Source organism: Cyprinus carpio, chromosome A18, assembly GCF_018340385.1.
Source record: "Cyprinus carpio isolate SPL01 chromosome A18, ASM1834038v1, whole genome shotgun sequence".
In the NCBI taxonomy this organism is placed as follows: domain Eukaryota; kingdom Metazoa; phylum Chordata; class Actinopteri; order Cypriniformes; family Cyprinidae; genus Cyprinus; species Cyprinus carpio.
The window spans coordinates 7,917,959-7,978,906 of NC_056589.1; the positions used below are offsets into that span (position 1 = coordinate 7,917,959).

Below are 60,948 nucleotides of genomic sequence, written 5' to 3' on the forward strand. Positions count from 1 at the left end.
CTTTGGGGGTCCGTATCTCCAGCCCCCGGGGGTCTATCGACTCGGGGGAGGAGGCTTCAGAGAGGGCCCCTCGAGGGCTATCACATATCCGAGTTTCAAGTCTCTAGGCCTTTTTCTTAGATTTCTCTTCAGACTTCCACCCCCCTCGAGGTGCCTTCCCAAGCCGGGGAGGGTGTGCCCTGGCCGGCTAGGATGAGTAGGTGCGAGGGGGGTGGATGGGTCTTGTTTGCCGCTAATATCTCGGCGATGCGGGGGACCCCGGAGCTGAAATTCGGGGAATCTATAGAGGGCCTACCGTATGTGACCCCCCCCCGAGTTTGGGGGCGGTCTGGTTCCTGAGTTATATGGGTTCAAATTACATTTTGGGGACCGTATCTCGGACTCGCGGGGGGTTAGTTAGAGATGTGTCGTCGGATAGAGGGTCTCCAGCTCTAATTTTGACCGAGTTTGGTGGAGTTTGCCCCCATTTTGTGTGAGTTATAGCAGGTCAAAATTTTCGGACATTTTGTCTTGGGGGGTCCGTATCTCCGGCCCCCGGGGGTCTATTGACTCGGGGGAGGTGGCTTCAGAGAGGGCCCCTCGAGGGCTATCACATATCCGAGTTTCAAGTCTCTAGGCCTCTTCCTTCTATTTGACTAGCAATAATGTGGGGGGCAATATCTCCGGCCCCCGAGGGTGTAGGGACTGGGGGCAGGTGGCGTCCGGTAGGCCTTCCGGAGATCTAACTCTGACCCGAGTTTGGTGAAGTTTGACCCCGTTTTGGGGGAGTTATAGCTTGGCAAAATTTGGGGTCTTTTTGCATTTGGGGCTCCGTATCTCCGGCCCCCGGGAGCCTATTGACTCGGGGGAAGCAGAGTCAGAGAGTGCCCGACGAGCATGAAATGGGTCACTGAATAAAAATGGAAACTGGGATGTTTTCGCGTAACGAAAATGTCCATTTCCAATTTATTCAGCGGGACCTTCATAATGCTCCCGTGGACATTCATTTTTAAGCAAATTCTCAGTATTATGAGTTAAAACTTACATGAATGGACTCGGCTGAGCGTGCTGAATACAGTATAGGGTGTTTTCATCATCAAAAAAACATTGCAAAATATTTATGAAAAAAATCACTTTTTTTATGTGTACACGGAAGCACTAGGAAGGGGCCATCAGATAAAATTTTGCGGGTGTACATGGACCATATATGACATGAAACTGACACAAATTGATTCATCTGAGTTTGCTGAGTACAGTACAGGTGTTTTAATCAACAGTATTGTGCATATTTAATTAAATCATTTTAAATATAATAGCTATTTAATAAATGGCAAGTGTACACCTATCCCACTTGCCATTTATTCATATTGGTCGGCTATTTAATAAACTACAAGTGGACAGATAGCCTGTCAAATTAAATGAATTTTTGAGGGATTTTGTCCAGAGCACGACGGAAGTGGTCAGGTGTCTCTGTCAGTTTCCGTTGGGAAAGGAGGGCCCCGTTGAGTAGTTTGGCAAAAGTGGCGCGAGTGAGGCATCACATATGGTTCTAATGTTTTTTAATGGAAATTCTACGTATTTATGATATGAAAACTGACACGAATGGATTTCTCTGAGTTTGCTGAGTCCAGTACAGGTGTTTTAATCAACAGTATTGTGCATATTTAATTAAATCAAATTAAAATAGGATAGCTATTTAATAAATGCAAGTGTACACCTATCCCATTTGCCATTTATTCATATTGGTTGGCTATTTAATAAACTGCAAGTGGACACATAGCCTGTCAAATTAATTGCGGGCGGACATGAAAACTGACACGAATAGATTCATCTGAGTTTGCTGAGTACAGTACAGGTGTTTTCATCAACAGTTTATTGTGCATATTTAATTAAATCAAATTAAATAGAATAGCTGTTTGATACAAACGGCAAGTGTACACCTATCCCAACTTCAATTTATTCATATTGGTCGGCTATTTAATAAACTGCAAGTGGACAGATAGCCTGTCAAATTAATTGAGTTTTTGAGGGGCTCGTCCAGAGCTCGACGGAAGTGGTCCGGTGTCTATGTCAGTTTCCGTTGGGAAAGGGCCCCCCGTTGAGTTTTGGCAAAAGTGGTGCAAGTGAGGGCATCACATATGGTTCTAATGTTTTTAATGCAAATTCTACAGTATTAGTATATGAAACTGACACGAAATGGATCCTCGCCTCTGGTTTGCTGAGTACAGTACAGGTGTTTTCATCAACAATATTGTGCATATTTAATTAAATCAAATTAAGTTTGGTGAAGAAAATGAAATGTCCATTTCCAATTTATTCAGCGGGACCTTCATAATGCTCCAGTGGACATTCATTTTTATGCAAATTCTATATGTATTATGAGTTAAAACTTACATGAATGGACTCTGCTGAGCGTGCTGAATACAGTATATGTGTTTTCATCAAAAAACATTGCAACTATTTATGAAAAAACACTTCTTTTATGTGTACACGGAAGCACTAGGAGGGGACCATCAGATAAAATTGAGGGTGGACATGCACCATATGTGGTGAAATTAACCAAAATCCCACAATTTTTTAATGCAAATTCTACAGTATTATGACATGCAAACTGACACGAATGGATTCATCTGAGTTTGCTGAGGACAGTACAGGTGGTTTCATCAACAATATTGCGCATATTTAATTAAAATCGGTCTGGTTTTTTGCTAATATCTCGGCGATGCGGGGGACCCCGGAGCTGAAATTCGGGGGACCATAGAGGGGCCTCGGGGTCTACCGTATGCGACCACCCCCCGAGTTTGGGGGCGGTCTGGTTCCTGAGTTATATGGGTTCAAATCCTACATTTTGGGGGACCGTATCTCGGACTCGCGGGGGTTAGAGATGTGTCGTCGGATAGAGGGGCTCCAGCTCTAATTTTGACCCGAGTTTGGTGGAGTTTGCCCCCGTTTTGTGTGAGTTATAGCAGGTCAAATTTTCGGACATTTTGTCTTTGGGGGTCCGTATCTCCGGCTCCGGTTCCCCGGGGGTCTATCGACTCGGGGGAGGTGGCTTCAGAGAGGGCCCCTCGAGGGCTATCACATATCTGAGTTTCAAGTCTCTAGGCCTCGTCCTTCTATTTGACTAGCAATAATTTGGGGGGCCATATCTCCGGCCCCCGGGGGTGTAGGGACTGGGGGCAGGTGGCGTTCGGTAGGCCTTCCGGAGGTCTAACTCTGACCCAAGTTTGGTGAAGTTTGACCCCGTTTTGTGGGAGTTATAGCTTGGCAAAATTTGGGGTCTTTTTGCATTTGGGGGTCCGTATCTCCGGTCCCCGGGGGCCTATTGACTCGGGGGAGGCGGCATCGTAGAGGGCCCGTCGATTGCTATGAACAGCCGAGTTTCAAGTCTGTAGACCTTGTCCTTCCAGTTGATTATCAAAAATATGGGTGGCTGTGTCTTAAACAGGTAGTCCTCATGGAGGTCTAACACTGACCCGAGTTTGGTGAATTTTGCCCCCATTTTGGGGGAGTTATAGTGTGGCAAAATTTTGTGTGTTTTTGCCTTTCCAAGGTCCTTCTGTCATTCTAATTGTTAAATGGACAAATAGTGGGTTCGTGGGACCCGGTGGTGGGGTCCCCCGGGGGTCCGCAGTTGTTCCGTGGTCATTCCGTCACTATAATGGTCAAATGGACAAATAGTGGGTTTGTGGGACCCGGGGGTGGGGTCCGCCGGGGGTCCGCAGTTGTTCCATGGTCATTCCGTAACTATAATGGTCAAATGGACAAATAGTGGGTGCGTGGGACCTGGAGGTGGGGTCTGCCGGGGGTCCGCAGTGGTTCCGTGGTCATTCCGTCACTTTAAAGGTCAATTGGACAAATAATGGGTTTGTGGGAAAAAAAAGTGTCCACCCCCCATTCGGGTAAAGGCCACTGTTGTAAACCTAAGGTGGACGGGTCCGTGCACCACCCTGTGGCGAAGGGCAGAATGGCATTTAGGGGCCTCAAATTTGGGTGGGCTGCTGTGGGGCCCCTGGGGGGGCCAGGTCATCCCACGCAAGTCGGCGCGCAGGTCCCACGAACCTATGTACACGATCCATCAAACATATTCCCAAATGGACACCAGAAAAAAATTGTGGACTTTATGGAGGAAGACGGTACCGGAGCATCAGAGCCTGCTCCGCCAGACTGCTCAACAGCTTTTTCCTCCAGGCTTTGAGAGCCCTGAACTCAAATTACCCCGCCCTCATCTGAAACCCCCACACAAACCCTCTACCTCCTGAAACATGGACCATCCCCCCTTCTCCACCCCTCAAATACCCCCCAACCCTACCACATCACAGAAAATGTCTGAAATATTATTTTTTTGTGCAATTCTCCTCTATGCGCACTAGACACTTTTCACACACACTGCTGTGTGTACATAATCCCACAAAAGACTCGTATATGTGTTTACATGCTCGTGCACTACAAATCATTTTGCACTGTTCCCCAGCCTGCTGCTTGACTTACAATGTTTCTCTTTGTACAGTATTATGTGAAGCATTCGTATAGTCTATATATTTTTCTTTTTCAGTCTATGAATAGGTAAACATTTATATATAGTATACTCATATTCAAAATCTGTCAGTAAGTTAGTTGTGTATAGATACAGTCAGGGGCGTCACTAGGCCCTTTTTAGGGGGGCTTCAGCTTCTGCCCAGCCCCCCTAAAAAATAATTTGATTAATTAATTTGTGATCGCTTCAGTCCCCTTTAAAAACTCATTTCAAACGGCTGCATGCTGCGTCAAGTTTCGGCTCCTCCCCTGATCTGAGTCTGCATGGATTCAGCGCGTTTTTCAATCCGCAGGGGCGCTGATCAGAGCGAACATCAGAGAGTACAAGGTGTGTGTGTGTGTGTGTGTGTGTGTGTGTGTGCATTTATTGATAGATTGCTATGATATGACATCTGCATTGGTGCAGTTCTTGTAATTGCAGTTTACATAATGTTACTGGACCAATACACAGTTTGGTTTCTCATCCAATACCAATACGTCTTCGCTGCGTTCACCTTCAGCCCTCATCACAGTGTGATAGTTGTTTTTTCTTCCAACAAATATGAAGCGATTAACACCCATGAAAACGTACTTTAGAAAACAATCATAATTTATTTTAATTTACTTTTTAAAATGTAAAACATATTATTGTGTATTTTGGCATTACATTATGCAGCCATGCACAGAAATGATTAAAGACACACATCATTGTCTGAAAGCACTAAATGGCACATAGAGAGAAACATCATGTGGAGTTATTTTTGTTTTGTATTATTAAATATAATTTTGTATTAAGTTATAATGAATCATTAGTGTATCATGATACATATATTAGAGTAAGAGGCGAGTAGAGTAAAGGGATTTGTGATTTTTTTTTTTTTAAGTAACAGATTTATAGAAGTGGCAAATTGATAATTCATGTTGTTATTTTTAATAAATAGAAATAAATATAGAAACAGATTAAACATATTGCCAATAGACAATTACATTAATACATGTTTTTGTCTATATTCTTAATGAATATTAGCTGGTTAGTTAAATGATTTGAAATGAAATAAATTTTCAGGGGGTGACTTGATGTATAACCAACCGTATTGTTGATTATAAATGCTAAAAAGCTCAAAAAAAAATATTATTAATTATATATATATATATATATATATATATATATATTTCATTGTAGATGGATATACAACATTTTTTCTTGTCGTGTGGGAGTAGGTCTGCAAATGAGCAAGTCAGGTGAGAATAGAACGTTGACAGCCCTCTCACACACAATACCACTGTGTTCCCAAGATTCACTGCAGTCACTGAACCCTTATGTTGTTTTAATTGTCTGCCAATTTCCACGTACATTTCATGAGAAAAAGCAGTGGTATCGTCAAAGGATAAACATGAATGTCCTAATAATGAATCAGGAAGTCTCCATTGTAAAAAAAATAAAAAATAAAATCTACATTCCCAACTCAAAATTTTCTAGTGACTGGTCACATCAAAATTTTTCATTTTTTTTTTTTTATGTTGTTTTATATGTCTAAGTCAGTACTTCTACTCCCATATATGAAATACAGCGAATACAGTGGGAATAGTGGATTACAATAAGGTTAGTAGTATACAACCCAACCCTAATAGTCAAATAATATTTTTTTAATCATACCCTTATTGGGGGCTGAGCTCCCCTAAAATGAAAATCCTAGAAACGCCCCTGGGTACAGTGTTTATGTGTGGCATTTGTATAGTTTGTATTTTGTTTTGTTTTTCTGTTTTTTTTTTCATTTATGTATAGGTAGACATTTATATATAGTATTTAAAGTCAAAATCTGTCAGTAGGTTAGTTGTGTATAGGTATTATGTGAAGCATTCGTATAGTCTGTATTTTTTAACTTATGTATAGGTAAACTTTTATATATAGTATATTTATAGTCAAAATCTGTCAGTAGGTTAGTTGTGTATAGGTTTATACTGTTTTACTTAATTGTTGTATGTCTGTATTTACGTAGCACCATGGTCCTGTGAGTTACGACATTTTGTTCCAATGTATCAAATGGACTCTATGCACGATCGCTTCCGCGTTTGGTCTCAGCCAGCTCAGTTACATCCGGTGCAGCGCCAGAAGCTTTTTTCTCTGTTGCCGATAACTGTGTGGAAATGGTGCAGGAGAGGATGACATATTATATTCGTTGTTTACAAGAGCTTCCCCGGATTACCGTGAATGTTAATCATACTGTGAGGCAATCAGCTGTTACACCCAACAGTAAGAAAGAGAAAGGCTTCAAATTATATATTTCGGTTTACATCAACAATTTTGAGGGTGAGTATTCTCATGCTATATATGAATAGTGATTAGATGTCTCTGTTTCTCGCAGTTATTCCCGTTTTGCATTATTTGTTTATTTGTTTATATATCTATCTAGTTACATTTTATGTACATTGTTTGTGTCTCATGTGATTTTTTTATTAATATACAGTTTGGACTATGAACGTTATTAACTATGAGTAATTTCTCAGTTTCTAGTAAGGATCAGGTGGCAGGAGATACCTGCATGAGAGCGACATGTTTCAACTTGATGAGGAAGTCAGAGAAGCCGCAGAGTTTGAGAGTAGGAGGACACAATCAAGACTTTAGCTAAGCAAAATTCACGTTTTAACTAAAGATGCACAGATCGACCGGTGTTGTGCCAGTCCAGATAGGCACGCGCAGCCTGAGTGAGTGTGTGAGAGAGACTTCTGCAGAAATGAAATCAAATGCGTGCAACAGCACTCACAGAAAGGTATAGTAAGGTAGAAAAAAAATTATAATATATGATTTAGGTACGTAACATTGCACAACCAATATGTTTCAACACGATTGCAATGTGATTTTATACAATAGTAGTTAAATTAAAATTAAGTGACTTGCATTTTAGACACAAGATTGACTGTTTTTGCTCAATTTCGCTGATTTAGGAATGAGTGATGTATGTGTGCTATTATGTAATTCACCGTTGTCAGCACTGCTTTAGATGAATGTAAGTTATGTAAATAAACAAGTCTACATAGAGTAACTAAACACAAGTTATCTATTTAATTTGTCCATTAGTATTGTTGATAAATTGAGGAACATTTGTGCGAGTTAATACATCAGCAACTAACTCAACATGTAAATGTAGTATTGTGCAGTTAAATCACAGAGGTGACTTGACTCTTCTCTGGATCTTACAGGAACACATGAGACACACGTGTGTTTATCCAGTGCTGAGTGACTGATGAAGGAATGCTGCCATCAAAGGCTCTCAGTGAGTACACTACAGACATCAATAAAACATATTTTTAATCTTAAGTTGTAGTTTATTTTAATTATAGTAATTTCAAACAGAGCTGTTACAGCACTGTTCTAATTCTTCATTGCTGTACATTTGATGAAGAGCTTTTGTGGTGGAGCAGGTGATGGTGGCATTTGTGGGAAAAAAAAAAAAGGAAAAGCTAAAACAGAAATATAAAGTAAGAAATAATTTTGTTACTTCTAATACAGAAATCAAATGACATTGTGCTGTAAAAATGACTGCTATTCTATTGTGACTGTGCAACTTTGCATGATCAGTAATGTCTGCAGACTGGTGTGAGCAGTGAGGATGGAGAAGTCCACAGCAGCATCCTGAAAATGGTCCAGTGTCATAGATGAGACGCTCCCTCACTCCACCTCTTACTGCCTCATCTGGACTGGATGCTGCTGTGGTCTCTTTACTCTTTTTCCTCAGTGACCCCACAGCCAGTGAGAACATCTAGAGAAAGAACAAAAGACATTGAGGATGTTATTTTGGAAAAGTTTGTTCTGCTGGTTTCGGTTCATACAATATCAGTCAATGAACTGAATGGTGATTCCCGAGTTCTAGAAGCTTCAAAAGCATCATCAAATAATGTCATGAAGAACCTGAAAGTCAGGCTCCATTGACTGATATTGTATGAACACAGATCAGCAACCAGCAGGAGAAATTTGACCAAAATCACCTTTTGTGTTAAAAAAAAACAAAAAAAAAAACAATAAAAAACACACACAGACACACATGTATTGAACAGCATGGAGGCGATTAAATATTGACTGAATTTATGTTTATATTAACTAACCTTTTAAAGCCCCAAATAGAAATTGTATGAAATAAATATATGTAAGCATTTATTTTATAGTAGTACCTTGAAGAAATAAACTTTCAGAAATAAGCAGCTTTATTGAGCGTTTGTGCCCAAGACACAAAAAAGCATTTACAAAAATCACATTTACATTTATGCATTTGGCAGACACTTTTATCTGAAGTGACTTACAGTGCTCTTATTACAGGGACCCCAATCCCCCTGCAGCTACCTGGAGAAAAGACACTGGTTGTGACAACTGCGGAGATCAAACCAGCAACCTTCTGCTTACCAATCCAGTTCACTACACCACAAACGTAACGAAGGAAAGTTATGGATAATGCAGTAAATTAATTATTAAATACAATAAACATGATTTTAGTTAAACATTTATTTACTAAGTTGTAAAGAGTATTAATAAAAGACAGAACACAGTCACTGCTCTTTAGTGTACATAATTTCTCTTGGTGAGTGGCCAGTACTTTCTGTGGACAGTGACAATTATTTATTAATATTTGACTGCTGAATTTACCTACTATAATAAGAAAATAAGTAAGAATATCAGAATTCTAAAATTATTGTTGTAATAACCATAGTCGTATTATTATTATTAACATGTCGCATGTCGCTTGGCCATTCCTAGGGTGTCAAGCCAGGTCCTGTCAATAGAATGGTGATTCTGCAAGACATAAAGAGAGGAAACTTGCTGAGGGATTAAGGTGGGGACACTTTTACTTGCCAAGATGCCTACAGATGTAAAAAACAAACAAACAAAAACCACAGAAGACAAATAATCTTTTAATATTGAATTTACACAACATCACTGTACAGGAAATGTTTAACACTGTATCAAAGTTATATTTACATTACTGCAGTGCAAATGTTCCAAGTTATTTATATTTACATGTTTACATAACTGTATTGAAAATGTTCAATGTTTATTATATTTAAAAATGTACATTCCTGCAGTGCAGGCAACACTGTATAAAATAATTTATATACATGTTTATATTATTTATTACAAAAATAAATCCAAATTTATTACTCTCCAACAAATGTTATCTCGTCTTTAATCCTTTGCCCAAGCTTTCACTAATGGGCCATTCTGGTAATTTACACGGAGGCAAGCAAAAGTGTATAGCAGGTTGATACTCCCTGTAATAGAAAGAGGGATGACTGTGTCAAACATTTTGTGTTGGTTCACCCTGCGGATGAGACGTTCAACGTGGACCCTCAGCCGAGCAATGGACTGTGTCTCCCTCACCTCACCAGCCGACATCTGTTCTCTCTTCGACAGGCAAGCAGGTTTGTAGACTCTGCATGGCACACAGTCATCAACAAGAAACCCTGTAAAAATAACAAGGTTTGCAATTATGTCCATATAATGTGTAGGCTAGGCTTCCACTGAAAATATAAAATTAAGTTTTGTTCGTCTATTTTTTATTTTCCTATGCACTGCTTGTTGTTCCAACTTCATGCCTCATTGTAGTTGCTCTTGCTCTGGACACACGAATCATGTTGTAGGATGCAGGTTCAATGTGTTTCCAGAAAGCCATTAAATGGCTGTAAGTTACGAACCTAAATTAGATGTAGGACGTTTTAAATGTACAAAAATTACAAACTGAAATGAATTACTTCAAAGAATTTTATATATATATGTGTGTGTGTGTGTGTGTGTGTGTGTGTGTGTGTGTGTGTACACAGAGCTTAATAAATTTAATTGACCACAACCCAATGCAAGGTTTGTGCCACCACTGCCCTAATCAAACAGTATTGGTGAATACCAAAATACCAAAATCATTTTTTTTTCTGTAATGGTTAAAGGTGCCATGTGTCATGTCTGGAAAAAAAATCAAGTCATACTCCACATTCCATACCAGATGGGGGCAGTATGCCTCAATAAAGTGAATTGGTCTACTCTAGAGTAACAAACGAGAAACGGCATAGTCTCTATGCTCCGCCCCTACCTTCACAACAACCCTAGAGCCATAGCCTAAGCCTAAGAGGACATTTTGCCTCCAGAGGAACGTTGGGTGATGTCAAGTGATTTTGAAACATGACATCTTCAAGCTACTCCCCTTCACCTTTACCAGTGAATATGTTCATATTCGTTTTGTTCATATTACATTTTGAGTTGTATATACACTGTAATGACCCAGAACTCGACATGGGATCCATATGCAGGCTTTATTGCGGAGACTCGTAGTTGTACAGGCAATGGTCAATACCAGCAATATCAACAACGTAGGGAGAACAGAGAATCAAAATCCAGTAACAAGCAAGGGTCCGTAGGTAGGCAGCAAAGGTACGGAAAGGATATCAAACAGGATCGGCAACAGGAAATCAAACATGGGTAATAACGCTCAGAAATGACAGACACAGCAAATCAAGACTTCGCGTTGATCTCCTGTGATAGTCCAGCTTTTATACACAAATCTTGATGAAGAGCACCTGTGACGGTGATTAGAGTCCAAGGACGGGGCTTGTGGGAAATGTAGTGTAGTCAGTGTAAATGAATGGATGGATGCGTGTGTGTCAGTATTCAGGTGAGGGTGCCCTCTGCTGGCCAGCAGAGGGAATCACGGGGTTCGTCTCCGTGACATACACATTATTTGAATTAAATTAATTTGACAGACAGCATTCTGTCAACATCATTGGTCAACATCAGACAGCTGATGTTGACCAAGCTAGCGCCAACCAACGTAACCAGAGCTGCCAACTCTCAAGCATTCACTGTGAGACACACGCAATCGACTCTTTTCACACGCTTTCACGCCACACATCAATTTTCTCATGCACAGAAAAACCACGAAACAAAGAGGACACGGAGACCAACAGACTAGACAGAGCTAGCCAGTCGATCGCCAATGCATAACTTACTTCACCATCACTTTACATAACATCGTCAAAACTGTTGTAGTTTAGTTAAAAATGATAAAGTATTCTTAGCTGCACATATACAAGTGAAAATAGGGACAACATCTATTTAGAGTGTTACGTATGCTGCCCGCCTGATGCTAATTTAGCAGCATATATCAAGTTTGATTTTCATTAGCAAAAACTTGACCGCTCTGAATATACAGTAGTGAGTGAGTGCGCGTGCGGCCGGGGCGCTCTCTCTCTCGGGTTCATTATCATCGAAGACATTTCAAGCTTCTTAGGTAATGTTACATTTTAGCATCAGCTTGGTAGAGACAGGCTTTGGTAGATAACAGGTGAAAACCGGATCGGATCTGTGGGTAAGTTATAGTTAGCTAATTATCAAACGCAGCTACGGTTAGCCATCGCTAACATTAGCACGTTTATCGAACAGCTTTCGATACATTTCTATGTTATAACTTCCCGAAAAAAATACGCAAACATATAAAACAAACTTCTAGCGAAATACTAACAGCATCTTACTTACCAATCCAAAAGAAATGTTGCAAGTTCGGAGTCGAACCTCATTCCTTTCAAGTCCATCAGTTGTCTCCAGCGATGGAAAGCAGTGCCGATGTTTACTCTGGTTCGGCTCCTTTTCGTATCGGATTTGATTTGTGATTCCGAGCGCGGTTGTTTCCCTGTAGCGGGTGGTGGTGGTAGGTGTCTCTTGCCAAGGGCTTCAGCCATCCTTCCGCTCTCTCTGCCCTGAACTGAAATGAAGTAGTGGGCTGTACTTTCCACACGATTGACATCAGGTTCAAGTACGCCCACAAGCCGTGCGAGTTATTCGTGTATTGCAGGTTGGCTGGTGGTTATGTTGCCCGCATACCGCCTCCCATGGCCGAAACTGGTATTACGACACCTGTCGGGCCGTGGCTAGTAATGCTAATGCTAATTAAGGTTGATATCTCTGCAGCACTATAACTTGACATTTTTTTAATGACATCATCGCCCTTATTTCTTCTCATTCTTTTGATGCGTGTAGGTCATTTTTTGGATATTTTTACATAAATTTTTACACATGGCACCTTTAAGCCACACCAGTATGTATAAGTTCTTTAGTCAGAATAGTGTTTCTAATTCTAAAATATAATTATTGTTGGGATTAAATGGATTCAAAGATAGATTGCACAAAAGCTTCATCAAAAGCAAGTCTTTATGAACAACTAGATGATATTTGGAAGTCAGTAACAACAGAGACTGTGGAAAAGTACATAAAAACAATGCCAGAAAGAATGCAAGCTATTATCAAGGCCATAAAAAATAAAATAAAATATATGTTTTTTGGTTATTATGTCTGAATCAAGACTATTTTTTTTCAGTTTGTCATTTACCTAATAAATGACAATAGACAATACAATTTTAATTTAAAAAGATTCCTAAAATATGTTTTCTCTTTTATTATGACAGGTGGTCTAATAACACACACACACACACACAGTATCTTATATCGTACAGTACGTAAGGGTTTTAAATTGTTTCTTGTGTAGAACCTTATATCATCATCATAAAATCTTTGGCTGACCGACAACTCCTCCACCTGTCTCCTTAGTCGCTCCACTTCTTTACGGAGATCTTCAGTCTGAGAAAGTTCATAAAAACAATGCCAGCAAGAATGCAAGCTGTTATCGAGGCCATACAAAATTAAATTAAAATATATGTTTTTTGGTTATTCAAGATTCAATTCAAGATTCAAGATTTTTATTTGTCACATACATGGTTATATGGAGAGCATATAACCAGCAGTGAAATGTAAGTCAGGTCCGCTCCATGGACAGTGCAAGTATTAAAGAATACAAACACAAGAAAATTATACAAAAAAAATATGATATGGAAAAAGATTTAAAAAAAAATAAGAATAAAATAAAATGTGCAGGACAGTATACTGTAGACTTAATAAATATTAAGATGAGCAGGAATGAGGAGACAAGAGGAAACAAGAGGAGAATGTGCAAACAGGTTGTACAGGTTATTTACATAGCAGCAATAGAGGTAAAAAAGTAAATAAAAATAAAATTATAGAAATTGCTGTGCAAGTGTCATTGTTGGTATATTCAGTATCTTACTGATAATTACGTGAAGTCATGTAGAGGTTAAGAGACTGAGTTTGAGTTTAGGAGCCTGATGGCCTGGGGGAAGAAGCTTCTCCTAAGTCTCTCAGATTTTGCCATCAGGCTACGGAAGCGCTTACCAGATGGCAGCAAAATGGAAAGAGAGTTACCAGGGTGATTTGTGTCCTTAATGATTTTAACAGCTCTGCTTTTGCAGCGTTTGAGGTAGATGTCCTGCAGAGAGGGGACAGCAGACCCTGAGATGCGCTCAGCTAAGCGCACAACTCTCTGCAGGATTTTGCAGTCCTGACTGGAGCTGTTCCCATACCACACTGAGATACACTGAGTCAATACACTTTCTATGGCCCCTGAATAGAAAGTTTTCAGGATTGCTGGTGAGACCCTGAATTTTTTTAGCTGACGCAGATGGTACAGTCTTTACCTGGCTTCCTTAACCTGAGTTTGAATGTGGGTAGTCCAAGTTAGGTCCTCGGAGATGTTTACACCAAGGTACTTGAAGCTGCTCACCCTCTCCACAGGGGTCCCGCTGATCATAAGAGGAGTGTAAGGCTGCTGCTGTCTCTTTCTGAAGTCCATAATCAGCTCTTTTGTTCTGGCACCATGATGTGAGTTTCTCTACCTCATCCAAGTATGCGGGTTCATTGTTGTTGGAAATGAGGCCCAGTATCATCAGCAAATTTGATAATAGATGTGGAGCTGTGGGAAGACACGCAGTCATGTGTGTAGAGAGAGTAGAGCAAGGGACTCAGGACACAGCCCTGTGGAGCTCCCACGTTCACAGGGTGATGGAGTTGGAGGTGTACTGGCTTACTTTCACCACTTAAGGTCTACCGGTGAGGAAATCAAGAATCCAGTTGCATAGTGAAGAATTCAGGCTGAGGTCCATGAGTTTGGAAGCTAGCTTGATGGGGGCTATATTATTGAAAGCTGAGCTATAGTCGATGAATAGCAGCCTTACATATTTCCCATTGCTGCTGTCAATGTGTGTGAGAGAAGAGTGCAGGATGTGAGAGATGGCATCATCAGAGGCTCTATTAGGGGGGTAAGAGGCAAACTGAAGAGGGTCCAAAGTATCAGGGATGGAGGAACAGATGTTTTTCTTTATAAGTTTCTCAAAGACCCTCATGACTGTTGACGTGAGGGCAACCGGACGATAGTCATTCAGGCAAGAGGGGTTATTTTTCTTAGGCACAGGTATGATGACAGATTTTTTGAAGGAGGTGGGAACCACCGAGGTAGCAAGGGACTCATTAAAAATAGATGTAAATAAACCAGCAAGCTGAACAGCACAGGACCTCAGAACACGGCCAGAAATCCCATCAGGACCTGCTGCTTTCCTGATGTTCACTCGCTTTAGGGCCCTCCGAACCTCATCCTCAGACAGGGTGATCAGATGATTATCGCTGCTCTGACTATTATGTGTGAATCAAGACTAGTTGTTTCAGTTTGTCATTTACCTAATAAATGACAATAGACAATATCATTTGAATTTAAACCATTTTTAAATTATGTGACATTGCTAAAATATGTTTTCTTTTTATTATGACAGGTGGTCTAATAAATGTGTTAAGCATGTTATGTACACACACACACAGTATCTTATATCGTACAGTATGTAAAGGTTTATAATCGTACCTTGTGTAAAACCTTATATCATCGTTGGAAGCCACAAATCGCCCCAAACAAAATCTTTGGCTGACCGACAACTCCTCCACCTGTCTCCTTAGTCGCTCCACTTCTTTACGGAGATCTTCAGTCTGATCTACTGCATTATCAACTGCCGCGGTTTCTGGAACTGAACAATAATCATGTTTCAGATGCTGGGCATCAATTGGCACAGGATCCTCATCCACTTGAGTGTCAACCTCCCTTCTTTGCCATACCCTGGTGCGCCTTCTTGGTTCAGCAACAGAGTAGCCATTCCACTGGAATAAGGTGGGTACTGCCCCCTTCCTCAGCAAGCTTTAGGGGTTGATGGCTTGATCAGATCATCACTATTAAAGTGGCCACTGCAGACCCTTGTATGAGAATGTGATGTTAAATCTCTCACGTCGAATGTTGTGAATCCACTTTCTACGTGTTTCTCCGTCCACAGGAAAAGTGTGGAAACTCAGTATAGAGTTGAACTTTGAGGAGGCCTCACATAACGGGACAGCCGAACTACTGTGTTCCCACCATTGATATTTAAACTTTCTGCAAGCCATTACTATAATTCCTAACTATATAATACTATATAAAATACTTAAATTATAAATCGCTGTCAAATGAATCTTTTGAAAGAGTTCAGCTGCTAGTATACTTCGCTATAGAATGTGCTATGCGGAAGTAAATACGCTGGCTGAGATTCTACCGGAAATACATCAGCAGCGTTTGTGCATAGAGTCTATTGTTTTTGGGATTCACGATACAAAGGTCAGAGAGAGACTTCTTAGAGAGGTGGAATTGTCTTTGAATAATGCAGTAAAAATTTGTCATGCAAGTGAGCTGGCACCGCAGCATATAAAAACATTCAGTAGTACATGTGCAGCTCTGGGAAATGAGAGTGTACCTGTTGGTGCAGTTAAAATGAAACGAGGGCAATCCTAAAAGAATGCAGAGGATGCAAACATGAACTCTTTTAATTGTAAGCGTTGTGGTTCCCACCACAAACCTAAGAAATGTACTGCTTATGGAAAACAATGCACAAAATGCAAAGGAAAAAGTCACTTTGCTAAACAGTGTTTCTCAAAGGAAAAAACAAAAGAAGTGTGCATTTAGTGGAAGAGTCTGATTTGAATGAAACATTTTTTGTTGGTGGGATAACGTGAAAATATGCCATGTGATAATGTCGTGAATGCTGATCAGTCCTTTGTGATGCAAAGTGAGAAATCTGTGAAGGCTGTAACCCCTGATAAGTGGATTGTGCCATTACACATTAATAGGTCACTGATTCCAATGAAATTGGATACTGGAGCAAAAGTGAATTTGATTTGTATGAGTGATATAAAGTCAATGAAGGAAAAGCCACACATCCAGAAGAAAAGTGTGCCTCTAAAGGCATACAATGGACAGATGATTGATACTAAAGGGGTGTGCAGGCTTAAAGTGGAAGTAAAAAATAGGATTTACAACTTGATGTTTGTCATTGTACAATGAAGGCCATGGTTCTCTGCTTGGAGATCAAGTATGTGAGCATTTGGAATTAGTCAAAAGAGTATAGAATGTTATAGTGTCAACCAATAATCAATCTGTGGCTTTAATATTGCAGCAGTTTGCAGATCTCTTTACAGGATTTGGTGTTCTTCCACATACATACCAAATTCAGCTTAAAGCAGATGCACAGCCTGTGGTTCATGCTGCAAGGAGAGTTCCAGCACCCCACCGTGAGCAGTTAAGGAAGGAACTGGACAGGATGAAAGCATTGGATGTGATCCGTGAAATAGAAGAGCCGACCAACTGGGTTAATTCAATGGTCAAGAAAAAGAATAGTGAGATCAGAGTATGTATGGATCCGAAAGATTTGAATGAGAACATAAAACGGGAGCATTATCAAACTCCTAAAAGAGAAGAAATCACAAGTGAAATGGCAGGTGCAAAGTATTTTTCCAAGCTTGATGTGTCTCATGGGGTTTTGGCAAATCAAGTTAGAGCAAAAGAGTACAAAATACTGTACATTTAATACACCCTTTGGACGATACTGTTTTTTGAGACTACCGTTTGGAATTGTTTCAGCTTTCCATCATGCTATGGAGAATGTCCTTGAAGGCCTGGAAGGTGTCCGTGTGTATATAGATGATATCATCATCAGGGGTTCCACGCTAGAGCAACGCAATGTAAAATTGAGAAATGTAATGCACAGGATTCAGAGCAATGGACTGAAACTGAACAAGAGTAAAACCAGTTTGGAGTTAGAGAAATTGTTTTTCTTGGAGATAGACTGTCAGAGCATGGTGTTGAGCCTGAGAAAGAGAAAAATTCAAGCTATTCTTGAAATGCCAAGACCTACAGATAAGCAAGGAGTGCTACGGGTCATGGGAATGCTTATTTTTTTTGGAAAGTTCATTCCAAATCTCTCCTCTAAGACAGTATGCATCAGAGAATTGCTACAGCACACCAGTGAGTTTAGATGGACTTCCAAACATGAAAAGGAGTGGACAGACCTGAAGGCAACTTTAACCACAGAGCCAGTGTTGGCTTTCTTCGATTCTGCGAAGTCCCTCAAGATATCTGTGGATGCTTCGAAAGATGGATTAGGTGCAGTATTGTTACAAGCTGATGGTGATGAATGGAGACCAGTGACATATGCATCTAGGACCATGACAGATGCTGAGCGGAGGTATGCGCAAATAGAGAAAGAATGTTAAGGTCTAGTATTTGGATGTGAGAAATTCCATAATTATTGTTTATGGCTTATCTACTTTTGTAGTTGAAATAGATAACAAGCCATTGATCGCCATAGTCAAGCAAAACCTAGCCAGCGACTTATGATGAAATTGCGGCAGTATGATTTTGAATTGATCTATACACCAGGCAAATATTTGGTGTTAGCAGATGCTTTATCTTGTGCACCTGTATGAAGCACACTGGGTCAGTTAAGCTCTACAGAAGAGGATGTGACTTCACATGTGAACATGATAGCAGAGGCTTTACCTGTGTCAGATTGTAAATTAAAACAGCTGGCTGATGAAACTGTAAAGGACATGCATTGCAAGCAGTAATTCTTAATATGAGACATGGTTGGCCAAGTGATTTGAGTTCACTATATTTTCACATTCGATCCGAGTTACCCATGGTGAATGGTCTTGCTTAGAAAAAACAGAATTGTCATTCCAGAGTCTATGCATCCAGAAATACTGAAAAGGTTACATGAAGGACATCTGGGGATGGAAAAATGAAAAAAAAAAAAAAAAAAAAGAGCAAGAAAATCAGTGTACTGGCAAGGAATAAATGCTGATATTGAGAAAGTAGTGAGTAGATGTAAAACATGTATCAAATATCATTACAAGCAAGCTAAAGAACCAATGATAATAGCAGACCAAACTCCTGAAGCCTGGGAAAATGTTTGTACTGATCTCTTTCATTTAAATGGGAAAGATTATCTGTTGGTGATTGACTATTACTCCAACTACCCAGAGATGGCTTTGTTGCCGGGTATGTCTGCCAGTAATGTGATAAGTCATATGAAGTCAATATTTGCCAGACATGGAATTCTTAAAGCAGTAGTTAGTGACAATGGGCCATGCTATAATTGCAAGGAATTTCAGCAGTTTTCAAGGCAATATGAATTTCAGCATTTCACCTCAAGTCCATTGCATGCACAAGCAAATTTCTATGTCACATTAAAGAAAAAAAAAGAAAAGAAAAGAAAAGAAAGAAACATAGACATATTTAAAGGATTGGATGGATATATGTCTTTAGTCCTATTTTAAGAGAGGGGATGTACTATTTAATATGTGATTGTTATTGTTGTTGTGACCACTAGAGGGCAGTATGTGATGAATGATATAAGAGGGCACGATGTGAAATGAGGTGATAACAAGAGTTCATGAGAAGGAGTCTCTTTATTTGAGAAACAACAGATTACTGATGTCCATGTAAACGTAGTCATTATTAATGCTGACCAATATGCCATAAGAAATAAACTGGGAATGGTATGCTTTTCACAAACATTTGGTGACATCACAATTCAAGCTTTATTTTAAGCATACTAAATATACCTGTAGTGAAAAGTGTAACTGAAACTTGAGAATTTATAATAGTTTTTTTTTTTTTTTTTCAGACTACATCCAAAATAGTGTTTCCACATCTGGGATAAAGGCAGTCATAAGACCCCAGCGGAACGATGAGGATATGCTCTTCAAAAAATGAAACCTGCCTGAATAATGAGGGAAGAAATGTGCATGATTGCGTGATTTGTAAATAAATATTATGGACATTTAGTGTAACTCTCAGCCTGTTATTTTAAGTTTAAAGAAAAGTAAAATCATTTATTGTTGCATTGCTGTTTGAGACAATAAATGTTTTTTGTACCTTAATTCATTATATTGCAGATGTGTGCAAATAAAACTTGTTTTGAATATTCTGGTTGCATTTCAGTGTTACTGTACAGCATTTTATTAGTATTGCACTTCGGTTGTATTGAATTGTACTTCAGTTTTATATTGCAGTACTGCAGTTTTATTGCAGTATAATTGTAGTACTAGGCTACTTCAGCTATATTGCAGTAATACTGTGGTTCTATTGCAGTTGTTTGTTAGTAATACTACAGCTCTACTGCAGTTGTATTTCAATAGGCTGCTTCAGATGTATTGCAGTAAAACGGCAGTAATGCAGTTTTTTCGCGTCCAAAAAAACTACATGTAACAAAACTGCAGTATTACGTTTTAAAAAACTACAGTAATTTTTTGTAAGGGTAGTAAACATATTTGCGCGATCTTGGGGAGTCTGAAATAGATGTTGCTCAATCGGGACAGTAAAAATAACCACATCATAATTTATTAAGAGAAAAACTGACAGTTACATACAATACGGATATGAAGCTTTAATTTCAAGATGGTAAATTAAGCTTTTCATTTCAGTATAGAGCAATATAGTAACAGAGGCTATATTATTCATTGTATATTCAAATCAATTTCTGATACTAATACGTTCAAGTTTAATAATTCCTGAATAATTACGTACATAAAGAAATAGGCTATATTTTGTGTTGGATCTGTTGCAGCTGTGTCGGCAGTGCGCAGCAGACACACCCACCTAACGTTAAACGGTTTAAATATGCTTATCCAGCCAAAAAAACCCATAACCATTGCAGATAACATCTGAAATAAAAATTAATTTACATACACATGAAATAAAAACTAATCCCGTTTGACTGATTTACTTCAAATCGGGTGATTTTAGGTCAGCGGTTTACCTGTGACATGGTGCTCTCTGCCGGTAGGGATTAGTAAATTGGCGGAACTGACACGGTTGCAGCTGGGGATTATTGTCACTGCCTGTTGACAGTTTAGAACGCGATGGGCGATCCAGTTATATATAGATCAGTGACCTCATAGCGTTTAATGCTGAGGAGAACTCTAGCCTACAAGCATCTGAAGGACGCAGCTTCGGTAGGATGCAGCCTTCCGTTTAAAAAGCACCTCTGTCTCTGCTGCCTTCAAAATTCGATCAGTATAAGGTACCTCCGGAAACAGGAAGTGAAGCAGAATTTATATAAGACGTGCCTTGATGCCTTGAAAGGCAGCATTTTAGAGCTTTCGAACGCAGCGAATGTCTTAAGTGTTAATCGTGAACATGCTCTGGGTTGACTGAATTTACTCCCGGACGCGTTTTTGGAACCATTTTAGAGCTTTCGAACGCAGGGGGCCCATATGGGTTATATCTGGGCAGCGTGGGTTCCATGTGGGCATGGGGTGAAGAAGATGGGCAATTTATATGGGTCCCATGTGTTTTTCACAATGTGGGTCCCATATGGGTTTGAACATATGGGGCCTTCATGGGATCTATGTGGGCATGGGCTGAAGATGGGCAATTTATGTGGGTCCCATGTGTGTTTCACAATGGTGGGTCCCATATAGGTTTGAACATATGGGGCCTTCATGGGATCTATGTGGGCATGGGCTGAAGATGGGCAATTTATGTGAGTCCCATGTGTGTTTCACAATGTGGGTCCCATATAGGTTTGAACATATGGGGCCTTCATGGGATCTATGTGGGCATGGGCTGAAGATGGGCAATTTATGTGAGTCCCATGAGTGTTTCACAATGTGGGTCCCAAATAGGTTTGAACATATGGGACCTTCTTGGATCTATGTGGGCAAAATGATTTCAAACTTAAAAAACATCTTTACACCTTTAAACTTTAAACTTAGTCACTTTTTAAACAACAAATATAACAGTTTAATATTTTATGGATCTGATCAAAATAACTACTTTTTAAATGAAAATGTGTGAATCAATATTTCAATGTTACCCTGCCTATCAATTTATCAAAATGCACTTTTCTTTTACTGCGCACATTTTAGCAGGGACAATCACAAACTCTAAACTTTTTTTTTTTTCAAACTCTAGAGTCTAGACGGTCTCACATGGGACCTACCCTCTCAAATGATCTTATGACAACACCTTCCGCTTGACCAAGTAGTCCTATTGCATGCAAATTTTAGTTAGATTTTTTTTTCACATAATATTATATCATAATATAATATGTCATTGATCTTGGCTGAAAATAAACGTACATTTAAATGTATAACTGTAAAGATTTTAAATATTCGAACAAAAGGAATTCCTGCGCTGCATGGCGCAAGGATACAGTCTCTTCTAAGCACAGTGGAGCGGCAGCACGGCAGGAGTCACTACTTTTTTAACAGTTCACAGACGACGAGTCGGATCGAAAATAAGCAGGTAAAATGCATATTTTCTAGAAATTATTTAATTATCCAAGGTTTCAAGTATTGGGAACATTGTTTTGTCTGTTTAAATTACCTTTAAAATAATGTAGCCTTTAAAATAATGTTTTTTTTCTGACCGCGTAATCGCTAAAAATGTCTGTGAGGCTTAAAGCATGTCTTTTTTGTTGATGGTAAGGTGTAGTTTTGTTTTTGCCAGCCATTAATGAAGTAGGATTCTCGGTTGTTCATTTTTATGCATTACTGATGCATTTTGTGGCCGTCTACTGAATTTCCACACAATTTATAGTAATAACCGCGTTTGAATGGCAAAATACTGAGTTTTTAAGGTATCTGACATAACTAGCTCCTAAGCGGCTAGTAGGGTGGATTTCAAACAGTTTTGAGACCTCCATTCTTTAGGCTTTTCATGTTCAAAAGCGAGCTCTTGTGAGAGTTGTAATGGAGGGCGCTGGCGCAGCCCCCGTGTTGCCAGATTCAGCTATTATACGCGTTTTTAGACTTGACTTTTCCACTTAATTTGACACTTTAGAAAGTTAAGTGAAGTGGGAAGTTGCAGTTTAGGTTCAGCAATATATTTGTATTATCTTAATTGCAAAAGATTTGACATAATTTATGTTTATTTTATTTATTTTTCGGTTTTTGGTTAGTTAAAAAAAACAATATAGCAACACTGCATCTTAAACTGACAGTAATCAAAAAACCCAGGGTCAAGTTTGCTGACGGGACACACAATCGGTTTAAAAACATCATCAACATTGTCGAAACAGTAGCATTTAACACTAGTACACAGATCTGTACAAACAGGTTAGAATGAAATGAAATACGCAAACACTAGCCATGAAGAAGTCTATGCTATGTCATTCAGTATAGTAAGTTAGATTTTCACAATTCATAAGAGCACTAGACAATGTTATCAGCTGTATAGAAATGGCTATTAATAAAAACTATAACAGTAATATGTATTGTTGCATTAACAATAAACAGCTGATAAAATTATTCACCCCTAACTATAGTAAAGTATTAACAAATTTGATTATGTTTTGTTTATAGTGTATGTAATGAGAGTTGTATTTGTAGGGGACCCCCACACTCCCCAGACCTCCCTAATTTTTAAAGCCTCCATTTTAGATGTACTTATTATAAAAATGTGCATTAATTTAGTTCACCCCAAAATGAAAACATTCATCATATACTTATATATATTCCAGTGGAGGAACAGAAATCTCTCAGATTTCATTAAAAATATCTTCAATTGTGTTTAGAAGACAAACAAGTTTTATGGGTGTGGAACAACATGAGTGTGAGTAAATGACCGTTTTCATTTTGGGGTGAACTAATATTTTTAACCCTATAGTAAATAAAATGTTGTTAATTAACATTACTGAGTAGTTATATGTACAGCTACACTGTGAGAAGTACACTATAAAATAAAATGTAACCCAAGTATGTAGCTGGACATTTCAGATGATTATATGTCCTCATTTGTAAGTCGCTTTGGATAATAGTGTCTGCTAAATGACTAAATGTAAATTATGTGTGTAAACTTTTGTTTTTATAGGTGGACTGAAGAATGCAACGACCAAGACTGAACCAGAAAGGCATAGAAAAGGTCACAGCAGTAGGGCTGTGCGATTAAGCGAATCGCGATTGTTTGGTTATACGAGCGCACATCTGGCAATGTGGACGAGGCTTGACACACACGCACAACCTGTGTCAACTCATGCCTGGTCGCATCTAAAACAAGTGTAAAATTCAGTCTAACTGCTTTGCTAATTTCACTTGGATGAAATTAAACATTCAGCACATTTTCCACAAAAAATCCCAAATACTTAAAAATGAATAAATCATTCTATGTAACCTAATAAATACTTGAATAATTACCTAAAGTAATACAGTTCTTTATTTACACAAAATAAACTAATCTTTCCTGTGAAATTCGGTAATTAAGTAAATTCTGTAAAAGTAGTAATAGCATTACCAATAACAATACCAATATTCCCTGCTGAAAAAACCCCCAAATAGAACCCCTCACAAATTACAATAGAAAATGTAATGGATTTAAGTAGTGTCTACTGGTTTTTGATAGATTCCATTGGTGGGATGTAATTTGGCAGATGGGAAACAATAGAACAACAGTAATTCCTATTGGAATAATGCCCAAAACACTACAAAAAGGCATTTTGTAATTGTTTTATTGGAAACCATAAGAATTTTCTATGATGGTTTCTAATGTTTTTTTGTTTTGGTTTTTTCAGCAGGGTAATGATACTTATACTGTGCTGCACACTATTGACAATATTAAGCTGAAGCTTGACTTTGCTAATCAAATCGCAATCGCAATATCAGTCAAAAAATATCGCAATTAGATATTTTCCCCAAATCGCACAGCCCTACTAAGCAGTCTTCAGGAATTTGATCAGTTTTGTGTCCATCCGTACAAATTGTTATGAGTCCAAGTATTTTAATGCTGTATTGTAAGTTAAACAGAGTTTTTGTGTTTTTTATGTTGTCATCTTAAAAGGGTTTCTTAAAAGGGATCATCCACCCAAAATGTAAAAATCTATTCTATCTGTTCTGTTGATTTAAACCAAGGGTGTCAAACTCTGATCCTGAGGGCCAAAGCCCAGCAGAGCTTGGCTCCAACCCTAATTAAAAGTACCTGATCCAGCTAATCAAATCCTTCAGGTTTATTTGAAAACTAGATGTTATGTGTGTTGGAACAGGGTTGGAACTAAAATCTGCAGGGCTGTGGCCCTCCATGATTTTGACACCCCTTCTTTAAAACCCATAAGACCTTCATTCATCTCTGAAACACAAATTATGTTTTTAATGAAATTAAGACATTTCTGTCACTCCATTGAAAGTATATTCTTGACTTTTTCACACAACTTGAATTAAAAAGCTCTGTTTAAGTTTTTTTTTTTTTCATCTTATTATTACTGTTTGGAAGCATCGGAGGTTTGGGTGAACAGACTTTCAATGAAGCAACAGAAATTTCCCAGGTTTTTGTTCCCAGTGTCGTTTTGTTCCAAAATGAATTAATTTCTTATGGGTTTTTAGGGATGTTCATTTTAACCGGGTTAACCATTAACCAACCGTTAAGAATTTTGACCGATTAATACAATCAGTTAAATGGTCTAAAAAGTCATTTATTTATTTATTTTCAGTAATTTTTCAAAATATTTAAAAAGGTTTGCGGCATTGTTAAAATAGGCTACACTACACGTATAAAGTTTTTTGTTTTTTTAAAGGGAAAAAAACATGAGTCGCTGTAGCCTATTAATAAGTCGTATTTTATTATTTCATTCAGAAAGAGGCCTAATGCGACGCTTAATGTTTACAAACATTATAATAAACACTGTAAACATAGTTATGCTATTTTAGTTCCCCTCAATCCACAACAAATCCTTTCAATTAACAATATCCTATTTAAAAAAGAACAATGATAAAAAATAGCCTATAAAAGGTTATAGCAACATTAATGACAAGCCAAAACGAAACTGAAACCAGTGTTGGGTCTCTCATTTGACACAAAATCAAATATTTCCGTATTCGCGATGTATTTGAATGCCAAATTATTATTCATTTAAGCCTACTTCACTCACGTTACAATATCCACGTAAAACAAAATGTTTTGCATAACATAATGGCGGTGCGGTGATAACACTTAACAGCACAGATTTTATTACATATTTTAACTGAGCAGTGTGTTTTTTTCTCCATATGTTTGACTGACTGTATTTTATTATGATAATAAACAGGCTGCATTGTCACAGTAGCAAAGCTTAACTTTGTGCACGCATGCTGCACCAGCACAAGCACTTGAGTTTTTCCCTTCTAACAGTGGAAGCAACTTTTACTTTTAGTCATAAAGATAATCAGAACTGTAAACGGTTTGCCTTTATTTGTGTACATTCACAATTAAAAGCAAATCTTTGTGCGTAAAATAAGCCTAAGAAAAATAGGATGTCGCTTTCTGCTGTCCATTCCTTTCGCGCAGTACAAAAATGAACCAAACTCTGCATTTTTCATTCATTTTCATAATTTATTATTCAAGTAAAAATATATTTCTCGTATAGGCCTGTTTATTTGCTATATATATAGCCTAGCTTTATTATGTTTTTTCTCTGCTCGCAGAAGCGAAGCAGGTGTGTGATGTGAAGACCATGTGAATCCTCATGTTCAGTTGTTTGTTGCTTTTTGCGCATGTAAAAATAATTCCCCGGGAAACAAATGTTAGTATTTTTAATGGGTCACAGACATAAAATAATATTGTTGGTTAATGGTTAATAATCGGTTAACGAGCGTCGGTTGTCGGTTTGGAAAAATAACCGAAATGAACATCCCTAATGGGTTTGGAGTAACATGAGGGTACGTAATGTCAAAGTTTTCATTTCTTGACTGTTTTCATTTTTTTATTAGTAATATTTTTTTAATATTACATAAGTTTGGTTATGTAAAACCATCCGTTGGGATAGTATCAACCTGTTTTAAAATAAACTGCTAATCTTGGTGTTTTAACATTTTACAAAAACTTGAAGTTTTATTGAAAATGTCTGAATTATAATAAAGTATTTGATATACTGAACTTTTACATTTTAATATCTGATTTTTTTTTTTTTTTTAATTGCACATTTTAATGTTTTGTGATTTTGTAGATAAATGAACAGTGGAATATTCAAGCAGATGTATATTGTAAGCAGACATATGATTATGAATGTTGCCCAGTTTGGGCCCCACTTAGGTTCTATATGAGATTTATATGGGGTAATTCATACAGGGCCCACATGGAACCCGCGGACAAACCCATCTAGGCCCCATGTTTACAGCCCATATGGGGCCCACATTGGCCCCACATTTGCTTTGTTGGCTGGGTCATAAGTGGGACCAATATGGGTCTTATGTGTGTTGCCCAGTTGGGCCCCACGTTAGCCCCAGTCAGGCCCCACCTTTGTTTTGTTGGCTGTGTCATAAGTGGGACCAATGTGGGTCTTATGTGTGTTGCCCAGTTGGGCCCCACATTAGCCCCAATCAGGCCCCACCTTTGTTTTGTTGGCTGGGTCATAAGTGGGACCAATATGGGTCTTATGTGTGTTGCCCAGTTGGGCCCCACATTAGCCCCAGTCAGGCCCCATATGAGATTCATATGGGCTAATTCAGATGGGGCCCACATGGAACCCATGGACAAACCCATGTAGGCCCCATATTTACGGCCCATGTGGGGCCCACATGGGCCCCATGATAGAATGTTGGCTGGGAAGCATGTATGCCTCGAGTAAGCAAGGTTTGGGTTAATCAACCGAGAGTTCAGGGTTTAGCAGATGGTCACTTAACCCTGCTTTCTTGAATTACCCATCCCCCACCCTCATTGGGGTGAGGTATGTGCTTGTGGATATGTCACATATGTGCGTGGAGAAGGAGGGAGGACGGGTGATTTAGGATTTAGTCTGTAAACCTATTCTCTGATCCACACTCCGGAGCAGAAGGTGGCGGTAATGCACCAATACGTTGGATGCCAACCGCCGTAAAGCTATCAGAAGAAGAAGGAAAAAAAGCGTAAGACGGACGCAAATGACGGCGCTCATAAACGTTATTTACTATATTTATCCTTAAGTTGTGAGAGATTTCGGAAGAATACAAAGAAAATCATTGCGGTGAACCTGCATCAATACGAAAGTAATTTTTTTTTTTTTTTTATATGAAGAGAGACATGTTGAATTTATTTCAAAGTCTTCGATGAAGACATAATAAGCCATGATGTGCTTTCAGCTGGCTCTTCCACTGCCTGTTACGATGCCTGCTCTACTGGAGAGACCAAAGCTGTCCAATGCGATGGCCAGAGCCCTTCATAAGCAGATCATGAAAGAGAGAGAGAGGAAAAGACAAGGTACACATGTTTTCACTTACACAGCAAATGAGTAAGTTATCTATGTGAGAATATCACATGGAAGATTGGTTCTAATTTGTATACATAGCAACAAATTCATTTAAATAATAATGGTGTTTGAATTGTTTATAAAGATTGTTTTTATATATATTACACACACTATATGTAAATGCGGGTGTGCGTTCACTCTATCATACTGTAGAAGAGGAAGAAGTGGATAAGATGATGGAACAAAAATTGAAAGAAGAGGAGGAAAGGAAACGAACTAAAGAAATAGAGGAGCGAATGTCTTTGGAAGAAACTAAAGAACAGGTGTGTACAACTACATTAGCTCCTCAGGATTATGCATTGGACCCATTATACTAAATAAGTTCACTTCATTTCCTTTAATGGGGATATGAAATGCAGTTTAAGATTATGTTTCTCAAGGTTAGTTTATAATGTTTGCAAAATTCTAAGTACCAAAAAATGTAGTATGTAAAAAACAAATAAATGTAGTAATTTTTTACACTGTTAAAAATAAGGCGCTTCTTTCTTTCTTTCTTTCTTTTTTTTTCTGATTGGTTATAGCAGCACTTTGGGCAGCACCCTGAGCCCTGATCTGTTTCTCTAGCCACAGCATGTGGTCCAAAGTATAGATGAGAAGGGAGAGAAGCATGGCTTCGAAGACACTTAGTGATGTCTGGGTTAGCTACATACTTATCTGGTGAATCTAATATTGGATGCGTTGGGATATTAACATTTATTAACATGCTGAATATGCTGCATGTTACCAGTGTTTAGTTTCATGCTCAAATGCAATGCCCGATGTTGAGTTTTTTGGGATGGTCATATTGCTTTTAGATGTCTTTTTTTAAAAATACTGATGTTATAATTATGCAGCAGTACCTTTTTTTTTTTTTTTTTTTTTTTTTTTTTTGTCATATTTGTTCAAAAGTAGGCATACTTCAAATCGCCAAAGTTTCCCATCCCTAAATGTAACCATGATTGGAACAGTCTTATTCAGCTTTGTAATTGTTTTTGCTGGCTTCATTTTTGGTATAGTTTTTAAGGTACTGTTATTACTTGTATTACAAAAAATGCTGCAGTTTCCATTAATTTGCCAACAGTTTAACATTTAATTGATTGCATGTTTCATGCTTGGTGGCAACACTGTTATATTTCAATGGAAGATTGAAAACAAATGAGAACGTTATCTCTCAGATACTCAGGCATATATTTCTAATGTTAGGATCTCTAGGAAGGCTATGCTAAGTTTTTGGGGATTCTTTACATCCACTGACTGAACAATGTCTGAGTTAATAGTGATGTTGGACACATCTGTTGGTATCATTTTTATCCAACAGCAGTATCACTCCTGAGATTGATGTACAGACATGAGTTGTTCAGAACACACCTCCTCAATTAAATCCGAACGTTTGTCGCATGTTAAGGGGTGTGTCGAAAAGAATCATGGCATCGCATTTATCTGGATTTCAAATCTGGGAATTTTCAAAATGATAGAAAAGAATAATTATTTTTTTAAACTGCAGAGGTATGTTCTGAACTTTGCAGTATGATTTTTATTGTAGAGCAACCTTTTATATATGTAAATATCAAGAACATTTTAATCCTCCATTTCACGACCGCTTTAAAGGAGAAAAAAAAATAAAAAATGCCAGACCCACTACAGTTTGATGTCTTCATGCATTTGCTAATTTCCTTATGTTTTTATTAAGCTTAATTGTTTACTAGGTTCAAAAAATGGGGGAAAAATTGCAGGTTTTGCAAGAGGAGAAACATCAGCTCTTCTTACAGCTTAAAAAAGTGCTTCATGAGGAGGAAAAGCGTCGAAGAAAGGAGCAAAGGTAAGTAGAATTAAGAGGAGGGGGAAAAAAACCTGAGAAATGCAAATTTAAGATGTCATGTTCTTTTTTTTGTGATCTCAATGATGCACTTGATATTGGACAGTGTGCTTAATTATTGTGCTACAATAATTTTTTTTGTACATTCTTTGTATTTATCAAGTTTACATGAATATTCTTTTATTTTTAGTGATATCACAACACTGCCCTCAGCCAATTACCAGCCCAGCTTACCTCTGCACTCAGGACAGCATCTACTCTGCATACAAGGTGACATTTTAAAAGTTTGCAAAACCACAATGACCTTGAATCACTTAAGGAAATAATAGTAGATATAAGTACAACGAAACGGTTTTGTTCTTTTAATTAGACCATGCTTTTATGCATTGTTTAGAATGTGGTTTTTGTGTGTTTTAGGCAGTCCAGTGGGTCACAATAGAGCTGGTGCTATATTAGGGGAGCGCAGTAAACAGTTATTTCAGACACCTGTGATGCCTGTAAGTAAATAAATCTCGAGCACATGTAACATGTTACACTGTTTGTTGCTGTTAACAGTAGTAACGTCAAAAAATGGAACTGAGTTACGTTTATGCAGAGAAGCTTCAATTTCTGTTACCAAAATGAAGAAAAAAAAACTTTTAAATGTGTCTTCGTAAGATCTGTGTTGTCACATTCAGTGAGGTGTTCCGGCTACAATTATTTAATTGTTGTCTGTAATAACTACTTCATAGATCATATCTGGCACTTAACCATAAAATGTTGTCTTGTGTAGGGCCATCATTTCCCTAGCCAACCAGGTTTTCCCCCTGGTTCCTCTGAGCATGGGCAGTTCTCAAGTAGCACTGCAGTCCATGAGTCATTTGCTGTCACTCAGGCCCAGCATCACACCTCTTATGCACCTGCTGTTTCTGTGCCCATCAGTTTTGCAGGCACCACCCAGATAAGAGGTAACAACAAAACTTTATCATTGAAATGTTTTTGTTACATTAGTAAACCACAGTCTTCAGATGATACAAGTGTTATTTTACCTCATTCAATTGCTTAAAGAGCAGGTTATTTGATATTTTAAAGTGTCCTTATATTGTGTTGGACTCCCCTGCGACATTTTAAATGCATCTAAGGTCAGAAAACATTGTAATTGTCTCAAAATATACATTTAATATTAGTCATTTGTCAATGATTTCGAAATGGTTATTCAAAGCATCTGTCTGTAAACACCTCCCCTTCCATAAGCCTACTCTGTTCTGATTGGTCAGCTGGCCAAGCCTGTTGTGATTGGTACAGAGAGGAATACTTGAGCAGCGAGCATTACCTTTAGCTACATAAAACAATACTGTAGTGCTCCAATCCATTCTTAAAATAATGACATAAAACATTTTGTTTAACAGTTATGCAAGTGAATCGTGCCCACATTTAGCTGCTAAACTGCAAACATAACAAAACTGTAATGGTGGATACGTTAGCCGAGTGCTAACTAGGGCTAGGCGATATATAAAAAAAATTCTCAATATTGTCAAATTTTACGATATTCGATACCTCGATATGTTTGCATTTAAATAATAAAAAACATGATTTTCTTTTGCCCCATTAAAAAATTTTTTTAGATTGAACAGCTAAGTTAAGCAGTTAAAAAAAATCTAGACCAAGTGATCACTTATTGCTTTTTAATAAATGAACACATGAAGTAGTGCAAAACAAGTACAGAAAGTGCATTCTGTCAACTTTTTAGTGCATGCAATTAACAATTTAAACTATGCAACTGGGGGAATAATTAAACTGGGATAGTAATTAAAATGTATGTGTGTGTGTATATATGTATATGTGTGTGTGTGTGTGTATGTATGTGTATATGTAATTATTTTTATTTTTTATTTTTTTTAAGATAAGAACACAAGTCTGTCAACTGTTTGCCGTTTTAAGAGAAGCTCCGTGGCACTAAAAACCCTCTTAGATGGGGAGCTAGTTGCTGAAGCACATTGGTATTCATATATGCTCCGTGGTATATATATATTCATATATATATATTTATATTTATATTTATATAAGAAATAGCTAAGACTTTTGCACTCTCTCTATATTATGAAAACTGGAAAATATAACTCCATAATAGTAAATCCAAATGGCCATAGCCTATGTTTCTCTATTCAAATGTCAGCGGTCGAGTAAGTGCATTTATTCAGCGACCACAATCGCAAACAATACAGTCGAGCTCTCATGACAGAACACAGACCGGCTGAACGACGCTTTCATTAGATCGCTAAACTCCTGCTTGTTAGTGTTTTAGATCATCAGCGGCGGCACTTCCGCAATGAGGAGCGGGCGTGTTCACATGGTTGCCAGATTGCTTAAAATAAGCAAACACTGGGAAGAAAATGTATCCTTGTAAAAGCGAAGCTCTGATTCTGGGATTTTAAACTCTTGTTATCTGGCAACCGCTGTCATGAAGGCTCTCATAGTAGAGGTGTGTAGAGCAGTTCCTTTTTTGGACGTTGGACTAAGAATGTTAGTTCTTTTGGGGAAGTATGCTTGAATTTGAAATATTCAATATTCACGATATTTTAAAATTTTACATTGTTGTCAAAATTATTTCTATATTATCATTAATATTCAATATATTGCCCAGCCCTAGTGCTAACGTGACTAACTGATGAAACAATACAGTAGACATATTTTGGTTTACAAACTGTAATGTCTGAAGAATGACAGACAAAAGCTAAATAAACGGCAATTTCACAATGATTATAAAGTCTGTGCACTACACTACATTATTATTAAACGAAGTAATTAGATTAGAACAATGACAGTCTACATGAATCAACGCATTCTTAGGAAATAGTGAGTTCACAGCAAATTATCAGAACTATTTCAGTAAGACTGCAATATTGTGGTTTACTTGGAAACCTAAAGCTGCACTAGGTATCAGTTGCACCACAGTGATACGTCTTTTACGTGTATTTACGGTTTGTAAATTCCTGTTGGTGTCGTAAATCTGGCAACCTGAGTGTGCATGAAGTCTGAGGAGGAGGAACCAGGTGGGAAAAAAACCCCTCTCTAATATTTTGAATTTGGACTGTAATACCTAGTTCAACCACTCTGTGTCAATCCTACATACAGCACCTTTAAGACACAAAAACTGTGTTTAGGTTTAATTGCTTTGATGTGATTGCTGTGTAACGTTTACACAGCAATAACATCAAAGCACATCAAACAGTACGGTTATGTTGCAGCCATGTTGCTACTGTAGCCGGGTAATGCTGAGATAATTCATACCCCTTCGCTTGAAGTGTGGTCCCGAAAAATCTTAGTTTGAAGGGCTGTCTGGCCCTTCCCCTTACCCCTACCCCTCCAACCAAAAGAGAATCGAGACACCCCCTCACATACAAGGAAAAAAAAAGGGTGTGGGGAAAAGGGAAGGGCTAAAGGGTTAGAAATGGGATTGGTCCTAATTGTTCACCTTAAGACTAGCAATGTTTACTAACAAAGTAAATATTGTAAATTGATTTCATGCAGAGTTTAATCTTTGCTTTTAGCTTATTTAGTTTATGGAGAAGTTGTACGCTTATAGAGAATTGGTGAGTTGGCCTCCTGGGTTTTTATTGTTAATTTGAATTTTTGCTTTTGGCTTATTTTTTTTATTTATATGTTGTGTGTTCACCATTCCAGAGCATGCCATTCCTGGCTCAAGGTTATGCTGTCTACAGCCATTTTACCACCCAGCCAGGTAAGGAAGCCCCCTTACATTTGTTTATAACATTCATCACATTGATATTAATGCAGCTTTTTCTAAAACATTTCGGCTTCACTTTACATCTTTTCTGGCCAGAAATATGTCATACATTAGTATTGTGGTATTTTATCTCAACAACATCGATCCATCTTTCATTCTTTCCTCAACTGAACTTCATAGGATTCATCCCTAGTCCTAGTATCCCCCTCCAGAAACAGCTTGAACATGCCAACCAGCAGTCTGGCTTTACTGACTCAGTAAGTAGTCACTGAGACCCATTTGGTAAATATTGGGAAGCAAGGTCTAACTTCCATGAGAAAATGTAGGCTATTGTTTATATGTGTGTATTGCAGATGGTTGTGGCTGGGTAGTACTTATTTGTGTGTATTGTCATTAATAGGGTGCTCTTAGACCCATCCATCCACAGGCTTTACATGTGAGTGCAACCGGTCTGATGCCCACTCCATCCATGGCTGTCCAGATCCCTGCTGCCAAGGTGAGCTCACTAACCTACATTGAACCTTTCTAAATGTCCATCATTGGATACCAAGGCAGGAAAATACACTATTTCAGTACATTTCCATAATTTAAACTGTTAACGTGCTCCAGGACGTGGGCGCACTGAACTCTCTTTGTGTCCCGTTTAATTTAATCTATCCATAAACATTGACACGTGCAAACATTTAATCTTGACAAACTATATATCATTAGAAAGATCTAAGCCTCAAGCATCGACGATGGATTGCTGTTTTTCAATGGAAAGCTTATAAAGAATGTATTTGCTAAATTTGTGTAAGCAGTACACATCAAAACATGAAGAATAAAAACGCAGTACATACCAGATTCGTCGTAATAATGAGTCATAAACACATCCACAGCTGTAAATCCCGGTTTAGTTAGGAAGGTAAGGGTCCACTGAAACGAAGTCTCATGGTGCACGTTTAGTCCAACGAAGCAATAATGTTGTAATATGGATGATAATTCCTTTTGTTTGTTTCAGTTCTTCAGGGACAGAATTGTTTGTGTCCATTATGGACTAACTCGTGCTTAAAAACTGCGTCTTGGTAGTAAAAAAAAAGGGCATGATGGCTCGTGATGTGCGCTCTGACGCACATGTCGTCTGATGGAGGCGGAACTTAGCGATCGCCGTTTTTTTTTTTTTTTTTTTTTTTTTTTTTTTTTTACTTGTGAGTGTGATATGTTGAATGTGCCTGTATCTGCATGATTACCATCTGTTTTTAGTGCAAATCAGCACGCTATTACTGTGTAATCACAACTATCAATGTGAACGCCATCTATATGAATAGAGTGTGATTATTGACTTTATGGCGCATCTCTATAATTAAGTGATAATTGACTATATGACCAGAAGTCATTGTAAATGCTGCATTTCTAGCAATCTCAGGATGTTCTGTAATTGGCATACAAAATTAAATCTTTTTTTTTGTTTTATTATTATTATTTATTATATAATAGACAGTCTCAGAAAAATGGTTGCAGGAATCTCATTTTTCATGGTATCTTCTTCAGATTTGAAATATAAACTCATGAGCATTTGACTTTCAACCCATTACTTCTCTAAATTGCTCCAGGACTGATTTCATGTTTATATCAAATAAAAAATGTAGTGTTGTAAAATTTTTCAAGGCACTTCAGTGTCTAACTTTTTTTTTTTTTTTTTTTTTTTTTTTTTTTTTTTAGCATTATCAACTCTGGTTGATAAAAAGTAAAGGCCAAAGGGTCTTCTTTCCAAAGACACCAAAATTATGGGTGTAACACACTGAAGTAAGGAACTGTACAATTTTAAGTTAGGTAGGGCACTTTCAGCTGTGATTCCCATAATGGGGTCTGGTTAACAGGTTAAAGTGCTCTGTTTTCATGCACTAGTTTTGTTCTTAATATACCAAAAAAATCTTTCTTAAGATAAGCTTAAGAACATCCAAGTGTACTCAACTGTGCTATTTTTCGACACCATGAATATGAACTACATGCTTTCTCACAAAAATTTTTTTTTTATTGTTACCACTTGTAATTCAATAGAAACCATCTTTCATACACTTAAATATACTCATCATACATAGCAAATACACTTATTTAAAATATTAGATATATAAAGATTAATATATAAGGAATATATACAAAATGTATTGCCCACTTTTTTTTTTTTTTTTTTTTTTAGATTAAATAATGTTAACATTCCCTTTATATGATATACTTAACTACATGTTTATGCTGTCTTTAAAGGGTCATGAAACCCACCGTCTCAGCGCTGGTTAGTTCTCCCCACAGTTTTAAAAAAGTGGGCGTTTCGCGGAAGAGGGGAGACGGACAACACGCACAGCTTCCCGTTCAGACAGTTTTATTTCGCTCTCATCGAATTAAAAACAAACAAATGCACAGCCATTTGCACTCTGCATTGAACACACACACACACACACACACACACACACACACACACACATATATAAATTATACATACTATATATGTATGTATGTGTATATTAGTGATGCACGGGTCGTCTCAAAACCCGCGGACCCTGTTGGGGCGGGTAAAGAAATTGTCACTTTTTTTGCGGGGCGGGTCATTAAAATAAAAAATAAAAACATGTTGTAGTGTTGGGCGATATGGTCATTTTTCAAATCAGATCAGATCGACGATACACAATATTATCGTGCATGGGTGGAGCAAGAGAGAGACTCTTTGTTCTTGTCCCAGAATAACTATTTGGTGTTTTAAACCGTGAGAGAGAGCCTATGGAATCACCAATAATCTAAAATATATACTTTCAAACATACTGATAAACTAACGTTAAATATAAAAATACTGTATTTAAAACAGCTAGTTCATATATAGTCGGACACAACTGTCATATCGCGCGTCCTGTGACAAATTTGCCGCATCTGCGCACCGAAGTTATCAGTCTAAATGTTCTGCAAAATCAGGCAACGGTGAAAATCATTAGTGGATTTCATTTAAAGTTCAGGAATTTTGGGTTTTCATGAGCTGTATGCCAAAATCATCAGTATTAAAACAATAAAAGACCTGAAATATTTCAGTTGGTGTGCAATGAATCTAAAAAAATTGAAAGTTTAATTTTATCATTACGTTATGGAAAATAATGAACTTTTTCAGTAGAATGACACATATGCTAAGTGGTTGCATCAGTGGTCCATGGTACGTAACTACGGATGAATTGGTCTGCAACTTTTGATTGGTTATGGAAAATAATGAACTTTTATCACAATATGCTAATTTTTTGAGAAGGACCTGTATATAGGCCGTTCAGGTTACTTGTTAAAGTGCAATAAAATACCTTATATCTGTTGACGGACTACATCCTCATTTGCGCGCGTGTGTGTATGTGAAATGCGGTGCTGAAGTGAAATAGCTGGGCAGTTTGATAGCCGAATTATAATAGGCCGCCTAACAACCCGTGGGTCGGGTAAAGAAATTTTATTTTATTTGCGGGGCGGGCCAAATAATTTCATAAAAGCGGGACCTGCAGGTTGGGAAAAAACCTGACCCACGTGTGTGTGAGTGATTCCAAAAATGTTGGAACACTTTACAAATTGTGAGTAAAAAAGGAATGGAATAACTTACAAATCTCATAAACTTATATTTTATTCACAATAGAATATAGATAACGCATCAAATGTTGAAAGTGAGACATTTTGAAATGTCATGCCAAATATTGGCTCATTTTGGATTTCATGAGAGCTACACATTCCAAAAAAGAAGGGACAGGTAGCAATAAGAGGCCGGAAAAGTTAAATGTACGTATAAGGAACAGCTGGAGGACCAATTTGCAACTTATTAGGTCAATTGGCAACATGATTGGGTATAAAAAGAGCCTCTCAGAGTGGCAGTGTCTCTCAGAAGTCAAGATGGGCAGAGGATTACCAATTCCCCCAATGCTGCTGCGAAAAATAGTGGAGCAATATCAGAAAGGAATTTCTCAGAGAAAAATTGCAAAGAGTTTGAAGTTATCATCTACAGTGCATAATGTCATCCAAAGATTCAGAGAATCTGGAACAATCTCTGTGCGTAATGGTCAAGGCCAGAAAACCATACTGGATGCCCGTGATCTTCGGGCCCTTAGACGGCACTGCATCACATACAGGAATGCTGCTGTAAGGGAAATCACAACATGGGCTCAGGAATACTTCCAGAAAACATTTACAATCGCAAAAAGCTCTGTGCTTTGTCACTTTTTAATAAAAAGGACCAGCTTTAAAATTATTCCGAATTCCGAAATTAATACAATAAATACAGTTTTGGTGCTCTTTAATGCGGCAGGTGCAATCACTTTAGTCACTCAGTTCAAGCGGCAAATTAACCTATTATATCTTTCTCTACTATAATATGAAATGAATGTGAATTAACATCAAAAGTTAGGCTATTTTATAAGAGAGCCTACAGTAAAACTCATTGAAATGTCTCATGTAATCGCTCATTCTGTGTCAAACTCCAGAAAATGTCCAAAAAAGCTTGTAAACAATGCCAAGTAACAATACATTTACCTCAGAATAACCATTGGGCATCCATAAGCACATCTGTCCATTTAGACCATGTGTCTGGGCGCGCCAACTGTTTTTCCGTCGTTAAACTAGCAAAAGTGGATTGGGACACGCCCTGAGTGCACCTGCGCCGTGCGCTTTACACTTTGCGTCTAGATCAGGGGTGTCAAACTCAGTTCCTGGAGGGCCGTAGCCCTGCAGAGTTTAGTTCTAACCCTGCTCCAGCAAACATATCATGTAGTTTTTAAATAAGACTAAATGATTAGATTAGCTGGATCAGGTGTGTTTAATTAGGGTTATATCTAAACTGTGCAGGACTGTGGCCCTCCAGGAACTGAGTTTGACACCCTTGGTCTAGATCGTTTAAAAATAGGGGCCGGAGAGTGCGCGTGCGGGGGTGGGGCGCTGTGCTCGTTCTCTCCGTCACTCCGTCTGTAGCCTGCTTCACTCACAAAAGCCAATTATAGATCAAATAAGGCTTTGGCGGAACAAAAAATCTTTTTGGTAGCCGCCAAAAAATTTTCAATGTAGGAAAAACCCTGGTATGTAGATGATTGTGTTTTTGAGAAAACAGTTATGCGTGGTTAGTGGGGAAAACTACAATTTTGAAGTCACTGAAATAAGGTCATAAAATGCATACAGAACATTTGTTCACACGACTTTCGAGAACTTGTAGCCTAGAATTTTTGCTTCAAAATGTGAAAATCATCTTGTTTACTCACTCACAGAAAACAATGTGTTTAAAATTTTCTAAGACACTTTGTTTCGAAAGTGCATATGCGAGTAGGCATGAATGATCGTGAATATTGTTGTGATTCACACCTGAGAAGACAGACCTGCATAATGAGGCTTTCAGTCAGGTGTGTGACTGAGAGGGAAGAGTTACAAGAAAGAATGTGAGGACAAAATAAATGTATTGTTTTTTTTTGTAGTTTATTTAGAATATATTTAGTTATCCCACAAAATAACTTGAGATTCACTTGCGAGTGCTGTTAAACTGTTTATTGGGAACAATCAAAGTTGACTTTCAAAGCTGAATTTTCAGCATCATTACTCCAATTACACAATCCTTCAGAAAGCACTTATTTTAAATAGTAAAAATATTTCACAATATTACTGCTTTAGCAAATGTAACTGTGTATTTTGGATCAAATAAATACAGGCTTGGTGAGCAGAAGAGAATTCTTTACAAAAACATGAAAAATCTTACTGTTTGTTAGATTTTTTTTGGTTTTTTTTTTTTTGTTTATATATATGAATGTAAATTACATGGCTTTTATTTATTGTTTGTTTTTTATTTGTTTTGTATAGAGAAGAGAAAAAAAGTCCTTTTTGAAGAGACTCATGGGAGTGTGTGCCTTGCTTGGTCTTAGCTGTGTTCCAGGTTCCTGAGTGGGCTGCTTATCTGCATTGGCTCGCTTTGCAACAGGTTCTTTTGCATTGTTATCCTCATATCTGAAATAAAAAAAGTAAGCATACTGTATACACAAACTATTTTATTAATAATATTGTGATGGTCACTGATACTAGTAGCAATTTATAGGAGAAAAAAGAACACACATACCACATAACACACATTATCAGTGATATTTACAGCTTACTTGATACATTTACACCTCAGACGATTGCAAACACCAATGACGGGGTATAACACATTCAAAATATTTACACCAGAGCAGATATTCATAAACAGAAGTTTAGTTACATTCATAAACACAAGAATGCTTTGTGTGTAAAGCTTTAAACATATATGGCTATAATCGTGAACAGAGAATAGCCTATCACAGTAAAGTTTTGTCTAATCATTCCTACTGACATTAGGCTAGTAACATAACTCAAATTACTTTTATATCGTATTGATGTCTGTTAAAGAACATAAAAAAAAAAAAAACATCCTGACATAGGGAGATATTTAGATGCTGTGAATGAAACTTCATAATGTTTCACTTGATTAAACATTTATTTACTATAGTTTGGAAAAAGTCTAACTAGTAAAATGTGTACAAGTTATGTGAAAATTAATACAAGCCACTGCATTTTTTTCCTGAGGTAATCCAAAGCTTATTCCTCTCAGCACATCTTCTTGAGGTGAATTCTGTTTTATTCCTCTCAGCGCGAAGCGAACAGTAAAATTAAAAAAACTTGAGGTACTGTCAGTCTTGCTGGTTTGTTTGCTGTGATGTGGGCATTTACAGGCCGTGCTCTTCTCAAGGATGATTATAATATCTGTAGCACACTCAGTGCGTGGGTGTGGTAGCATTAGAGATAATGAAGGGAGACGTGAAAGACTGGACATCGCAGTGTTTTCATATGGATTACTTTTATCAGAGAATATTTGTTTTCGATAAGACTTGCTTAGTTAAAAGTAGACATGTAAAGCTTTCTATAGATATATCTCTCATGTCTCTTTGAGATTTTCCTGAGTTACAGTTCATTTTAATGATGCGTTTCTAAATGAAGATCATACAAAACCAAAGCGGCAGACAGCACACCCTGTTTGTTTTCTTTATTTTATGAATGCACAAAGTTTTGTTGTTAGAGTGTGTGTGTATAAATAAAAGTAGACCCCTTTACAGATTCGACTGATGTATTGTACTTATCTTTATGATCAAAACTGAAAGTGTATTTTGTGGGTATAGTTCAACAGATTGTTGTATTTTTGTAATTAATGACTCACCCTCATGTCGTTCCAAAACCCGTGAGACCTCCGTTCATCTTCGGAACACAGTATAAGATATTTTAGATTTAGTCCGAGAGCTTTCTGTTCCTCCATTGAGAATGTATGTACGGTATACTGTCACGTCCAGAAAGGTAATCAAAAACATCTTCAAAGTAGTCCATGTGACATCAGAGGGTCCGTTAGAATTTTTTGAAGCATCGAAAAGTACATTTTGGTCCAAAAATATAAAAAACTATGATTTTATTCAGCGTTGACTTCTCTCCCGGGTCTGTTATGAGCGCGTTCACAACACTGCAGTTTAGTGATGACTCCCCCCGGTTCGCGAACGAATCACTCGATGTAAACCGGATCTTCTTGAACCAGTTCACCAAATCGAACTGAATCGTTTGAAAACGGTTTGCGTCAACAATAAGCATTAATCCACAAAATGACTTAAGCTTTTAACTTTTTTAACATGGCTGACACTCCCTCTGAGTTCAAATAAACCAATATCCCGGAGTAATTCATTTACTCAAACAGTACACTGACTGAACTGCTGACCGAGCCAGATAACGAACAAAACATTGACTCGTTCTCGAGTCAAGAACCGGTTGCATCGGTTTTGGATCACCACTTATGTACCACACATGTGTGAACCTGTGTAAAAGGCCACCTCATATACAGCTCACAAAATCAGGCTTGTGCTGTGTGTAAGCTATCGTCAAAACAAAAATGCAGTGCATGATCAAACGTTTAGGTGAGGTATTTTTAAAAAATGTCTAAAAAATGCCACCCCTCAAATTCAAAAATCCCCTCTCACAAGAGTCACCTTAGAGGGGAATTCATTTTCAAAAATGAAATTTCAGGCCCTGAATGTCTAAAAAATCTTGATTGGATCATCACTATAAATAATTCTACATAATAAAAAGAAGGCTTTAAAAATATTGGTATCTGTGATTGTATCGTGGCAGATACTGCTTTTTGTGATCTGTCTCAAAAATCCTGATTGGAGCACCCCAAATGTGCATGCCACTTTTACAAGCTATTTAAAAGCAAAAGAAAAAGAGGGATACCAGTATTATCGGTGGTGTTGTGAATTATCAGTTCTTGTTTTGCATGCTGAGTGAGTGCAACAGTTCACTAATATATAAAAGAATGAAAATAAAAAATAACAGGCACATTTGTAAAAACAGCATAGTGATAAGTAAAAGTGATAAAATATCTAGTCAAAAATCTGAGTGCCTGTACATTGTTAGTTGCTACATTAAACATTTCTATTTTTTAAGGAAAAAAAAATACTTTAATTTTATTATTTTCATTTGAACCTTAAATCTACACCACCTCTTCTTTTTTCAGTATTAAAGATGTTATTGGTTAATTAAAAAAGTGGTAGATTTGGTGTGGATAAAGCTTTTGTTTTATTCATGACAGATAGATTAACTTTGTTTATTTATTATGTTTTAGGCTCCATTCCAGAATTCATCTCAACCAGCATCACGGCATGCTTTCCTCCCTCACACTGGACAGAGATTCTTCCACCATGGAAAAACTCATTAACTTCTAAAAGTATGATCTTGACAAGCACCAGGCTACATAAAACTCTCTTCTGAGGCTCACCTTAGAGCAGGGGTAGGCAACGTTGGTCCTGCAAAGTTTAGCTCTAACCCTAATCAAACCCACCTGAACAAGCTAATCAAGGTCTTCATTATTACTATGGCTGCGTTTACACTTGGCATTAACATTCGACCTGTATCCGGATGTTGTCCACATACACATTGAAAAAACAAATCTAAATGCACTTCTGATCGGAATGTTATCCGATCAGCATGTCCTGGTCCAGAGGTAGTCGAGGACGCATTGTGATCGGTTCTCAGTGTAATGTAAATGCAATCCAGCCATTATGTCTGCATTTGCAGGTGGATGTCACGCAAAACCCCGCCCCCTCTCTCGTGAACGGTAAAAAAAAAAGATGGAGAACCACCGTGTGGACACTAGTGAGACTCCTACACTTCTCTTTGATTTGTAAAATGTCCCACGACTGAAAATGCTTTTCAAAAGAAAACATACCACTTCAAGTTGACTTTGCACAGGGCCATTCTCTGCACTTATTTAAATATTGCACGGGAAAGATAGATCCGATAGGTTATCCAGATAGAAAAGTCAGTTGATGTTGCCAAATGTAAACTCGCCATGTTCTGATTGACTGATGATCCAATCTGCTTGATCGTATCACGGTGACCGCATGTTAATGCCAAATGTAAACACAGCATAAGTCTACAGACAAGTTTTTTTTCAGGGGTTGGAGCTAAACTCTGCAGGACATCGGCACTCCAGGACTTGCGTTGCCTATCCCTGCATTAGAGAGCTGAATGCCCCTTCATTTTTTTTACATTGTAATAAATGTCCCATGCAGCAAATATTGCTGGTTTATAAATGTTGTTAATAAATAATATGGAAATGGTCTTACACTTGAATCTAAGAAAATATGTCATGGTTTTCTGATGGTTAAAAAGAAAAATAAAACAGGTGAAACATTGTCAGTGGATTCACATGTTCCTTGTAAAAAAAAAAAAAAATAAATCACTGTCTTTGTATTTTACCTTAGTTTTAAAGTGTTAATAATGCAAATAAGATTCTCCCACTTTACATAAATACTTTACTAAACATCAGTTAGTTTGTCTTTTTAATGCCTTTTTCTTGCTCATTCAGCAGACAATATGGTCAATATATTACAACACCAGAATGCATCGCAAACAGAAATAAAGACATGATTTATATGTGCTCTTTTTTAATATTGGGTTGGGTTGTCTTGTTAGCAAACAAATTTGTATTTAGTTTTATCATAATCACCGTGTTGGAACAAACAAAAACTTAACTTACTGTAGTCAAGTCAAAGGTAATGTGCATGACTGTCAAATCAGGCCTGTATGGGATACAACTGATTTTAAAGGGAAGTACCACCATTTCTTCAAATCAAACCCTCAAACTTAAAAGACAGGAATTGTGGTACTTGATTGTTTGTCCATCAAACATGAACAGCAAGTATTAAGCAAAGCACTACAGGTCAAGACTGAGTACATTATAGGCAGAAGTATGTGTGTTTATTTCAATTAAAAATAAGGCTAATGGAACCTCTTTTCACTTCAGAGTATACTCAAACATCCAAAACTTGGGAAATTTTGATAAAATTGTGATGCTGGCTTCCCCTGTGTTATCAGTCTCATCAGGGGAGAGGGAGTGTGGGAATAAAGAGCAAAAAATTATTCAAAGTCTTACTGCATCATCCATCTGTATACTCCAAGTTGTGTGATATTGTCACCCCCTGCCAAGGGTCTTTTGCTTTAAGCTAATGAAAGATAAAAGGGAAGTTAAGCAGAGCACTTGGTCCTGTAGTGAAGACACAAAACTGCATCCTATTACTCATGTCATTGCCTTTGTATCTGTCCTTTACAGGAGATTCTGCACTTGAGCTTTTTACGCTCCCTTTGCACTATAATTGCTCATTAATAAAATCAACCACATAACATACCTCTTATAGCTATTTACCATTGTGATTTAAGTTAGCAAGGAACATATGAGGGGTAGTTATCTTAAAATTAAAACAGACACACTTGTGCTAGTAAAGACAGTTACGATATCCCCTCCCCGAAAATTAATAAATACAAATAAATCCTTTACCCACCCCAGCCGTCCATCACTATGGTACTTTTGTCCACTCATAACAATCATATCTGTTATTTGTTTCTTATGTACCTTTTGTTTCTGAAAAATGTTATTTGGTTTAGAATATTTTGATTATGAAATTTATTTTCAAGATTTTAAATTTAACTACATGGGCTACTAAAAAAAAAAAAAAAAAAAGAAAGAAAGAATGAGAAAGAATAAAGGAGGGAGAATAGGATTGTGGAGGTCTAATTCTCTCATATCCAGGTCCAATGCCTCTTGTCAAACCCTGAAAGGAAGAAAGAAGTACAGGCAGGAATGAGTGAAGAAGGGGCGATAAAAGTAACAAGCAAGGAAGTAGAAAAAGAAAGAAAGAAAAAAAAGATGAAGCTAAAGGTAAGTCCATATCCACAACTCACAAATAGTAGGAGGAAAACTTGTAAAAATCTTCAGTCAAAAATATATGGATGTCCTAAACAAAGATTCTATATAAATGTAGACAAGTGGTCTACAGAAATAATTGGGTTCGCCATTACTAAACAGAGTGTGAAATAATTGCTTGGATATCTGCCATTCATTTTGAAGCCCAAAGTCAAAGTGCACAATAAGCCACTATGCAATCACTTAATGACTCCCCCATTAACTCAGAGGAACATCAGATATGGGTAATTTTAACACATATCATAATTGTCTATAGTATGGTACTATAGTGCTTCTTAAAAAGTTATTTTTACAATACAGCATGTTAAGTTCTTACGGTTTAGCCGGTACAGAAAATACAAAATGAAATCTGAAAATTCTATTTACATCTTAGTCACTGCTTTTACATACCAGATACATCAAACACTGCAGCAGTCCTACATCTGTGATACACAGAAGTACCTGTGTGCAAACAGCAAAGTATTTTATGTAAAGTAGTATTCTATGTAAAGTGGGATTCCATTATAAAACCTTGTTTGAACCCTTTTATATACATTATTAAACATCCTGGACTGGATACTGATTGCATCTAGACAAAATATATATATATATATATATATATATATATATATATATATATATATATATAAAAAAACATTATTACAAGGTTTGTTTCACTGTGTAAAGTAAAAGTAAACATTTGAATAAGTGCTTTGCTGCAAGCACACTGGTGAGGCACAGTCGCTCCGGTCCTAGTTAGCAGGTGAGTATGTGCACACAGCAGTAAGAGCTCCATATACCTGCTGTGTTTTATTTAGCCATGGCTTTGATAGCTACTGCAGCCTCCTCATTCATAGCAGACAAGACCGTGATCTGCAAAGAAACATGAAGAGGTTACACTATTAACGTTTGCTCAGTGACATTTGAAAGGTGGTTGATTTAAGGACACTTACCAGGATTTCCTCACCGGCATCAAACTTGCTTTCTATCTCTTTGCCCAGGTCTCCTTCTGGCATTTTTAGGTCTTCTCTGACCTCACCGCTGTCCTGGAGCAGAGACAGGTAGCCATCCTGTATGCCAATAAGCTAAAAAGTGGAAAAACTGAAATTTGTGAAAAACTGTATGATTTACTTACAGTACAACTGTGTCTAATATTCCCAATGACATACCTGGTAGTCCATTCTTTTGATGTTAGGGACATCCATATTGTGGGTTGAGGGACAGATATCCTCATACTTTTTGCCAGAGAAGATGTCAATGCCCACCATGTGAACCTTTAAACAAAATAAAGGGAAGCATGGGGCTTACTTTGCTGCTATTCAAAATCAGCTCACTTCATTTCATCCTATCATCCCTCACATTGTGTGAATGAATGGCCTCCATTTCACATGCCCATGCAACTAATTTATAAAACCTTGTATAGAGAGACTTCTGGAACTTCTGGAACTAGTATTGATGTTTACAGTTAACATCAATACTATGACTGCTAAATAAAATGTGTTTTGCTCTAATGTACTCATCTAACAGATGTATGCATCTATTCAAATCAGTGTTACTGAATTCAAGGTAAAGGAAAATGATGTGCACTCGTCTAGCTAAGTTGTCAACTGCTATATTTTTCTACTTTGTCACAGACCATCACTCACCTTGGCATGTCCATGTTTGCCAGTCTTAGATGTTGACATTTCCACAATCTTGCATGGTCGACCTTTTAGCACCACAAAACCATTTTTGCGCAGGGCAGAGCATTGCATGGGGTAGGTAGCAGAGGCACCAGCATCGCCTGTTGTGAAGTCCAGGTCAGCATCTGCCATGTTTTATCTAAGGATTGATAAGCCACAAGTACAGTGGTTAATCTTGCCATTCTTTAAATAAACAAACAGACCAGTATAAAATCAACCATTCATCAAGATGTAACAACTTGTTCATTCCCTGAAACAAATTTTCTTTCTCATCCTTTAAAAAATTAAAATCATGTGTAATTTTAATCAATTAAAACCCAGCACTGTCATTCATTAATTGTAGTCCAATGACTCTCTGGGTTTGCAGAAGCTATTTAAACCAACAAGAGCATGGCACCTGTGAACTGAACTTCTGACATGCTTAGCTGTTGTAAATATATAATTACCCCTAAATAATAATTGTCAATAATAGCATAGTCGTAATTAAACGGCTAGAGAACACCGCACTTGAGTGGCTTTACATTATTCAGTGTACTGTGCGCAGTTGTGGTCTGCAAGTATTCACGTGGGAAGGGCCAAAATGTCAAGTCAAGTGAAATATGATCATGCACATATCGATACTTGAAGCCATTTCAATACACATTAAAAGTGCTAAAACATCCGAATTCCACTTTTGAAACGATATCAAATTAATAATCACTGCGCTTCGCAAGGTCTAATGAGCTGCATATGTAGCTTGAGATAATCCACACAACCCGCACAGCTCAATAATGAGACATTTTACAGGAAATAAGAACCATGTATATTTGAACAATGGAGAGTCTGAGCCGCATTCGTGAGGACACGTGTGTCTTCCAGCCGCAGTGAGCTCGTTGCTATCTATGAGGCCTGCTGGATCCACCACTGCGTACTGATCAGAAACCGAAGGCCCGCCGAGCAGCGCACTAATCGCAGCCAAGCAGGTGCAAGTATGTTACCGCTGAACTGCAGATGACAGCGCATGAACCAGACCCACAATCGAACTATAATGTGAATAAATGTGCATAAAAGGTTTCCTATGATGTAAGGCTGAGCTAATCCACGATGCGAGGCGCAGCGTGGACTCATGCCGTCTTGAGTTATGATCAAGTTTTTTGATCTCGTCTTCGTGCCGCGTAGCAACTTTAATGCGTATTTTAATTGTGTTTAGTTTTTGCACCCAACGCCCAAAGAAAATATGTTGTCGTCATTCTAAATTACTCGCGGAAACAAATAAGTGCAAATTTCCAGCGGATACATCGCAATTTACAACAGATGCTCCATCTAGTCTTACTGTTTGCTTTGTTAAGGAGACAAAAAGCGTGAAATAGATAAAGGACAATCTCGAGGGAGGAGGTTGTTGCTACGCGGGATGACGCCCGCTGTTTGAATTGTTTAAGGGGCTATTTACCTGTTTGACAGCCTTGTCCACGTTTTCGGGGCAACCCAACTTGTTAGTCCGACTGGATATCCCTTTTTCCTCTCTTCTCTTCTCGGATCTATCTGCCTCTCTTGCTATCAGCCGCGCAATGTCGCTTGTGTTTATTCACTTAATTCACTTGACTCTGCTGTCATTACAGACGTTTCGTGTTCCCCTCTTGCAGTTTAATCAACACGTTCAGTTGGCTGACCCAAAGCGTGAATCCTTAACTCCCCTTTCTTTACGCTATGTCCCTCGCTCTATCACTCTGATCGGTACGAAGTCGACCACACATAGCATGAAATGAACCTCAGCCGTTTCCTCCTAACCGCGCATGCGCATTCACCCTCGCTCTTTAATCTCTGGGACGGGTGAGAGCGCCTGTCTCACAATGTTTGTGAGTGTTACGCGCTGAACCCCTCTTGTAATTGATAGAATGGTAACGGATCAGCGATCTCCACGCAAAACTGCAGACCAAACCGTAATACGTAGAGACTTGAAACTTGGAGGGATGGTAGTACTCACACCGCCTACGTCACCAAGGTTTGCCCCAATCGGCCTGACGGGGGCGCTACAGCGATCAAAAGTACGAAATCGCTCATAACTCCTAACGCCACCTTCACACTGGCAGTTGAAATCAGCTCCGTAATACACAATACGCCCCCAGTGGACCTCGAACTACACCGCTGAAAAGCGTCGGAAAGCTTCAGAAACGAGTAGAACAAAAATGGCAGAGAGATTAGAAAGATTGATCTTGTCAGTATGTGAATGTGCAATTCCCTATGATCTCTCTGATGAGGGTTATAGAGACATCAATCGGAATAATATATATATACATTTAGCGACTTACAGTGCATTCAGGCTATACATTTTTCTTTACCCTAATGTTAGAAAATCATGAAAATAAAAAATGACATGACAACTTATCGTTATAAAATCATTATTTATTTTATTAAAAGTTAAGAATTCAGGTTTCTTTATCAGTACCATAACCATGCCAACTTCCACTGGAATTGTCGGATAGGAACCGTCCGTAGCCTTTTGCAAGAGTTAAATTTTTTTAACGCATCCGGTTGACCAACGGACACGATTTTTTTCGCACCGCACTTGTTCGGACCCGGTTCAGAGCCATTCGCATGCGGCCTGCGAATCTCCATAGGAAATGAATGACTTCCGTTCATATCGTAGCCGTATCGGAGCTGATTTCAATTGCCAGTGTGAAGGCGGCGTAATTAACCGTCAGTCGCAAGTATCGTATGTTGTTAGAATCCTTGGCTCACGCTGGACAAAATGGATGCCAAAACGTTCGAAAAGGGTAGGGCCACTTTTAGTAAAATGATAACTCCTGAACGGAATGAGATACGTTCCCCAAACTCAGAACACTTATGTAAGAGCTCAGTCTGAGGTCACAGGAAAAAATTGAGTTTGGCCACTTGGTGGCCCTATTAGAGGAAAAAACAAAAAAAATGGCTATAACCATTTGTTATTAAGAGTGCAATCATTTGTCCTTTCAACATGTGTACGGTCTTGGTCCAAAGTGCCACAAGTGTCCAGAAGGACATTTGCGTATCTCAAAAAACATGGCTGCCATTGGCTGACAAAATTTGAGCACCTGTTAGACCAGATTAACGGAGCCCGATTGGAACAAAACATGGTGGGCCTGTTCGACTCACAGCCTAAAAAGTCAGGGAGGAATTTGAAAGATATTGGCCAGTGGGGGATGATACTGCATCTTTCAAGGGCGTAAATGATTGTACATACGCGCAATATTCGTATCATACGATATAACTCCACATTCCGGAAAACTTTGCCTCTAGAACCACTGCTGTCAATCAAATTGTTTGTTAAATGAATAAATGAGATGTAAAAAAAAAAAACTACTTTTGAGAACTAGTCCTAGGTTTTTTGCTCTACTTTGAAAAAAACACAAAAACAATTTTCTGGACTCTCTAGGCCAATAATTATCAAAACATTGACCCTTTGGGAAGCTATAAAGGGGTCATTTAGAAAAGGGGCCTGTCCAAATTAACCCAAAATCCTATAAATCCTAAAGGAAAACTGAAAACTTCACGAAACCTGCTGAGCACACAATATAAAGTAGCAATATAAAGTAGACCAGAGGGATCATCACTACATCCCCGGTCACTGGCAAAAACATTTACTGTGATATAATGAAATAATTGATATTTAAATGTTTCTTGCAACAACAAAAAAATTAAATTAAATAATAATAATAATAAAGTCAGAATACACCGACATTTCACAATGAAGACCAACCTCTCAGTAGTCAAATATTTGTTTGCTTTCTGAGTCATATTTTCTTATTATTTCTTATTTCCTATTATGCACTTATTACTTTTGCCTGTAAGTGAGAGGTAGGATCAGAATGTGTTTCTCTTTTGTGATGTGGCAACGCTTTCGAAGTGAAAAGTGTGCTTCATGTCTAGCTGAAATAATCAGTCAGTAGTGCGAATTTCTTATAGCTCTTTTGTATATTTTATATTTACATATCCTTTGTTTACTAAATAGTTAAAATATCCTATGTCTAAGATACATTATATACAGAATGCATTAAAGCTTTGTACAGTGCATACACATTTTTAAATGATACAACAAAAAAAAAACAATAGGCCTATTTGATTTTCATGCAAATAGTATCTGAAGATTTTTTTCATAAATAGTTTTTTTTTACTTTTCAAAAGTTTCTTGAATAACAGATATACAGTGTGACCATACTGAATATCACTTTATGTGTGTGTGACAAGGCCAATGCATTAAAACTGTTCAGTTTAATCACCGTTATATATTAATGCGCTGCTTTAATTGCGCGCACACACACACACCACTTGCACACAGAGATCTGAGATCGCGCTGTTCAAAAAGTAACAATCAGAAGCTCATAAACTTCTTGTAGCCTACACACTGCCAAGCAACTTTTATTAATCGATACTGAATCGCTACATTATATTTCTCAGCAGGGGCGCTGCAGAAGATCCCGGCCCTATGCATAGGCAGTCCTGATGGGCCCCCATGAAAATATCCAGGTAAAATAAAATATATTCCAGACTTTTCAAGGGCCCTCTCTTCCTTTGGGGCCCTGGTAATCAGTACTGGTTTTACCCCCAGTCCGACGCCCCTGTTTCTCAGCAAGGAGGGGGGTAAAATCGCTGTTTTTAATGAACTAAACTCAGCTTCATTGTTTGTAGAGAGGGACAGACGCAGACAATTTACAAATCTCTCTCTCTCTCTCTCTCTCTGTCTCTCTCAAAATCAAGTGGCCATATTTGAGAAAAAAAAATAGAGTAGCTAGTTTGCAACACTGGATATAGCTGTCGGTCATTTAACATTTCTATTGTAAACTTATCATTAAAAGTTGACTAATATTAAATGATTTGCAGCTTTATCTTACCTTGCTCTCTTTAACGTTGAACTGAGGCTTCGCGTTCTGCTTCTGTGAACAGTAAACCCCGCCTACTTTGATTTGATTGGCCATCTCAGTCATTTTGACATTGACGAGCGCTGTTAGACCGCTGAGGCTTTGATCTGAAGCGCCCAGTATGTGCAGCGGTCGCGCGCGCATCCGTAGACTAGAGCAAGTTAATTCTCACACATTAAAAGTATTTATTTCTCCTAACAGGCTGTGTGACTGAGACGTTATTACCTCAAAATGTACGTCAGTATGCAGTTTTCCCTATTGCTCGCGTGCCAGCGATTATCCCTCTGCGTGCCACGGTTGGCACGCTTGCCATAGGTTGCCGACCCCCTGCATTAGAGAGAGAAATTCTGTACTGTTTAGTAAAAATCATATAAAATCAGACATTATATCTTTTAAAATTGTTGCAAACACGGTTTCATAATTTCAGGGTGAAAATCATATTTACAGGAAAAGTTACGTTTGTCAAATAAAGGTGTGGGAAGAATCTGACCAAATCTAATCATGTGGTGGTTAAATATAGTCAAGTGAAATCTGAATCTGGTGACCTATGTGTAGAACGGGTTTTGCGACGAAGAGGAGTGGGTGGCACAAGCACAACGATATACAATTCCATCAATGACTAAATGTAAATGACCAGGCTTACTTATTTGTGCTTTGTCTTTTTTTCCACTGACGACTCCTGATATCCTCTACAAAAGAACGAGTGCATTCGTCTGATGTATTGTATATCACTGTAAGGAAATACATATGCTTTAAAATGGGCATCTAGCCCAGGGGCGTTTCTAGGATTTTCATTTTAGGGGAGCTCAGCCCCCAATAAGGGTATGATTAAAAAAATATTATTTGACTATTAGGGTTGGGTTGTATACTACTAACCTTATTGTAATCCACTATTCCACTGTATTCCCTGTATTTCATATATGGGAGTAGAAGCCCTGATCTAGCCTATAAATATCTACAAGAGATAGATAGATAGATAGATAGATAGATAGATAGATAGATAGATAGATAGATAGATAGATAGATAGATAGATAGATAGATAGATAGACAGATAGATAAGAAGCTGGATTATGACATTACAATGAACAACATAATCATATAGAAAACATTAGCGAATTTATTTCAAAAGTCGTAATAGAGTGGTGGAACTATGATGTCACTTTGTAGGCAAAAACCACTGATCTATATATGACAGATCAGTGGCAAAAACCCAGAAGCGAGTTTGTGTTTTAGCACTTCCGGTTTCATCGTCCCAGAGTCAATGTTTTTTTTTTTTTTTTTTTTTTTTTTTTTTTTATGGGATTTTGGTTAGATCCCTAAAATAAGGTCTGTGGTTCACACAGGCTCAAGATACTTTCACGTTTTATTCTACGACATAAAACACACCAGTTACACCCCACTCGTGATTTTTTAAAACTGTTATGTTTCTTAAAAAAGACGGTTGCTAACAAATTGCTAAATGGGACTACAGGCGCTGGCGGAGACATTAAGCGTCATTATGCCGAACAGTTGATCAATTTATAGTATTTTCCAGTCATAGTATAATTTGTAATAACCATTTACATTTATGCATTTATCAGACGCTTTTATCCAAAGCGACTTACAGTGCATTCGGGCTAGACATTTTTATTTTTTTTTTTTTACCAGTATGTGTGTTCCCTGGGAATCGAACCCACAACCTTTTGCGCTGCTAACGCAATGCTCTACCACTGAGCCACAGGAACCACCGATTAATAACCAATTAATAATTTCCCGCATTTTATATTGTTGGTTGACAAGGTTTTTTTTTTTTTTTTTTTTTTTTTTTTTTAAATCCCTGCTGAAAAAAACAGCTGGCAAAGGACCAGCATAAACCAGCCATGTCATGTGCTGGCAAAGGACCGGCATAAACCAGCAAAAGGACCAGCATAAACCAGCATAAACCAGCATCCCAGCGTCAAAACATACTTAACCAGCATATGCTGTTTTTTTTCAGCAGGGATGCAACACAAGTCTTCAGATGGAAGATGCTCATTTTATCGCTTTTTCTACTGATGCGGAGACTGGGTTCGTAAGATAAAGTCATATTACGCATGAAGCTATTACGGAGCATATAGATTGAGGATTTTCTAGAAGCAAGGAAAAAATAACATTTTGTGTAATTTACCCACCCTAACAAAGCTGAAATGTGGTACTTTATTCACTAAAATAAGTGTAATATTACCATATCCAAAAACTCGCTCACTCTGCTGTTATTTAACAGATTAAATGCACAAGAATTCTATTGAATAGTTCGTGGAGACACGTTTTTAATTAAAATATTCATATTAATCAAGGATTTATTGACTTTTAATGCACCTTATTTCGAAATGTACAGAAATACGTGCTTTCATGTGTACTTTAGTTATGATTATTTAATTTATTCACTATACTATTTATTATTAATATCTCATTTCAGTTTTACTTTGGCTCTAGTTTTGTATTTATTCCAGTTAAATAAAGTCAAAGTTGTGGGAAGTGTGGTGGTGGTGATGCTGAAGGCCAGCGACCGTGGTGCTGTAGTTCGTAAGTTTAGCTTTTAAGTTCTGATGCTTTTATTTAGGCTTCAAAATTCATCAAAGTTATAATATTTTGTGAAGATTATCTTGATGGACAAAACGTGTAAGTTTCATGATTTTTATGAATTGTTGTTCAAATATGGTTGAATACAGAGCTTATTTTTTTGCGATAATCTAAAAGTATAGGCTTTTTGTCGAGGGAACCATGGCTAACAGCCGATCCGCCTACAAAGTGACGTCATAGATCCCCCACTCAGGCGATGAAGCTGGAGCTGGATGAAGCTAATTGGTCGCTTGAACACCAATTAAATCGAGGTTAAGTCGATCCTTCCTGACAGGGAATCGGAATAAAAAGTTTGAGGTGGACAAGACACACAACTAAAAGTTTGGAGAGTCGGAGGGAGGGGGTTAAATCCAGGGAGAGAAGATGAGCATCGGAGCAACCTCAGCCTGAGAGAAAAGTTATCGGTAGGGGTTCAGTGACTTACTGCAGATCATAGTAATGAACATGTCATGTATGTGGGGTGAAATGTGTCTGACAAAATTGCTGTTTGTATCTTGTGTTTTGCTTTACGTTTCAACAGTAGCGTCTTTCAGCAAGTGGTTTCATTTTTGTGGCGGACAGAAAGAAAGTTTAATTCACTACTTCCATGTGCTACTTTGCATGTTGTATGGAGAAAGCTGTAGATAAATGGTTTATATAAACCACGGTTACCGTCATCCTATGTGGGACTTATTTTACCATTTATAACTAGCTTCTCACTGGACAGTCTGATTGTCTCTTATATTCTGTTTCTGTAGTTACAGAATAAAGAGAAATTAAAGGAACACATCCCAGATAGCAAATGACATGTGGCCCAGTTCTGGCCCACATCTCCCACATTCTTCTGGCCCAAATACCGCATGGAATGACGCAGATGACTCAACCCGATGACAGATGTCAGCCACAACTGGACCGGATCTGGGCCACATCTCAGAAATAGTGTGGGTGACATCTGGACCAGCTCTTGGCTGCATCTCACAAATGGCATTGGCAACACTTGGTCCAGATGTCACCCACGCCATTTCTGAGATGTGGCCCAGATCTGGTCCAGTTGTGGCTGACTTCTGGGTTAGATATGGCCCACATTTACCCTTTCTACATACAAAAGCATATGTAATTCATCAAGAATAAAAACACTCATATGGTCAACTGTTTTATTAAAATATAAAAATTAGACAAATACAGATATTTAAAAATATATCTATACATAGACAGAGAAATCAGAAATACAAATGCATGTATAGATATAAAACAAATACATTTACATTATTACAAAATAAAAAATACAGATAAATATTTATAAATATAGTTATACACATTTGCATTACATTTACCAGACACTTTTATCCTAAGCGACTTACAAATGAGGACAATGGAAGCAATAAAAATCAACAAAAGAGCATAGATGTGCAAGTGTTTTAACAAGTCTCAGTTAGCTTAAGGCAGTACACGTAGCAACTTTTTTTTTTTTTAATTACATAAAAAGAAAACAGATAGTATAGAAAAAGAATAGAGCATGCTAGTTTTAGAGGCCTTTTTTTTTGCTTTTGTTAATTGTATTAAAAAACAGATAGAATTCAAAAAGATTAGAGAAGCTAGTGTTATTTATTTATTTTTTAAAGAAAACTAGCAGTTAGTAAATGAAAGACAACATATACACATGGCATGTATATCACATAACATATTAGGGTTGTGCGATTTGGGGAAAATATGTAATTGCAATTTTTTTTTTTTTTTTGACATATTGGAATTTGATTTGCGATTTTAATTTTGTAAAGTCAAGCTTTAGCTTAATATTGTCAATAGTGTGCAGCACAGTATGGGTTTTGTTACCCTGCTGAAAAAAACAAACAAACAATAGAAACCATCACAGAAATTCTTATGGTTTCCATTAAAACAATTACAAAATTCCTTTTTGTAGTGTGTTTTGGGCATTATTCCAATAATAATTACTGTTGTTCTATTGTTTCCCATCTGCCAGATTACATCCCACCAATAGAATCCATCAAATACCAGTAGACACCATTATAGTTTACATTAAAACCAATATAATTGCCATTATAACCCTTAAATCCATTAAATTTTCTATTGTGTTTTGGGAGGAGTTCTATTTTTTTTTTTTATCAGCAGGGAATATTATAATGGTATTACTACTTTTACAGGATTAACTTAATTACTGAATTTCACAGGAATAGGATGATTTATTCATTTTTAAGTATTTAGGATTTTAAGAACAAGTTGAAAATATGCTGAATGTTTCATTTCTTCCAAGTGAAATTAACAAAGCAGTTAAACTGAATTTACATTTGTGTTAAATACGGAGACAGGTGCGAGTTGACACAGGTTGCAGCCGTGTCAAGCCTTGTCCATATTGCCAGATGGGCTCGTAGAGGCTTGCAGTGTGGAGTATACCGAGTATAAACAAGGCTTACGAAACAGGCTGTGTATGTACGGCAATTGTAAACGAATCCTCCGTGAGACGCGGATGAGAGGAGCAAGTATGAGAAGCATTCAGAGACACAGGCTGTGTGTGCGGTCTTCTGAATTGGGAATCGCGAACATGCATTATAAACTTCAAATTAGAATCTGTTGGGGAGATAAAATGTGCAAGATAACGTATATGTACTAATAAAAACATCTAGGAATGTATATTTTACTCTCCAGTACTGAAAGCAGAACTGATAAGGGAGCTCTTGATATGTGTTTTGACACAGCTCTTGCAAATTAACATTAACACACAAGGCTGGCAGTCATGCATATGCTCCGGAACAGACTAATATCACATCCACATCGCAGGTTTTGCGATTAGCAAATCGCAACGTCTCAAATCGTGATTGCAATTCGATTTCGATTAATCACACAGCCCTATTACAGATACATACAGGATTCCAATAAAGTATATACATTCAACTATTCTCACTGAACTGATACATTGTTAACCAGAGGAGCACAACAAATTTCTGCAAGAGGAGTCAAAGAAATAGAGAATTCAATTCAACAGTTTGATAACTAGCTAACTAACCATGAGCAGATCAAAAGGGGAGTCCATGAAACAGGCAGGAGTCAAAACCAAAAAACATCAATCCAGAGGGTAATTCAGACACGAGGTCAGGGGCAAGTGAGGGTCAGAGCCAAAAAGCAATCCGATACCAACAACCTTGAGACAGGAGAAGACAAAATCTTTGTATTTTTGACAGAATTAAAGCATTAAAATATTATGTTTGCAGCACCCAGTTCAACTGCTGGCTGTCCATATTACATAATGCACCTTTAAATCTTCTCACCTGGCCTCCATCCCATCTCTCGCAAGCTGCAGCCATCTTTTAACCCAGTGTTCGACTTCCTGGTCTGTTGCAGTGGCAGTAGTTCTTCTTCTTCTGATTCTTGGCAGATGACTATTTTGTAGTATACCACCACCAATTGTACAGGAGTGTGTAATACCATGAACGTAATAGAGTCTAGGCTTCTATTACTTCAAAAAAAAAAAAAAATGTGTGGGGGGGGGGGGGCTTATACTCTTTTCATTAAACCAGTATTATTAAGATAACTAAATAAAGCTTTAAGTCTCTCCCTTGTCATGCCCTTTTCTTCCAGAATTTCATGAATAGAGTTCTCCCCTTCCATTTCCTGCCAGATTATTCTATTATCATTATACTTCTCACAAGTAAAAAGTACATGATTAACATCTTCTCTGTCTTGGCACATTATGCATAAACCCATACCCTTTTCCTACTATATGTAAAGTGGAGTTAAGTCCTGTATGTCCTAGTCTAAGTCTGGTATAGACCACTTCTTCCCTTCTGTTTAGACTCCGTGAAGTAACCCTTTTCCCTGTCACCTTCTTCTGATATTTATGGTAGTGTCTTGCATTAAATTCTGCCTCCCATTCCCTTTGCCATTTTTGTACAATTACTGATTTGCTTATGGATTTGGCTTCACCCTTACCCATTGGAAAATTAATTCCTATATTTTTGTTTTCCAACATTTTTTTTTTTTTTTGCAATATTATTTGCCTCCTCATTACCTTTAATGCCTATATGAGCTGGAACCCAACAAAACTGAATACTGATTCTAAGGTTCTTGAGTTGTAGTAACAAATATTTAATTTCAATAATCAAATCTTCCCTTGAAGAGTAACCTGTATCTAGACTGTGTAAAGCTGCCATGGAATCTGTACAGATAACATTTCTCAATGTCTTAACCTCTTCAATCCACCTAAGGGCTGTTATTAACCCAGTCATTTCAATAGAGTATACAGATAAAATATTATTTAGTCTATACCCCTCTCTTTTGTTAAATTCTGGGACATATATCCCAATACCACAATGCCCATTTTGCACATCTCTGGCAATATGCTGCAAAACTTTGTTCATTTGGATACTCTTTCTTTTCTTTCAGTAGTTCACTGTTAACCTCTGGTGATGGAAGAAACCATGGGGGAACCGCACTTAAAACCAGTGAAGGACTAAATTTAAATTCTTTAATTCTGTATTGTTCTGCTATACTGTTAATGTTCCAGGCAAACCCTTTTGATTCTGTGTGATACTCCCAGCAATCATTAAGAACTGAAATTGCTGGATTATTGATACTTCCCATCAGCCTAACAACTTAATATATCTTAGACTAAGCGGATATTCCTCAGATTCTACTAATAACGCACTTGTGGGGGCTGTTTTAATTTATTATATAGTAATTCTTATAGCTTTGAATTGAACCCTCTCAAGTTTCCTTAAAGAAGTTTTACATGCTGAGCTATAAATTACACATCCATAGTCTATAAAAGATCTTATTAAGGCTGTATAAATGTACTTCAAAGACTTTCTATCTGCTCCCCAACACTGCCCAGTGATCATCCTCATTAGATTTAGAACTTTTTTACATTTTGTTTCAACATGCTCTATATGATGTCTCCATGTAAGCCTTTCATCCAACCACATCCCCAAATATTTAAATTTCTTCTCTCTTTCAATTGATTGATTATATAACAGAACTTTATCATTTTCTGGTATCTTCTTTCTGGTAAAAAACATAACCTTTGTTTTAGGAATGGAGAATTTAAATCCCCAATCAATACTCCATTGTTCTAAAACTTGTATGTCCTTTTGAATAGCTTTGGTTATGTATGTTGTGTCCCCTTTTCCATATGACAGCATCATCTGCATACAACAATCCTTCATTTCTTACCCCAACTTTTTGAAATATGTCATTTACCATAATATTGAATAATATGGGACTAATAACACTCCCTTGGGGAAATCCACTTTTTGTTGATAAACTCTTCACTTATTCCATTACCAACTCTGACTCTTATTGAACGTTGTGATAGAAAGTCTAGTATATAATTATACATTCTCCCACTGATTCCCATTTTATCTAATTTAATTTACAGACCCTCTCTCCACATAGTGTCATACGCTTTTTCAATATCTAAAAATACTGCCACCATGACCTCTTTCATAACTAGTGTTTTCTCTATTTCATTGCTGAGCTTTACTAAGGAATCAGTAGTTGATTTACTTTTCCTAAACCCTGTTTGATATTGTTTAAATGGACAGTTATATTCTAGAAAATAATTTAACCGTGCAACTACTACCTTTTCCATTAATTTACCTAAATGTGACGATAAAGCAATGGGTCTATAATTCTCTGGATTGCTAGAATCCTTTCCTGGTTTGGGAAATGGAAGGATGGTTCCACTTTTCCAAACTTTTGGTAATTTCCCCTCTTGCCATATCTTATTGAATAATTCAAAAATTTTTCCTAAGAATTTATCAGGTAGATTTCTAATCATTACATAACATATATTATCACATCCTGGCGAAGAGTATCCTGTCTTACCTAAAGCCGTTTTAAATTCTGATAAACTAAATTCAGCATCTAATATAGACATATTTCCCTCTCTAGGATTAAAAATGTCTTTATTAGCATTTAGAATCTCTTCCTTTCTTCTCTTAAAACACTCATCCATATGACTACCTTTATGAATCTCTGCAAATTTGTATCCAAGTAAATTGGCTTTCTCCATATCTGATATTGCTTCATTTTGTCCTTCCTTTATACAGGAACGTGGGGGTTTATATTTACCTATCATCTTTTTAACCATCATCCACATTTTATTTAGTGTAGTTTCTTTTCCAATTGTTGAACAGAATTGTCTCCAAGATTCTTTTTTTTTTGCTTCCTTAATAACTTTTCTTGCTAAAGCCTTTTTTCTTTGATATTCCATAAGATTGTTCATTGTAAGTGTTGCATGCAACCTTTTAAAAGCTCTATTTCTGTCCTTAACAGCTCCTGAACATTTCTCATTCCACCATGGGACATTAGTTTTTCCCTTTTGACTCATATTGCTAGGAATGCTCTGACTTGCTGCTGCAATGATAAACATACTTAACTTATGATTCATTTCATCAATACTCTGATCTATTTCCACATGTATTTTATTTAATTCATCTATACACCATTCAGAAAATTTCTCCCAGTTTGCTTTCTTAAAACACCATCTATGATGGACATATATTTCATCAATTTTAAAATCAATATCTACTTTACATAATATTGGAAAGTGATCAGTTCCAATACTTGTGCCATGATCAACTTCCCATTCACATACAGTATGCTGGCTATTTTCCAATCAATTAAAGTGAGGTCAATACATGATGTCTCATTCTTATAAATATTTATCCTTGTACAATTACCATTATTTAAACATACTAGCATCCTATCATTTATCATTTCTTCTAATATTTCACCATTTAAATCTGTGTATTTACTTCCCCATAAACTATTATGAGCATTAAAATCCCCACACCATATTTCTCTATGGCTTCTTTTATTAATGCTTCTCATTAAATCATCTGTTAATGCTTTACATGGGTTATAATAATTAATGACAGTTAGTTTTCCTTTGGCTACGTTCACACTGCAGGCTGAAACGACCCAATTCCGATTTTTTTGCCTCTATGCGACCTGTATCTGATCTTTTCATGACAGTCTGAACGACACAGATCCGATCTTTTTAAATGTGACCCAGGCCACTTGGGTATGTGGTCCTGAATCCGATACGTATCCGATCTTTTGAAATGCGACCTCCGTCTGAACGGCCAGGCCA

General features: G+C 37.5%; 2 protein-coding genes and 1 long non-coding RNA gene across 5 annotated transcripts; 2 read left to right on the plus strand and 1 right to left on the minus strand.

The window, feature by feature from the left end:
- The first annotated feature begins 7,710 nt into the window (after positions 1-7,710).
- On the plus strand, positions 7,711-19,810 carry LOC109049187. Its single transcript, XR_006162451.1, has 3 exons — positions 7,711-7,769; positions 8,810-9,320; positions 19,354-19,810. It is a non-coding gene; the product is annotated as an uncharacterized LOC109049187 (long non-coding RNA).
- A 7,947-nt stretch (positions 19,811-27,757) lies between these two features.
- Positions 27,758-43,219, plus strand: LOC109049184 (G protein pathway suppressor 2-like). The gene is made up of 10 exons (XM_042774944.1): positions 27,758-27,872; positions 28,075-28,184; positions 29,607-29,719; positions 29,907-29,986; positions 30,134-30,213; positions 30,489-30,669; positions 33,366-33,437; positions 33,624-33,700; positions 33,844-33,939; positions 42,085-43,219. Exons 1-10 carry the CDS (start codon positions 27,779-27,781, stop codon positions 42,175-42,177), a joined length of 996 nt encoding a protein of 331 aa, XP_042630878.1. The 5' UTR covers positions 27,758-27,778; the 3' UTR covers positions 42,178-43,219.
- Positions 43,220-43,695: 476 nt separating this feature from the next.
- On the minus strand, positions 43,696-48,267 carry LOC109049186 (eukaryotic translation initiation factor 5A-1). 3 transcript variants are annotated; one of them, XR_006162447.1, is made up of 7 exons: positions 47,815-48,267; positions 46,350-46,524; positions 45,873-45,977; positions 45,657-45,788; positions 45,504-45,576; positions 45,115-45,165; positions 43,696-44,572 (listed from the first exon to the last, which is right to left on the minus strand). XR_006162447.1 is itself a non-coding variant. In XM_042774939.1 (6 exons), the coding sequence occupies exons 2-5, from the start codon at positions 46,515-46,517 to the stop codon at positions 45,514-45,516; spliced, it is 468 nt and encodes a 155-aa protein (XP_042630873.1). In that variant the 5' UTR covers positions 46,518-46,524; positions 47,815-48,264; the 3' UTR covers positions 43,696-44,572; positions 45,504-45,513. The 3 variants fall into 3 exon arrangements, 2 of the variants coding, with proteins under 2 accessions (XP_042630873.1, XP_042630874.1); XM_042774939.1 differs by lacking the exon at positions 45,115-45,165 and having other exon boundaries at positions 47,815-48,264; XM_042774940.1 differs by lacking the exons at positions 45,115-45,165; positions 47,815-48,267 and adding an exon at positions 47,698-47,775.
- Positions 48,268-60,948: the final 12,681 nt, after the last annotated feature.

Coding starts and splice junctions, on each gene's coding strand:
- LOC109049186 (XM_042774939.1), bottom strand. CDS start 46,517: ATGGCAGATGCTGACCTGGACTTCACAACAGGCGATGCTGGTGCCTCT. Junction 45,978..46,349: donor GCAAACATGGACATGCCAAG/GTGAGTGATGGT, acceptor TTTTGTTTAAAG/GTTCACATGGTGGGCATTGA. Junction 45,789..45,872: donor TCAAAAGAATGGACTACCAG/GTATGTCATTGG, acceptor TCCACTTTTTAG/CTTATTGGCATACAGGATGG.
- LOC109049184 (XM_042774944.1), top strand. CDS start 27,779: ATGCCTGCTCTACTGGAGAGACCAAAGCTGTCCAATGCGATGGCCAGA. Junction 28,185..29,606: donor TGGAAGAAACTAAAGAACAG/GTGTGTACAACT, acceptor ATTGTTTACTAG/GTTCAAAAAATGGGGGAAAA. Junction 30,670..33,365: donor CACCCAGATAAGAGGTAACA/ACAAAACTTTAT, acceptor TATATGTTGTGT/GTTCACCATTCCAGAGCATG.